Source organism: Pleurodeles waltl, chromosome 2_1, assembly GCF_031143425.1.
Source record: "Pleurodeles waltl isolate 20211129_DDA chromosome 2_1, aPleWal1.hap1.20221129, whole genome shotgun sequence".
Lineage (NCBI taxonomy): Eukaryota > Metazoa > Chordata > Amphibia > Caudata > Salamandridae > Pleurodeles > Pleurodeles waltl.
In genome coordinates, this window is record NC_090438.1 from 808578352 (window position 1) to 808650440 (window position 72089).

Below are 72089 nucleotides of genomic sequence, written 5' to 3' on the forward strand. Positions count from 1 at the left end.
GTAAATAAGAGAAACTATCAACACATGTAATCCACTATCTTTATGACATTAAACTAGGACATAACACATCTTCCCCTTATAATAAAATAATTAACAAGATTTTATATAGTATTATATTCAACTTTACCTAAAATTGTGAATATTTCAGAAACATACGTATGCATATTATTGTTCATCTTATTTAGTATAGACCTTGCTCCATATGGGAGGTTTGGTCAAGCGAGTACTTGGAGTTCTCTGCACATTGTTCTGGGACCTTATCTGTGTAGGTTCACCTCTAGTAGAATTTTCATCTGGGTTTTCAGCTGTGACTGGATTCACATATTTTGTAATTCTGTCCACGCTCCAGCATTGTCCATTTTCCAGAACAACAACATTGTTTTTTACCTTAGAAATGCAAAAGGGGCCCATGAATTTAGACTCTTTTAATCCTACTTTCGAATATCCTATCGGTTTTCTGATCATTACCTGATCCCCCACCTTCACAGCATTGTTTTTTTACCCCAAATTTGGTATTGTACCTCTTTTTATACTTTTCTTGGTGCTTTGATATGTTTGTATAATCGTATGGGATGCATTTTACGCATTTTTGCGTATTATTTTGGACTTGTCACTTAGAGCACAAATGGAACATTCTTTGACTTCGTTCTCAATCATGAAATCCATATTCGGAAACCAGAATCTCTCTCTTACTCGGGCCTTAGTAAGACTTCTCCCTAAGTGGCCTTCATGAGCAAGTTTTATTATCTTTTGTTTGAGATTCTGAGGGGGTATAATTTTATCATTCGTGAGAACATAATTGTCTTTTTCGTTAATTTCTAATCTAACCTCCCAAAAGTCTTTGATTGTGTCTTCTAGGTCTTTTTTTCCCAAGGGCCAACCTTCTTTTGCCTTCGATCTCAAAAGAGCTAAAGTATCATCTTGTTGGCAGGCTAAGTTCCACTCCTCATCACTAATGGAGGGTAAGTCAATTGACAAAATGGGGCATTCCGTAGTATCAAAAGTCTCCACACAGTTCAACTGGGTTCTTGAAAGGAAGTCTGCTGCATAATTCTTATCTCCTGGTAAATATTCAACTGTAAAATAGAAGTTTTCCAGAGCTAGAATCCATCTAGCTATCCGGGGCGTGCTATTATTGAACCCCTTGGTGGAAAATACATATACTAATGGGTTATGGTCTGTGCGTAAGGTGAACTGAGTGCCCCATAGAAAGAATTTAAAATGCTTTACTGCCCAGAAACATGCAAGAGTCTCTCTCTCAATGACCGAATAATTGGCTTTAGCTTTGTTTAAGGTCCTAGACGCGAACACTACTATCCTCTCTTTGCCATCTATGATTTGCGATAAAGTGGCCCCCAGACCCAGTTTGCTGGCATCAGTTGTAAGAAAGGTTTTTCTATTGTGGTCGAAATTAGACAAGTATGGAGCATTTACAATAGCAGTTTTGATTTCCTTAAATGCACTATCATGGCGTTCGTTCCAGTTGTAAGGAACATGGGGCCAGATGTAGGTACCAAGCAAATTGCGACTTGCAATTTGCGAGTCCTAGCGACTCGCAAATTGCAAGTCGCAATTTGCTATGCTGAACGGTGTCTCAGACACTGTCTGCGAGTCGCTATGGGGTCGCAAAGACCCACCTCATTAATATTAATGAGGTGAGTCGCAAATTGCGGCCCCATAGCGACTATGGGCACTCACTGACATGGAGGCCTGCTGTAGTCAGCAGACCTCCATGTCCGTGACTGCTTTTAAATAAAGCATTTATTTTTCAAGTGTAGCCCGTTTTCCTTAAAGGAAAACGAGCTGCACTTACAAAAAAATCCGAAACCTTTTGTTTCGGAATTGTTTCAGGGCAGGTAGTGGTCCATTGGACCACTACCTGCCCTGAAAAAATATTTTTGGGTCCATTCACAAAGGGGAAGGGGTCCCATGGGGACCCCTTCCAATTTGCGAGTGGGTTACCATCCACTTCAAGTGGATGGTAACTGCGACTCTATTTGCGACCGCATACGCGGTGGCAAATGGAATTGCATACCACTGCGAGTCGCAAATAGGAAGGGAACACCCCTTCCTATTTGCGAGTCGGAAATGCATTTTGCGAGTCGGTCCCGACTCGCAAAATGCATTTCTGCATAGGAAACTCCGGTTCGCGACTCGCAAACGGCAAATTTTGCCATTTGCGAGTCGCAAACTGTTTCCTACATCTGGCCCATGGTTTTTCAAGAGCTCTCTAAGGTCTGAAGAGACAGATGAGAATTTATTTACATACTTTGCCATAAATTCGGCAAGACCAAGAAAGGACCTTAGTTCATCCTTGTTTTTTGGTGCTTTGGCATTCCTTACTGCGTCAACAAGGGAAACTTTAGGCTTGAAGCCATCTTTTGATATGACATGCCCTAAGTACTCCACTGAATTCACTTTCAACTGGAACTTTTATTGCTTTAGTGTGAGACCTGCTGCTTTGAGCTTTCCGAGGATAATTCTAAGGATTTTGTCATGTTCATGCTCTGTTGATCCATATATAAGTACATCGTCTTGGAAACAGAGAGTATTAGATACATTACCCAGAATGTTTTGCATGATCTTTTGGAAAACTGCCGCAGCAGATGCCAGGCCAAAAGGCATTCTATTAAACATGTAGGATCCAAATGGAGTAGTGAAGTCTGTAAGCCATTTTGAATCAGGGTGCAGTTCAACTTGGTGGTATGCACTAGAGAGGTCTAACACTGAGAAGCATGACGCCTCCCCTATAGTGCTTAATACTTCGTGTATTCTTGGGAGTGGATGCCTTTCTACCCAGATATTTTTGTTTAAATCTCTTAAATCCACGCATATTCTGATATCATTGCAATTACTCTTCTTGGCCACCACAATGGGGGCCAACCATTCCGAGCACTCAATGGGTTGAATAATTCCTCGCAACTCTAAATTCTCTAATTCCTTTTTGACTGATTGTCTTAGTAAGTGTGGAATTGGTCTGGTTTTATGTACAATGGGCTTATTTTGGGGCTTGAGTTTGATTTTATGTTGAACATTTTTTAATAGACCTAACTTTTCCCAAAACATTTCAGGGAACTCTTGAATGAAAGCTTCCCCAGAACCAGAATTCTCGATGCACATAACTTGTTCAGGATTATTAGGATCCAGTTTTATTCCCAGTTCCTTTTGATGTTGCCAACCTAATAAGTTGGAACCTTCCTCTACAACATAGACTTTACCAACCGTGGACCTATCTTTGAATGAAATAATACCTTTAAACATGCCTTTCAAGATGATAGGGTCTTTATTGTAACCTTTCGGGCTAATATCTGGATTTTGCAGTTCCATTGTGTTACCATTTTGAATCTTGTTAAAGTCTGCAGCACTTATTATGGTGAATGGTCAACATGAGTCAGCGTACGCTTTTATTCTTTCGTCATTAATTGCAATTGTACACACCGGGTATTGGGTGTTGATTTTGTCATCTGTATTCACTTGTAGGATAATTTTTTTAATCAACTGTGGTAGTTCTTCAGATTTTTTGCTATCCCCATATTTGGAATTGTCCTTACATAACCTCGCAAAATGGCCTCTTTTATTGCACTTTCTGCAAATTGCAGATATTGCCTGACAGGAGATGGAATTAGCAAGGTGATTGTTACTCCCACAACGGAAGCATGTTAAATTCGTTCTGTTACTACCATTCTTTTGGGGTTGTTTTTCACTACTTTTAATTTTAAATTTTTTATCCTCTTTCACTTCTTCCATTACCTCATTTACATGTGCCTCTGGGGAAGGGGAATTAATCTCCTGCAAACAAATTGCAGTGTGTTCATTTGATTTTGCTAACTCAATTGCTTCCATTAAACCTGGTTGCTTCTGTAGAAGCTTTTCTTGTATTTTAATGTTATTAGTGCAACAAACTAATTGATCTCTAATTAATGAGTCGTTTAGGTCTCCAAACTCACATAATGTGCTTAATCCCCTTAAAGCCGCAATATAGTTCGTCACACTTTCCTGTTTGCCTTGGCATCGTGAAAAAAATGTGTGTCGCTCTAGTACTACGTTGATTCTGTCTCCAAATTGCTTTTCCAGTTTAGAATATGTGGTGACGTATTCATCTTGGGCTTGACCCTCAATAATTATTGGATAAGGAAGAGATTCATATATTTACCTTCCATGAGTTCTCAAATTGTGAAGTAAAATATGTTGCTTTCTAATGGGGTTGAACTTATCCCCTCCGATTGCAATTAGGTAGGATTCAAAAATTTTAAACCAATCTTTCCACGGTATGTTTGGTTCACCCATCTCGTTCAAGAAAGGGATTGGTTGGGACATCCCGGCTGCTGCCATTGTACTGGGTTAATAAAGTCAAATTTCAATAAGTTATTTTCTAAATAAATACTTCAATGTGGAACAAAATGTTACAATTGATTTCAATTTTTTCAGACCACCATTCGTTAATTTCTTAAGCAAGTGAAATAAAACCGTGCATGGAAAACAAAGAATGGGCTGCCCTGCATTCAAAATTTAGGTAAACTACATTAATTGGGAAATTAAAACTTTGTATAGTTGATGATAATTATACAGTCAATTATGTGCTTGCCAGAGAGGTCTCTGCCAATCAAAACTGTGAGTTGAATGTTCAATGCTGTCTGACCCATAGATTTTTGACAGGCGGGAATGCAGTGCTTGCGATAGCAATCTTTAACAGGCAATTGTCGATAATAATAACCCTGGTATAATTCGATGTTGTGCCTGTCAACGTGGGTTTTTGACAGGCGGGAATGCTGTGCCTGTCAGCGTAATTCTTACAGGTAAAATGCGTGGCCTTCAATGTGGAGATCAACACTCACGATAAAAACACAAAAACAGTATAGATTTCTAGACAGGAACTTTGTAAGTGCTGTGCCTGTCAGGGTAGAAGGGCGGCGGATCGGCGTTAATTGTTTGTTCGTAGAAGGGGAAACCTCGCGGTGGTGTTCCTCGATCGCGTCATAACACCGAGGCAGTAAGCGATCAGCTGTGTAAACACACCAATGTTAGATAGGAATTCCAGAGATTCCAGCTTGTGCGCAGCTTTAGTGCTTGCTAAGTTCCAGTCAGAAGCGTCTTCGTCGACTTCTGATTGAATTTTACCTCAGCGTGTCAACGATTCTTCGAGCTTTGATCAGCTGTGTAAACACGCTAATGCTAGAAAGAAATTCCAGAGATTCCAGCTTGCGCGCGGCTTTTAGTACTTGGCGAGTTCCAGTCAGAGGTGTCTCCGTCGACTCACCGAATTTTGCCTCACCGTGTCAACACCTAATGCCTTAGGAACTTCTTCATGCGCGTTGCCTCCCGCGCTGTATGCCCGTCTATAACTTATAATTTATGATGTTCCCAGATCGCGCCCGAACACCGCGGCCATACGTGAATCTTGTCTCAGGGCAGCCCCTGGATCAGCTGTGTAAACACGCCAACACTCGACAGGAGTTCGGCTTGCACGCGGTTTTTAGTGCTTGCTTAATTCTAGTCAGGAGTGTAACGATTGAATCTTGTCACGTCAATGCCTTATGAATTTCTGTATGCGCTGTTTTCCGTGCTGTATGCCCGTATATATTTTCAAGTAATTTAAAGTCCTTTTATGAAATAGACAGAAGGACACAGGATAGGTGGTACTGCTACCAACCTGAAAAGGGGTGGAGAAGAATGTGCCCCATTACGCACTCCTCGTCGCCAGTATTACAAAGTTCATTACTCGTTATGCTTCGTTAGAAGTATAGACTTTATTTCTTCTTCTCCACTCTGCGCCTTCCTTCGTCTCCTCACCTTCACCTCACAACATTCTAACATGCCCTCCAGTTCCTTGCCACCTCCCGACCAGTCCATTCTTATCTTTCCACAGGGGAGCGGAATATACCACCATGAACCAAGTCCTATCTGTATCATTAATACATTATGTTGTCTATAACAATAATTAACTAATGACACTAATTATTAAATAACGTAAATAAGAGAAACTATCAACACATGTAATCCTCTATCTTTATGACATTAAACTAGGACATAACAGGAAACCTACCAAACCTGTGCATTTATGAAAACTAGACACCTAGGGAAATCCAAGATGGTGTGACTTGTGGGGCTCTCACCAGGTTATGTTACCCAGAATCCTTTGCAAACCTCAAAACTGGTCTAAACAAAAACACTTTTTCCTCACATTTCGGTTACAGAAAGTTCTAGAATCTGAGAGGAGCCACAAATTTAGTCCCACCCAGAGTTCCCCCAAGTTTCCTGATAAAAATGGGACCTCACTTGTTTTGGTAGGCCTGGCACCCGTGACAGGAAATGTCCCAAAACACAACGTGGACACATCAAATTTTCCTAAAGAGAACAGAGCTGTTTTTTGCAAAGTGCCTAGCTGTGTATTTTGGCCTCTAGTTCAGCCGGCACCTAGGGAAACCTATCTAACCTGTGCATTTTTTAAAACTAGACACCTAGGGAAATCCAAGACGGGGTGACTTGTGGGGCTCTCACCAGGTTCTGTTACCCAGAATCCTTTGCAAACCTCAAAATTTGGCTTAAAAAACGCTTTTTCCTCTGTGACAGAAAGTTCTGGAATTTGAGAGGAGCCACAAAGTTCTTTCCACCTAGCGTTCCCCCAAGTCTCCTGATAAAAATGGTACCTCACTTGTGTGGGTAGGTCTAGCGCCCGTGACAGGAAATGCCCCAAAACACATCGTGGACACATCACATTTTCCCAAAGAAGACAAAGCAGTTTTTTTTGCAAAATGCCTAGCTGTGGATTTTGGCCTCTAGCTCAGCTGGCACCTAGGGAAACCTACCAAACCTGCTCATTTTTTTAAAATAGACACCTAGGGGAGTCCAAGATGGGATGACTTGTGGGGCTCTCACCAGGTTCTGTTACCCAGAACCCTTTGCAAACCTCAAAATTGGGCTAAAAAAACACTTTTTCCTCACTTTTCGGTGACAGAAAGTTCTGGAATCTGAGAGGAGCCAAAAATGTCCTTCTACCTAGCATTCCCCCAATTATCCTGATAAAAATGGTACCTCACTTGTGTTAGTAGGCCTAGCGCCCGTGACAGAAAATGCCTCAAAACACAACGTGGACACATCACATTTTCCTAAAGAGAACAGAGCTGTTTTTTGCAAAGTGCCTAGCTGTGGATTTTGGCCTCTTGCTCAGCCGGCACCTAGGGATGTAGTGTAGCCATTTTTCATATAGCTTCATGCACATTAGTTTTACAAACTAGGCCGCTGTGCACTTTGCCCTAAATATATTTTATTCAGCGTCGCACTGTTATTTTACAATAACCAGTTTTTACGGTCTTGTTTTAATTTCCTCTATCACACTGTTTAGCTTAGTTCAGCACTGTGTTCTCAAATAATGCATTCTTGATCGCCCTGTGCTTCAGTCAAGGCCACAGTCTGGTAGATTGTCAGTAAACGTGGTAGAAGTTTAGTCTCCAGCATTTGTAGAAAATACACAGCCTTACATACGGACATTTTATTAGAACATCTGCATGTTAGCTATAAAAACACTTTCTAGTTTTAGTACACGTCAAGAGGGAGATTCCAGCCAGGGACCCACAACTGTATGCTGAATGCCCTGTTGTAGATGCTGATGCAGATTACAGGCCTTGGCTCAGGTATGAGGGTCAATGTCATCCCGGGGTACCTGAAAGGCAGGCTTAGAGCTTAAGATGCTGTGCTCGAAAATATAACTTAGACAGAGAATTACCTAGTGGCACTATGATAGCTTTATTCTTGTGCTTCACTCTCATTGTTACTATCTTAATATTATTGTGTTGTGTAGTTCTGGTTATTGCAGCTCACAAATGATGTCGCACCGCAGATTGCGAAGTCCGCTGTTAGCGAGGTCGCTTTCTGCGACCTCGCTAAAAACGAACTCGCAATTTGCAAGTCGGGTGTCGCAAATTGCGACTGTGCCGCAAATTGCATGCAGGTGCAGCAAAACAGTTGGAAAAACACTTCCTGGCTCTTGCTGATAACATCAGAGCCAGGAAGTCATCAAATACACCTGGGAGGAGGGAGGACCACACCCTTTTCAAACTTCTGAGCAACTACCTGGAGGAACAGCTGCAACCATGGAAGACACAGGCAGTGCAGAAAGGAAGAGGAAATTGAAATTCTCTGAGAAGGAACTTGAGGTGCTGACAGAGGAATGCTGCCAGCACCATGACCAGCTTTTTGGAAAGGCAGCCCTGAGTGTCTCAGACACTGAAAAGAGGAGGATCTTGCAGGAAATCTAGGAGAGGATCAATGCCATAGGGGTGAGCCACAGAAGCATTGAAGAAATTAAAAAACGGTGGTATGACCTGCACTCCAGGACAAAGTAGAGGGTGGCAGAGCGCCTCAGGGAGATGAGGGGCACAGGAGGAGGCCCATCCACCATCCCACCACCCACAGCCATGGAAGAATTGGTGGAGCAGACCCTGGAGCCTGAGGCAGTGTCAGGAATGGGAGCACTGGACACGTCAGCGCAAGGGACATCCAAAAGTGAGTACCATGAAACATGCATGTACACCTATAAATGCTATACCCGCACTCACCCAGTACACAGCAGCATGCACAACCAGACTAGCTCCATTCCAGACTAGCAACCACCAGAATGGTGCATTATGGGCAATGAAGTACAGTAGGCAGCATATAGGCAAATGTTTATTAGGAGGCATACAACAGATGTTAGAGACTGACAGTGTATTCCCTATGTCCCACAGGTCTCACACAAGACACCCCCACCAGCCACACCATCCAGGGTGACGACAGCAGGCCACAGGCAGGGCAGGAGGCTGCAGCAGCCAATACAGGGCCCAGCACAACACCACCACGGTTCCCTCCAGATGAAGAAGTGGACCTGGAGGAAAGAGACACAACACCTGGTCCCAGCCACGCTGTGAGACAGCAAGAGCCAGAAGCACCACTGCGTCGCAGACGCAGAGTCCAGGTCCAGGCATCCCTCCTATCTGGTCAGCGCCTGCAAACAAGGCAATTGAGGATTATTTCTGGGGCAATACAGAGGATGGAACACAATTTCACTCATGGCCTGGCAGAAGTGAAAACACAGTTCTCAAGACTGAATGACAATGTCAGTGACCTAACACTATTAATACGCCAACTGGTGACAGAACTGGTGGCTGAGAGACAAAGTATAAGGTGCCGTGAGCGCCAACTAGTGCAGAGATTTGACCGCATGGCAGCGTCCATTGTCCGTCTTGCAGTGAACACCACAGGCCTGTCACGACGGACCGTGAGCCTGCAAGTGGGCCTGGGCGACTTTGCAGGGGATGTGGCACGGGGACTGGGCAGCATTAGCCACGCTGTGGACATGTTGGAGGCCAAGCAGGTGGCAAGGGGCATGGCTGAGACCCCTCAGTACAGTGAGGAGGGGTCCACTATCAGCAGTGCATCTGCCACAGACACACGTGTACTGCGGAGTGGCAGTGCACGTCAGGGGTCTGCTGACCCACCTGGCACGAGCCATGCTGGGCGTACCAGGAGGAGGTGTTAGGCACACACACTGCAGGACTCATGAGACACATGCAGTTACTGTGTCCTCAATAAGGGTGGACATGTGCAGCCCCTTACCGACAGTTCTGTTCTTTAGTTATTAGGTTCACTTATTAAAATGTTTTGTTTGATCCACTTCACAACTGGGCTCTTTGTGTGTGACATTAGTGAGTGTGGTGACAGTTGCCACGTACCTTCCAAAGTATTGGTTTGCAATGTGGTCCCGTCTCTGTCTGCCTTGATTTGCAATGCTTCTATCCCCAGGCTGGCGATGTGGCAGCTCTTGCTCGTCATCCTCCAAATCTGGGTCTTCAGGGGTGAGATGTAGCCCACGTCTGGTGGCAATGTTGTGCAGTATTGCGCACGCGCCTACTATCTTGAATGCTGTTATTGGGGCGTACTGGAGCTCACCTCCACCTCTGTGGAGGCATTGGAATCTTGCCTTTAATAGTCCAAAGGTCCTCTCTATGACATTTCTGGTCCGCCTATGTGCACTGTTATATCGCCACTCATTCTCATTGCTGGGTGTTAGGTACAGGGTAAGTATCCATAGTCGTAGCGCATATGCACTGTCACCTGTTTGGCAAAAATTAACAATGTTAGCAGGGCATGGATGGTTTCTACAGTGACCTGTGTGTATGGCTTCAGGATGTCTTCAGCAATACCTAAGAGATATCCGTCTCCAAACTCCCCACGATCTAGGTGTTGGTGTATCCCACTGTGCCTGAAAATGTAAGAGTCATGTGTACTCCCTGGAAATTTGGCTACCATGTCAGTGATGACATAGTGGGCGTCACATACCACCTGGATGTTCAGTGAGTGTGTACGCATCCGATTGCAGAACAGATATTCCAGATTTGCAGGAGGGCATATTTGTATATGTGTCCCGTCTACACACCCTATTACATGTGGGAAGTTGGCAGTTCTGTAGAATTCCAACTTGGTGCTGTTAATTTCTGCCTTATTCCTGGGTAGGTATATGTATCTGGACATGTGTGTGAGTATGGCATCTAGGAAACATCTGAAGAACCGTGAGAGTGCACTTTGGGCTACCCCACCTGCCACAGCAATGACCCCCTGATAGCTACCCGAGGCCAAGAGGTGCAGTGAGCAGGGTACTTGCACATGTGTGGAGATGGCGCTGCCGCGCACAGTCTGTAGTTGAAGCTGCGGATTAAGTAGATCAATTATTTCTAATATTGCTGCACTGCTGAGTCTGTATTTGTCATAAATCTCCTCCTTAGTTTGTTGGAAAAGTGTCTGCCTGGTTCTGTATATCCTTTCCTGTCTCTGGCTCCTCCTCCTCCTCCTCCGCTGGGCAGCGTGGTCTCTCCTCCTCCTTGCTATCACATATATTTCAGCTATTTTGAGTAGCCCAGGTGCCTTCTGGGTCTCCTTTTATACTTTGGTTCTGGTTACCACCTGCTCTGACTTAGTGGTAATTTGGGTGTGAAAAATTGGCTTTTTGCGGCTAGTCACAAATTGCGACTGGCTTTTTCATATGTTTTGCGACTCGCAAATTGCGTCTTCCTATTGCGGGTCGCACAATGGGGTCGCAATTTTTGCGAGTCGGTAATGGCTCGCATCGCAATTTGCACTGCGGAAATGGGATTTTTGCATCCCATTTCCGATTTTGCGGGGTCGCAAATTGCGATTCGGGCCATTTGCGACACGCAAACAATTGCTATATCTGGCCCTTGGTGCTTCTATAATGGCGAATCCCCAGGTTGTACAAATAGCTCTTAACATGAGACAACTGCTCCCAGCACATTTACTAGCACATGGCCTTACGACCCAGGATGGTTCAGTCATGTTTGTGGTGGACGCCCACGTACCCTATATAACAGAACTTTTTCACTCTTGGGTCACATTTCCAGCAATTGATGGGAACACAAATAAATTTCATACATATACAGTTGCGAACGCTCCTGGGCAGTACAGGGCGTACGCATATTTAGAGATACCTCTATCTTATCAAGAACATAATAATTGGCTTGATGACGCCCTACCCCACACAATATTACCGGTAAGGTTAGGTCCACTACGTAATGACGGTCCTACCTGGCCTTTATTGGCCACATATACACCACATCCTGCTTTTGCAAATATGCCAGTAGCTGAGGTTCGACGCTTATACATTGAGTTAACAGTAATATACAGACGATTAGTACAATTTTTAATGCAGACTTTAAATACAAACCCTGCGCGTGCTGCTCCAGCACAACCACATGCAGTAGCACCAGGTATAAATCCGGTGACTGTACATTCTATTATGGGTAAAGTTCCGGTCAAACGAGAGGAGACTCCGTTTTGGCTAGCACAAAAAATGTATACGCAGGAGGCAGTATTTCCCCATACGGGACCTCAGGATAAACATAGAATATTAACTATGTGCTTGCCCTTTGGGATGGTCCCTACAGTTAAAAACTGTAACACATGGGGCACAGTATTTGCCGCGCTCTTCACAACAGCACATGGTACACCGACATTAGCCAATCTACCGGAAGCGCTTAAACAAATTCAAGATGAATACGGGGCTGCTCCGGCCCTAGATTTAGGGATGCAACTGATGGGCAATTTTGCCACAGTTTCTTCAATCATCCTAAGTAATCTTAAAGGGGAAGCAGTTGCACTTGCAGTGCGCATGCAGCTCTGTGATGTTCTGCAACAGGATCAGGAGCGAGAGCTGCCTAAAATAATAGCAGAAACTTATTCAAGTGTCAACACTAGGGCAGTACGCGCTCTATTGGTGACAAAAAAGCAAAAACCCAGCACTCTCAAAACAAAGTAATTTATGCATTGTGCTGATATGTTGTGGTTTAACCTTTTGCATTGCAGAGTTCAATCCTGAAAACTTATTTTTAATATGCTTACAAATACTGTTCCTTTGCAATGTATTGCTGCAGGTTTTCAGAGTGTGTTAGGATGTGGCCCCTTTTCAGGGCCTTCCAGAGACTTTCCCTGCAACATGCCTGGGCGTGGTTCTGGGCTGGGCCAAGACTCTATAAAAGAGAGCCAGCCCAACTCCCAGTGCTCACTATTCAGAGGTCCCGGTGCAGAGCAGCAGCTTCTTCCTGAGCTCCTGTCCCGGCGGCCTATTTGGATCTTCCAGTCTTCTGCCCTAATCCTTCATTGGTGATCATTGTTGCAGGCAGTAAGACGGTGGTTGGACTGTCCCGACACCGTTATTTAGAATTTTCATATTCTTGGTTTAAATTCTTAAATGAGTAACAGATTACTTGCGCGCTACCATTTCTTGACATTTATATGGTAGTTCACAAATAGGCAAGACGCGCAATGTATTTCATAAAGGTTTGACTTTGTTATTCATTGCGCGCTACCCTTTCTTGACATTTACATGGTGGCTTAAGAATCGGCAAGACGCGCAATTTGTTTTATGGTGTTTAAACATTGTTGTTCATTGCGCGCTATTATTTCTTGACATTTACATGTTGTTTTACGAATTGGCAAGACGCACAACTCGTTTCATGAGCATTTAACTTTGTTGTTTATTGCGCGCTACCATTACTTGACATTTTACATGGTAGCTTAAGAATCGGCAAAGGAAGCGCGATTCGTTTCATTGTACTTTGATCTTGTTATTTATTGTGAGCTGTTATTCCTTGACATTTACATTGTGTTTTACGAATCGGCAAGACGCTCGATTCGATTAATGATGATTTGACTTTGATATTTATTGCGTGCTACCATTTCTTGGTATTTTACATGGTAACACTCGAATTGGCAAGACGCACGATTCTCTCCTCGAGTTTAATTCATGTTGTTTATTGTATGCTACTATTCTAAGAATTTATTATGTAATATTCGAGTTGACAAGTTATGTGATTTGTTTCCTGAATCCATATTGTGTTATTCATGATGCACAATCCTTTTATGGTGTTTACTATATATATATATATATATATATATATATATATATATATATATATATATATATATATATATATTAAGCTCCAACAGATCCACAGGGAAAGGCGCGCTCTGCTCGTCGGTGCAGTCATCGGGGAAGGACCTGTTCCCATAAATCATTTGCCAGCTTAACATTTAAGTTAAAGATGCCGCACTCACAGAATTGTGCTTGATCCTATTTTATTTAATGAAAAAACAACCCCACGAACTGACACCAACGCGTTTCGACCCTCTCGGTCTTGATCACAGTAACTCATTACTCCAATCCATGTTCTATTTATACTTTTCCACTAAGCTATGCCTTTATGTGGCATTCTGGGATATGTAGTTATATATAACAAATCTAGTGCTACAATACTTCACCAGTAAAAAATAAATTTACCACAAAAGTGTTACTAATATGACAAAAAGAAAACAAGTGAATCGCTTCACACCCAGAATATTAAAACAGTCCTGTGATAACAAAGTACAAACAACAAAGCAAATAAAAAAACCTATGGTTCCTACTACTCCATACATATGGTATTATCTATGATATAGTAAACTACTGTCATGTTACTAATTCTAAATAATCAATCTCTATGACTTTTTTATCAACTGCCAGACTTATGTTGTACTTTGATTCATTCTGGGGATACTGATCCCCCTTATTTTTTATCAATTTTACATCCACAATATAACAGCCTTTTCTTAATTTAATACAAAAACAGTAGTGTCTCATTATTGTTTCAAAATCATAAGTGACAAAATAACTCCTCATCGTAATTAATTCCATATGGCATCTTTGTTTTTAGTTTGATGATATATTTCGACTCCAAATGTCTTAGTTTCTGAATCCTATCACCCCCTCGTTCATGTTTTTGTATAGTTGCAATACCATAGTATTTCATGGTCATCCAATTCGAATCCGAGTGAGTTTTTAGATGTTTCGTTATAGCGTACGTCATATCCTCATTCTGTACTGCCCTTATGTGTTCTAAGATACGCTTTCTTAGGGGGCATATGGTACTGCCCATATATTTCAAACCACATTGGCATTCCAAGACATATACCCCAAAGGAAGTTTCACATGTAATTTTCTGTCTTTGATCACTAAGTCTCTACCTCTGAAATCAGTTACAAACTTTTTATCACAGCCAATTTTACATGCTTTACATTTCCTACAACCAAAAAAACCTTTGTTGCCCCCTGGTAGCCAATCAGAAGTTTTAGGTGACTCAAAATGACTTTTTACTAGCATGTCTTTCAAAGATGGTGCTTTCCGATATGTGATGGAAGGACAAGTACCAACCCGATGTCCAATATCACTATCTTTTTGGATTAAATGCCAATATCTTTTCAATATTTTTACAATTTGATGGTTTTCTTTACTGTAATCCAAAATTAATCTGATCTCATTCTTATTCTGTTCTGGATGTTCTGAGACCTTACTTCTTTTAGCCAACACCTGATTGCGGGTTTATTTCCTTGCCATCAATTCTCCTTGCTTTATTGATTTCAACGTGTATCCCCTATTGATAAACCTTTGTCGAGTTTCACTAAACTTATCGTTCATGTCCTGTTCCTCCAAACAGTTCCTTCTAATCCGAATGAATTCACCATAAGGGATACTTCTGATTAGAGATTTAGGATGAAAGCTAGTACCATGTAAGATACTATTAGTTGCAGTGGGTTTCCTATATAATGTGGTCTGTAATGTTCCTGCTGTAATATATACTTGCACGTCTAAAAATTAAATTAGGCTGTTTTACTGATTTTATATGTAAATTGTAATCCTACGTCATTGTTATTTAGTATACAAAAAAATTCCTCAAATTCTCTTGTAGTTCCATGCCAAATCAGGAACAGGTCGTCTATGTAGCAAAGCCACATGATCACCTTATCCATGTATCTATCATTTTCTTGAACCCAAGCTACGCAATTCTCCTATATCTATCTGCAATATGCGCAATTTGTGTTGAAACATTTTAAGAGTACACAGAAGGCCAGAGTTTCGAGATGCAATATTGTATGGTCCCAGTATACATTCTCAAAACAGGATTTATATGACTGGTTTAAAATTTAGTCAGAATGTTTTTTCTGATTCTCATGTAAAGGAAAGTACTTGAATAAGAAAGTTTTCATTTAATTCATCTTGATTCCCCCACAGGTATCCTGCCATCTTGAAACTTAGTCATTTTAAACTTAACTCTTAGATTGTTCATGTTTTCAGAGTGACTAGGCTTAGAATCATAGTCTAGTATTGATTTCAGGAGATATAATTTTCATATTGTGTGTTCTAACCTTTTTCTTACTACAGGTCTCCTTCCCAGCTGTTCCCTTCCTAATCCCCTCTTCCCCTCTTGAACTCTCTCAGTCTCTGTGATTTATCTATCAGAGTCTTGGAGCTGTTCGGTGGTGGACGTGTTGGGAACGTGCACAGACCCCGAGGATCTGGTGACTCTGACATCAAGTATCGGTTGAGATAGCCTTGGGGCTAGTTTTAAAAAAACTCAATTTCAGGGTAAAAATAATAAAGAGAATACTAAACAACAACCTGAGGGTAGTAAGAAAGGCTGGGAGAAAAAACAACAAACACCTAAAAAAGAAAGGGGAGAATCTCCACAAGTAGAGACCCCACAGAATAGATATAATCTCAGGAATAGAGATAATATAAAAATGCTTGATAGATATCAATATACTCATACACGCCAATCACGTTCCTTTCAGGACTCATTGGAAAAGAGAAATGCGAGAGGTGGGTGAACAGTGCAGAGAACAGAGTACGTGAAAGCGAGACAGGAATCACAACGCTCTTCGGAGGTTTCTGTTAAGAAGGAAGAGAAACCCCTACAACAAAAACAACAATTTAAAAAGAAAGAAGTGGCAGCTGTCTCGGTTAGACATGCCACTCGGGAAGAGGGTTCTCTTGAATAGCAAGAACCGGGCTCTAGCACTGCTAGACAACGCGGCAGAGGTCACAATAGTTCGCCGGAATCTTCTAGAGCATCTGGAGGGGAAAGCAACTGATGACTTTATACAAGTAGAATGAGCGAACATGCGTGTCTCCGAACCCGATAGGGTGTATAAAGTAACTATACAACTGGAAGAAAACATTGAACGCACTAGGCACGCAATCTTTTGGAACCATGTAGTAAAAATATATGACATTTTGTTGGCCAAACAAGATTGGCCGCCTTATTTTGTCCACACCTACCCATATGGAGAAGAGGTTTTTAAACCTTCCTTCTCGCCCCTTGTTCCAGAGGAACTCGCTGAGTCCTATTCTATAGAATGGGCCTTAGCACAGGCACCTGCGTTATATAGAAATCACATAGGGTGGGATAGGGACTCTCCATACCATGTCATTCCCATTAAAGGTGAACCTCAGCCACAACTGCAGTATCCCATAAAACATGAAGCAAGGGCACCGGTGAGAGAGATACTTACGCAATTAGAATACCAGGGTGTAATTGAACCCTGTGTCTCACCGATGAATAACCCCTTATTCCCTGTAGCTAAGCCGGACCATTCATACAGAATAGTCTTAGACTACAGACATTTAAATGGACATACACGAACATATGCCATACAAAACTCCCGTAGCACTGCACTAATGAGCAACATATTGCGGAAAAAATACAAAACAACATTAGATATCTCGGATGGGTTCTTCTGCCAGAATATAGCACCTGAAAGCAGGGATTTAACTAGCTTTAGCGAGCTAGGCTCCCAGAAAACTTCTGCTGTTTGCTCCAGGGGTATAAGAACAGCCCAGGACTGTTTGCGGCTCGTGTGACTGCTATATTACACGAGATAGACCCTGAAGCATTGTCATATGTGGACGATATATATCTCACAGATGACGAGTTACTACAACATTTAAGATGGGTAGCCCGCATTGTTGTAGGGTTTGCCGAACTCGGCTACAAATTTAACTTCAGAAAGTCAAAAACTGCCTTCCTCAGCGTCCTGTTCCTGGGATATGAGCTGTCGAGTGAAGGGAAGAGCCTAGCGCCACAATTTTTAGAAAAATTTGCACAATTGCAACCACCAAATACGATTAAAAAACTTAAATCATTGTTGGGCTTTCTAAATTTTGGCAGAACATGCATTCCTGATTATGCAACACACATAAAACCTTTATATGAATTGATACATCCCGATTTTTCAAGTAAATTCTGGACAATTGAACATACACGCACTCTTCGAGAATTGCAGACAGATATGCTAGCAGCAAAACATTTACACACACGGGACAATAAGACACATTTGGTCATCAGGGTAATACTCATGTCACATTTAATGAAGGTGAGACAGTCCCAATAGCATACAAATCACATTTGTATTCAGCTGCTGAACAACGCTTTGCACCCACGGAAAAATTCTCACTGCTGTCCAGATGGCTGTTATTAAAGAAAGACCTCTTGCCCAAGGAAAACGCATTATAGTCGTTTCTCCTATTCCAGCCCTAGAGGCTGTTACAAAAGCTAGCGTCCCGAACGCAAAAGCACTTCATCCATGTTGAATAAAATGGGCTATGTCTTTAACAGCCACTGATGTAGACTACATTTTCAACCCAAAGTTACAAACTCAAGAATTTCTACAATATGAAGTATACCCGGTTCCCGCTGACACCTTGCCCATTGATCAATATCATGTAGTCAGGTACACCGATGGCTCTGCGCAACCAGCGATTGAAACTAAACATCAATATTCTGCTGCATGAGCGGTTGTGAGTGGCTACATGGAGGGGGAGAAATTTTGTCCCCAGCATACCTATACACAGACCTTAGGGGATTGTACAGCACAATTGGCTGAGCTAAAAGCTCTACTGATGGCACTAGAACATACGGATCCGACACAGTTCACACTGATTGTTTGTGATTCATATTATTGCATTCAGTCTGTTAATGAATACCTGCATTACTGGCGTTTGAATGGGTTCAGAGATTCAAAAGGCAACACCATAAAACAAAGACTCCTGTGGGGGAAGGTAGCAGACCTAAAAGAGATGCTATCTAAAGTCCATGTTGTGCGAACACTTGGACACCAGCACGTTGGAATACACGTTGCTGGAAATACTTTGGTTGATGAAGCCTCAAAGTCAGCAGTGGCAGTCGCCACTTTAGCTGCAGTGACTCGTTTGAGTTCTAAACCAGACACAGATATTATGGCTGCCATAAAAGCTACAGTTGATGGCACGCCATATCCTAAAGGATTTCCTAATAAATATCTATACTTGATGGGAAGTATGCTGAATGCTGAGGTTACAATTCCAGGCGTAGGCGTACGCAACATCCCCAATAAAGATGTAAGACCTCAACTCATTAAAGCAGCACATGAGGGGGTGGCATCTGCACATTCTGCTGTGGCGGCTACAATTTCACTTTTGCAGGCCCGTTATTGGTGGCCCGGTCTCTATAAAGAGACTAAACAGTATGTCCTTTGTTGTGACATTTGTGAACAAATTAAAGTTTCCACGGCCAAGCTCCTGCCGCAGACATACCTCTTAATTTCAAATAGACCATTACAATGTGTGTACTTGGACCATTGTGGTCCATTAACATCTGATAGTGCATACAAATATATATTAATCGCTGTTGATTCCTGCTCCAGATTTGTATGGGTGTGGCCACAGCGCTCAGCTGACACTCGGATTGTTATCAAAGATTTGCGAGTCTTTGTTGGTACATATGCAGTAGCAGCATTCCATTCGGACTAGGGCCCTGCTTTTGCTTCAAGGGCATTCAGAGACACCATGGCTTCGTTGGGGGTCTTACTCCAGTACTCATCTCCATTTCATCCTGAGGGAAATAGTGTTGTGGAGCAATAAACCGCGATTTAAAGCAATCCTTAAAGGCCAGAGTCTTAGGTACGGGTCGTAGTTGGCTATCCCACCTGTATGGAGTTCAGAGAGCACTAAATAACCTGCCTAGAAGGTCCCTGGAGGGTCGTACTTCATATGAGTGCCTGTTTGGAACACAAATGTTTGTTCCGGATCTTGATGGTCCTAGCGTGGAGGCAGGGGAAACACCTTTTGACATAAATGATTGTGTCACTGTTTTACAGGAATTACAGCAGTTACGTGAAGATAATTCTTCTAAAAGTGCTGCCTCCACAGGTATGAAGGATTTGCCAGTAACACCTACTTGCTGTATTCCCAGGGTTGGGGATCTTGTGAGTGAAAAGGTCGCAGTGAAAAAATAATTTGGCCCTTCTTAATGAGCACCAGTCCCTGTTTTGGGAATACACGGTACCAGAACTGTTATTCTACCACCGTTGCCAGGTGCAAAAGAAAATCGCTTTGTTTCCATTGACAATGTCAAACTACAACATGTGGGCGATTCTACACAGCCAACCAAGAGGAACGTCCAGTAGTTCCCGAATCCCTCTCACTACTGGAGAAGAAGTTCCGCTCCAAGTTGTTTATACCAACACGGATACCTCTGCAAGCTTGTGGAGGGTGGATGATGATCTTGCATTAGCTCCACTAACAAGCAATTTGGAAACATTTAATCAAGTCACTATGACTACAAGCCAGACGGATGGTGCTGTCTACAGTGTAACACCTCAGGAAACACCAACCCCACCGTTGGCTACGGCTACGCCTTTTGCAAGAACAGCCTCTGGTTATTTTGCTGACTACAACAACGGTCTATCGGACTCGTTTGCCTCTTCGACAGCTGACCTGTCAGGTGCATGTAAGCTAATACATTGGCTTAAAGAAACATATTTCATTTTTCCATGGAACTATGTATGGCTTTCCTTGACTGTCCTAGCCTTTTTGCTGTGGATTGGTTTTGTCATTACCTTTTTCTTGTTAATACATGGTCATTTTCTTCCCGAGAGATCAGCGGTTGAAAAGGTGGAGGAGGTTTTAAAACCACATTTTTCATCACATAAGATTCGAAGAGAACATTTCTGCAGTTCCAATATCTGATGGGATTGTTTGGGACAAAGTAATGTTTGATATATATGGTCCCACTGAGATTATTCAAGTACCGTATGTGTTAAAATTATCAATGAACGATATAGTCATACCAGGCATTGTATCTGATGATTGGGATGTGAAAACAGTTGATTCTATGATGACGGAATTGCAATATTATACCTTCTATGAAAACGAAGATGTTTACCAGTTTAAAGAAAATTATGGTGACATGTTTTACTATAATTATTATGGACACCACTTCATACATAAAGCGAGCAGTCTAAAAACGATATTTAATTATACACAATGGGAACATTGCCCAACTCCCCCGCAAGGGAGTTCAAAAACGTATTCTGAAAAGTTTGTGTATTTTTCTGGGCATCATCAAAAAATGCTGAGTCATATTATTTTAAGGTAACTCCTACTAAGGATATACATATGTTATTGACCAACACAAAATTTATATATTCGGACTCTTTTGTTTCCTGGTTATCAATTGAAGGTTATGAATATTGGTCAAAATATGTTAATTTGAAAAGTGTTTGGGGAACAACAAATTGGCAGACTAAGGGTAGAGAAACATTGTTTAGAGCTTGTCTCATCCCTGTTTAAATGATCTTTTTAAATGAAACAGTACAACAAACAAGTTGTTTAGGCTGTAGCGACAATTAGGGAATTAAATACGCCCAGTATACCTGCCCCTGCAAAATTTGATAACTGGCAAAAGTACACGAATGCAACTATAAATGAGCTCAATGAGTGGGTCCAGAATGGTACGTTTAATGCTTCACTGACACGTCCAGGCGGGTGGTTATTGTGGCCAATAGATTCCAATGGGTGTCATCAACGTTTTGTCACCTCCTCAGGGGGTTTCCGAACAAGTAGGTCAGACCCTCGCTATATATCACCAGAAGATGCTGACAGAATTACAACATATAGTGTAGGAAAATTGTGCCAACAGTGGCTGAAATCATCCTCACTTGACGCGGTTAAGACACACCTCAGTCTCCTGTCTAACAACACTGACTTACAAAATTTCTTGTCAGGCCCAAAGATACCACATAAGAAGCGTTTCTTGTATGAGGTATACAATGAAATATGAAAACTTTCCCAACAAGATGCTGCAGCACGGTTACGGGCAGATAGATCAGGAAAATTTGAAAAAGGTATTAGCTGTTATGGCTAATGGGATTCACACCTTGTCCGACCGGATATATACAATTAACAACATTGTTTCTTCTGCTATAGACAGTATACGATCTGATATGTCTTCTTTATATCATGGACAGAGTCAGACCAGGTCCATTATACAGTTGGGTTGGACACTTCAGACACTGAAGGCGGGTCGCGTTCCGTGGCAGCACATCATTGCCAGGGAAATATTTGTTTCCTTTAATTTTACGCGACAATAACAACTAATGGCTAAAAAGGAGGCGATTTATGTCATGCTTAATATTGAAAAGATAGAAAGACTGCCTTTTACCGTGGCCGAGATTCCTTCAGCAGAGTGGTTAATACACGGATGATTAATCTGCCTATTTCTACATTGCAATTGACTTCTTGTTTGAAACATGTTCCGGTAGGCAGATATGAAAAGTTGGGAGATAGTTACATCCATGAGGTGTGGGAGCTTCCCTTCTCATACAAATGCCTCAATGGCATGAAAGAGGTATTTCTTAGCGGTAGTGAATGTGAGACTTCAGTCAGCCATTCGATGATTTGTAAGCAGCTGTTCTTGCATGGGGTGTGTAATGCCTCGGTTGCAAACTTGGCTTGCTATCTGAAAGGAGTTTAAGTCCCCTTGATTAAACACACGTTCCAGGTGCTATCAAACGGCAGCCACGTCCTCCTCAATAGTGAAGACTGTTGCGGCATGCGGGCCGAAATAATTTACGTTGTTTCGGTCTCTAAGGTCGTTACATGCTGCGGGAACGTGTTGTTTCCTCCCACTAATTTTAGGGAGGTAGCAGATATCTGGCCTCACATTGTTACTTCCAAGGTGAATTTTGCCAAGTTAAGTAGACTAAAGGCTTTATTGTTTCAGAAGCAAGTGGCCCTTACATCTGCACGCGAGACTTACGCACTTCAAGTGACAAGGTTGTCGGCAGAAATACAGTCCCTATTAAATACAAACTTTCCGAGACACTTTGGTGAACTTGTGGGACGTATATTTAATGCGTCCAGCACGGCTGGATTAGCACATTTTTTCAAAGCTGTTGGTATTGGTTTTGTTCACACCTTTTCCTCTATATTCGGTTTGATACCTTCGGCTATTCACTCAATTTTCGGAAGCATTTTTGGGGGATTTCCAATAACTTTGGCTTTATTAGCCAGCATTTTGCTGTTGCTGTTGTTTTTCCGCAATGGCTGTCCCGCCACAACAAGGACAAATGAAGGCGCTCCCATCAGCGCAGCCGTGTCGTGAACACATGATGCAGCAGTTTGGAGCAACACTCCTGGAACATTTGGGGTGTGACAGGTCTCTGTCATTCAGAACGGTTTTGGATTGTGTGCAGCCCATGTTTCCATGCCGTTGGTGCTCTTTTGAATATGCACTGGAAGTTTGTCTTTCACAGCAACCCCCCTTAGTGATTGATGCTGATCTGTTGATGTTCTCGTTGAGGGTTCGTTACCAGACATGCACGCTGCAGCTGCGTTTACTCAGAGAAGCTGATTACGAGCTACCTTCCTGGAGGAGGTTACCATTAACTAGTTAATAGGCACTGCACGGGATGCCGCCTTGGTTAACACTGGGGCTATAGAACACACCTGCTCCTTAGTGTTTTTTGGCGCTGATTTACCGGTTTTGTCATCTGCCGAAGTGGAGGACCTCCTGCTTTCCATGACTAATGCTTGATTTGGAACTGCCCTAAATTGACATTTTCCTTTGAATTCGGCTCTTGGTCGCATGCTCATTTTTTAAATTACCGAGTAATATGCTTGTGTGTCCTCTTGACTTGTCAGAATTAAGTAGGGTTTTTTTTATATATTTTAGCTTTGGCTTAAACCACTTTCTACCGACGAGGGGAGGGTGTAGTGTAGCCATTTTTAATATAGCTTCATGCACGTTAGTTTTACATACTAGGCCGCTGTACACTTTGCCCTAGATATATTTTATTCAGCGTTGCACTGTTATTTTACAATAACCAGTTTTTACGGTCTTGTTTTAATTTCCTCTATCACACTGCTTAGCTTAGTTCAGCACTGTGTTCTCAAATAATGCATTCTTGATCGCCCTGTGCTTCAGTCAAGGCTACAGTCTGGTACATTGCTGGTAAACGTAGTCTCCAGCATTCGTAGAAAATACACATGCTTATGTAGAGACATTTTCTTAGAACATCTGCGTGTTAGTTATAAAAACACTTTCTAGTCCTAGTACACGTCAAGAGGGAGATTCCAGCCAGGGACCCACAGCTGTATGCTGAATGCCCCGTTGCAGATGCTGATGCAGATTACTGGCCTTTACCTGAAAAACTTCCGCCCCATCTCTCTTCTGCCTTTTCCAGCCAAGGTAATAGAGAAGACCGTCAACAAAAAGCTGACCACCTTCCTGGAAAACAACAACCTGCTCGACCCTTCACAAACCGGATTCCGAACCAACCACAGCACGGAAACCGCCCTCATCTCAATCACTGACGACATCAGAACCCTGATGGACAACAGTGAAACAGTCACCCTCATTCTCCTCGACCTCTCGGCTGCCTTCGACACCGTCTGTCACCGCACCCTAATCACCCGCCTCTGCTCCACCAGGATCCAAGGCCAGGCCCTGGACTGGATCGCCTCCTTCCTCTCAAACCGTTCCCAAAGAGTTTACCTCCCTCCGTTTCGCTCAGAACCCACTGAGATCATCTGCGGCGTACCTCAAGGCTCATCGCTCAGCCCGACACTCTTCAATGTCTACATGAGCCCCCTCGCCAACATCGTTCGCACGCACGACATCATCATCACCTCCTACGCCGACGACACCCAACTTATACTCTCCCTCACCAAGGACCCCGCCAGCGCCAAGACCAACCTACAAGAGGGTATGAAGGACGTCGCAGATTGGATGAGGCTCAGCCGCCTAAAGCTGAACTCTGAAAAAACGGAAGTCCTCATCCTCGGCAACACCCCGTCCGCCTGGGACGACTCCTGGTGGCCCACGGCCCTCGGCACCGCACCGACCCCCACAGACCACGCCCGCAACCTCGGCTTCATCTTGGACCCTCTTCTCACCATGACCAAGCAAGTCAACGCCGTGTCCTCCGCCTGCTTCCTCACCCTCCGCATGCTCCGCAAGATCTTCCGCTGGATCCCCGCCGACACTAGAAAAACCGTGACCCACCCCCTCGTCACGAGCCGCCTGGACTAAGGCAACACCCTCTATGTCGGGACCACAGCCAAACTCCAAAATCGCCTGCAACGCACTCAAAACGCATCGGCACGCCTCATCCTCGACGTACCCTGCAACAGCCACATCTCCGCACACCTGAGACACCTGCATTGGCTCCCAGTCAGCAAAAGGATCCCCTTTCGACTTCTCACCCATGCACAAAAAGCCCTCCACAACAAGGGACCGGAATACCTCAACCGACGCCTCAGCTTCTACGTCCCCACCCGCCTCCTCCGTTCCTCTGGTCTCGCACTCGCTGCCGTCCCTCGCATCCGCCGCTCCACGGCGGGTGGGAGATCTTTTTCCTTCCTGGCGGCCAAGACCTGGAACTCCCTCCCCACCAGCCTCAGGACCACCCAGGACCACTCCGCTTTCCGGAGACTCCTAAAAACCTGGCTATTCGAGCAGCAGTAACCCCCCCTTTCCCCTAGCGCCTTGAGACCCGCACGGGTGAGTAGCATGCTTTATAAATGTTAATGATTTGATTTGATTTGATTTGATTTTGCTCAGGTATGAGGGTCGATGTCCTCCTGGGGGAACCTGAAAGGCAAGCTTAGAGCTTAAGATGCTGTGCTCGAAAATATAACTTAGAGAGAGAATAACCTAGCGCCACTATGATAGCTTTATTCTTGTGCTTCACTCTCATCCTTACTATTTTAATATTACTGTGTTGTGTAGTTCTGGTTATTGCAGCTCAAGCTTTGCTATCTAAAATGCAGTTGTTTTATTAAACCAATCCTTAACACTGCTTCTATAGTCATTTATATATGAGACCGCACTGTGTATGAGAGAACCGGTTGTGACCTGAGTGACCACGACTTCCCTGAGAAGTATTAAGATGTCATGCGCTTGGCTGCCAATTGTCTCTACCATTTGGGAGAGATGAGGCACTGCTAGTTAGCTGGAGCAAAACCCGGATTTAGAATGACAAATGTTATCCACCGTGGGTCAGACTCAGTCCCCCACACTGGGAATGATCTTGCCGCTCAAAATCCAGTAGTCTCATGAGGATAATGAGAGTCTACGCGACAGGGAAACCTACCAAACCTGGGCAATTTTTAAAACTAGACGTGTACCCAGAACCCTTTGCAAACCTCAGAATTGGGCTAAAAAAACACTTTTTCCTCACATTTCGGTGACAGAAAGTTCTAGAATCTGAGAGAAGCCACAAATTTCCTTCCACCCAGCATACCCCCAAGTATCCTGATAAAAATGGTACCTCACTTGTGTTGGTAGGCCTAGCGCCCGTGACAGTAAATGCCCCAAAACACAACGTGGACACATCACATTTTCCTAAAGGAAACAGAGCTGTTTTTTGCAAAGTGCCTAGCTGTGGGTTTTTGCATCTAGCGCAGCCGGCACCTAGGGAAACCTACCAAACCTGGGCATTTTTTTTTAAAACTAGACACATAGGGGAATCCAAGATGGGGTGACCTGTGGGGCTCTCACCAGGTTCTGTTACCCAGAATCCTTTGGAATCCTCAAAAACTGGCTAAAAAACACTTTTTCCTCGGTGACAGAAAGTTCTGGAACATGAGAGGAGCCCCAAATTTCCTTCCACCCAGCGTTCCTCCAAATATCCTGATAAAAATGGTACCTCACTTGTGTGGGTAGGCCTAGCGCCCATGACAGGAAATGCCCCAAAACACAACGTGGACACATCACATTTTCCCAAAGAAAACAGAGCTGTTTTTTGTAAAATGCCTAGCTGTGGTTTTTGGCCTCTAGTTCAGCTGGCACCTAGGGCAACCTACCAAACTTGGCATTTTTGAAATCTAGACACCTATGGGAATCCAAGATGGGGTAACTTGTGGGGCTCTCACCAGGTTCTGTTACCCAGAATCCTTTGGAATCCTCAAAAACTGGCTAAAAAACACTTTTTCCTCGGTGACAGAAAGTTCTGGAATTTGAGAGAAGCCACAAATGTCCTTTCACCCGGCGTTCCTCCAAATCTCCTGATAAAAATGGGGTGACTTGTGGGGCTCTCCCCAGGTTTTGTTACCCAGAATCCTTTGCAAATCTCAAAATTGGGCTAAAAAAACCCTTTTTGCTCGCATTTCGGTGACAGAAAGTTCTGGAATCTGAGAGGAGCCACACATTTCCTTCCACCCAGCGTTTCCCTAAGTCTCCTGATAAAAATGGTACCTCACTTGTGTTGGTAGGCGTGACGCCCGTGACAGAAAATGCCCCAAAACACAACAGGGACAAATCACGTTTTCCTAAAGAGAACAGAGCTGTTTTTTGCATAGTGCCTAGCTGTGGATTTTGGCCTCCGCCTCAGCCGGCACCTAGGGAAACCTACCAAACCTGCGCATTTTTTAAAACTAGACACTTAGAGGAATCCAAGATGGTGTGACTTGTGGGGCTCTCACCAGGTTCTTTTACCCAGAATCCTTTGGAATCCTCAAAAATTGGCAAAAAACACTTTTTCCTCACATTTCGGTGACAGAATGTTCTGAAATTTGAGAGGTGCATACAAATTTTCTTCCACCTAGCGTTCCCCCAAGTATCCTGATAAAAATGGTACCTCACTTGTGTTGGTAGGCCTAGCGCCCGTGACAGGAAATGACCCAAAACACAACGTGGACACATCACATTTTCCTAAAGAGAACAGAGCTGTTTTTTGCATAGTGCCTAGCTGTGGATTTTGGCCTCTAGCTCAGCCGGCACCTAGGGAAACCTACCAAACCTGCGCATTTTTAAAAACTAGACACTTAGGGGAATCCAAGATGGTGTGACTTGTGGGGCTCTCACCAGGTTCTGTTGCCCAGAATCCTTTGCAAACCTCAAAATGTGGCTAAAAAACACTTTCTCCTCACATTTCGGTGACAGAATGTTCTGGAATTTGAGAGGATCCACAAATTTCCTTCCACCCAGCATTACCCCAAGTCTCCTGATAAAAATGGTACCTCACTTGTTTGGGTAGGCCTAGCGCCCGGGACAAGAAATGCCTCAAAACACAATGTGGACACATCACATTTTCACAAATTAAATAGAGCTGTTTTTTGCAAAGTACATAGCAGTGGATTTTGGCCTCTAGCTCAGCCTGCACCTAGGGAAACCTACCAAACCTGCGCATTTTTGAAAACTAGACACCTAGGGGAATCCAAGATAGGGTGACTTGTGGGGCTCTCACTAGGTTCTGTTACCCAGAATCCTTTGCAAACCTCACAGTTTGGCTAAAATAACACTTTTTCCTCACATTTCGGTGACAGAAAGTTCTGCAATCTGAGAGGAGCCACAAATTTCCTTCCACCCAGTGTTCCCCCAGTCTCCTGATAAAAATGGTATCTCACTTGTTTTGGTAGGCCTAGTGCCTGTGACACGAAATTCTGCAAAACACAACGTGGACACTTCACATTTTCCCAAAGAGAACAGAGCTGTTTTTTGCAAAGTGCCTAGCTGTGGGTTTTGGCCTCTAGCTCAGCCAGCACCTAGGGAAACCTTCCAAACCTGTGCATTGTTGAAAACTAGACACCTAGGGGAATCCAAGATGGGGTGTCTTGTGGGTCTCTCACCAGGTTCTGTTACCCAGAATCCTTTGCAAACCTCAAAATTTGGCCAAAAAAATACTTTTTCCTCACATTTTGGTGACAGAAACTGCTGGAATCTGAGATGAACCACAAATTTCCTAGTGCCCTCAACAGTAAATGCCCTAAAACACTATGTGGACACATCAAAATTATCAAATACAAAACTAAGGCCCTCGTTACAACCCTGGCAGTCGGTGTTAAAGCGGGTGTAATACTGCAAACAGGTCGGCGGAGAAACAAATGGGATTACGACCGTGGCGGAAACCGCCAACATAGACAGCCACTTTAACACTCCAACAGCCACGGCGGTACAAACAAACAGCGCGGGGGACACCGCCAACAGACAAGCGGAAGACAAAGTACCGCCCACCCTATCACAAGAAGCCTATCCACCACCTTTTCCGGGGCGGAGCCAACGCGAACAAAAACACAGTGAAAACAGTACACAGAAGGGAAAACACTCTCTTCTCCACACCCCACTAGGAACCAGGATGCCATGGAGCCCGAATTGCAGATACTGCCGATGCTGGTCTTCCTTCTCTTCTGTCAGGAGCACCAACGACGGCAGCGACGACCACGGTGAGTACTGCACCTACAACACAGGGGAGGGGGGAGGGAAAAGAGATTGGCACACACACGCAACACGCAACATCCCCACCCCCACCCACAACACCATACACACAAATACATGCAGCAACAGTACACATACACCCCCCTCCATCCCCTGGAAGAACGCAAGGACAAAAGGAATTGATTTGAACAAATGTAATCATGTGAAAGCTGATTATCAAAGTTCAAAATCCAGTAAACACAATTATGTACACCAACTGCACAAGTCCGGATAGTGCACCAATCATTGTCCGTGGACCACTGGGCCGAAAATGCATGGGCAGGGCCCACACATGACACCTGACTGGAAACGGAGAGAACACTGCAGGGGCATCAGATCGAAATGAAACAGGTACCTCAGGGGGAGGGAGGCAGCTCAGCCAGATGAACGCACAACGCCACTGCTGCACGAGGGGGCTCCATTCCCATTGATGTATCCTGGGGAGTGCAAAGACACAGTCTCTCAAGTCTCTCCAGTGGGTGGGTTGCCCACTGCTTTATCCTGGGGAGTGCAAATCCACAGTCTCTCAAGTGGGTGGGTTGCCCACCGCTTTATCCAGGGGAGTGCAAATCCACCGTCTCACAAGTCTTTCAAGTGGGTGGTTTGCTCACCACTTTATCCTGGGGAGTGCAAAGCCACAGTCTCTCAAGTCTCTCCAGTGGGTGGTTTGCCCACTGCTTTATCCTGGGGAGTGCAAAGCCACAGTCTCTCAAGTCTCTCCAGTGGGTGGTTTGCCCACTGCTTTATCCTGGGGAGTGCAAAGCCACAGTCTCTCAAGTCTCTCAAGTGGGTGGTTTGCCCACTGCTTTATCCTGGGGAGTGCAAAGCCACAGTCTCTCAAGTGGATATGATACTCCACTGGTTCTGGAGGGGGCTTGGTGCCCAGAGTGCTTCATCCTGCCAAGGACTGAGGTAGTGGATGTGATACTTCACTGGTTCTGGAGGGGGCTTTGTGCCTAGAGTGCTTCATCCTGCCAAGGACTGAGGTAGTGGATGCCTTTCTACACTGGTTCTGGAGGGGGCTTTGTGACCAGAGTGCTTCATCCCACCAAGGACTGAGGTAGTGGATGCCTTTCTACACTGGTTCTGGAGGGGGCTTTGTGCTGAGAGTGCTTCATCCTGCCAAGGACTGAGGTAGTGGATGTGATACTCCACTGGTTCTGGAGGGGGCTTTGTGGCCAGAGTACTTCATCCTGCCAAGGACAGAGGTAGTGGATGCCTTTCTCCACTGGCTCTGGGGGGGGGCTTGGTGCCCAGAGTGTTCATCCTGCCAAGGACTGAGGTAGTGGATGTGATACTCCACTGGTTCTGGATGGTGGTTTGTGCCCAGAGTGCTTCATCCTGCCAGGCACTGAGGTAGTGGATACCTTTCTCCACTGGTTCTGGAGGGGGCTTTGTGCCCAGAGTGCTTCATCCTGCCAAGGACTGAGGTAGTGGATTTGATACTCCACTGGTTCTGGAGGGGGCTTTGTGCCTAGAGTGCTTCATCCTGCCAAGGACTGAGGTAGTGGATGCCTTTCCCCACTGGTTCTGGAGGGGGCTTTGTGACCAGAGTGCTTCATCCCGCCAAGGACTGAGGTAGTGGATGCCTTTCTACACTGGTTCTGGAGGGGGCTTTGTGCTGAGAGTGCTTCATCCTGCCAAGGACTGAGGTAGTGGATGTGATACTCCACTGGTTCTGGAGGGGGCTTTGTGGCCAGAGTGCTTCATCCTGCCAAGGACAGAGGTAGTGGATGCCTTTCTCCACTGGCTCTGGGGGGGGGCTTGGTGCCCAGAGTGTTCATCCTGCCAAGGACTGAGGTAGTGGATGTGATACTCCACTGGTTCTGGATGGTGCTTTGTGCCCAGAGTGCTTCATCCTGCCAGGCACTGAGGTAGTGGATACCTTTCTCCAATGGTTCTGGAGGGGGCTTTGTGCCCAGAGTGCTTCATCCTGCCAAGGACTGAGGTAGTGGATTTGATACTCCACTGGTTCTGGACGTGGCTTCTGCCCAGAGTGCTCCAAGTGCAGTGTGGCCGGTACAATTCCCTCACCTGGGTGTTTGTGCCACGAGATTGCCGAGGTACAGGTAGCATGATACGCCATGGAGGCTGTGACATCCCCACACTGCTGCGGCTTCACATTCCACCTGCAGGTGACAACTGTGATGACAGTAATGCTTCATGGAAGCTGCCCAGGGTCCTGGAACTCACCACCAGCTTTGGACGACTGACCATTGGGGATGGTAGGCATGTCTGCGGTGGTGCCACTGTCCAAGGACGTCGCGGGGCTGCTGGCAGTGCTTGCAGCGGTGTCAGTCGTGGCAGTGCACACGGCGGTTTCAGTTGACGCAGTGCATGCGGCGGTGTCAGTCGTAGCGGTGTATGCTGCGGTGTCAGTCGTGGCGGTGCTGGCTGCGGGGTCTGTGGCAGCGGTGCTGGCGGTGGGGTCTGTGGTGGTGGTGCTGACTGCGGGGTCTGTGGCAGTGGTGCTGGCGGCGGGGTCTGTGACGGCAGTGCTGGCTGCGGGGTCTGTGGCGGCGGTTCTGGCGGCGGGGTCTGTGGTGGTGGAGCATGTGTCAGCAGCTGCTGAGGGAGAAAGCTGGATGTCTCTTGCAGCCTTGGACGGCTGCCCACTGGGGAAGAGGCTGGGGACTGTCGCAGCGGCTGTAGACGTGCCGGAGGTGGTGCAGGTGGCGGTGTTCGCCGCCATACAGGTTGGCATGGACGTGGACAGAAGGTGTCACACTAGTCCCTCAGTCGGTGCCACCATGCCCTCTCCTGACCTGCCCTTCAGTTTTTGGCCCTTCCCCACCTTTGATGGTGGAGCTGTTGTCTTGCCACTATCCTTTTTCATTTTCGCTGACCCCTTGGTGGTAGGTATTTTCGGCTTCTCCCTCCCGGATGTGGGCACCTTTTTAACCTTGGCAGGTGGTGGAATGTCCTTTCCCTCGCTCGGTGGCACACTGGCAACCCTGATGGTTGGCGCACTCCATGACCCTGCAGTTGCTGGCACCACTGTGCCTGGGGATGTGGTGGCTGAGGTGCTGGGCTGGGACCTGGAAAGCCTGGTCATGTGGTAAGGATGGGTGGGGGGAGGTGTAGAGAAGAGGTCAATGTTAGCCAGGAAAAGTTTTTTAGACACACTGGGATGGGAAGATGGAGGGGGTTGGGAGTGGAGGAAGAGGTAGTGGTTGTAGGAGTTGTACGTCTGCTGAATTTGGGTAAAGGTGCATGGGCTGGAGGCTGTTGTGAGGTGGATGGCTGTTGGGCAGGTGTGTGCCTGCGTTTGTGTACTTTGGGAGGAGGGCTCACTGACACACTGGGAGAGGACACTGGGGATGTGTGAATGGTAGTGGGGGTGGTGAGTTCACGTGAGCGGTGTGTGTTGATGGGCGTGCTGGTGATGGACGTAGTGGCTGAGGATGTAGTGCATGCAGGTATGAGGGGAGACAAGACTGAGAGGGAGGATGGAAACATGGAGGAGGGGGACCCAGTGGAAAAAGTGGATGTTGGTATGTGTGCATGGGTATGATGCTTGTGTGAGTGCCTGTGGGTTGTGTGGTGCTTATGTTTGCCTGAGCCACTCTTGTGTGTTGATGTGTGTGCATGCTGGTCTAATGGTGTGCTTGGGATAGGCTGAGGTACAGGGGATTGGGTCTGGGTGGAGGAGGTTGGAGGGGGGAGGCTGGACACAGGGACAGTGGCTGCCATCAGTGCTGAGGCCAGAGCCTGAAATGCTCTCTGTTGAGCTGCCTGGCCAGAATGACCGCCCTCCATTTATGCATGTGTTTGTTGCAAATGCCTCTCAACACCCTGGATGGCATACAGAATGGTAGACTGCCCAACAGTGACCGATCTCAGGAGGTCAATAGCCTCCTCACTGAGGGCAGCAGGGCTCACTGGGGCAGGGCCTGAGGTGCCTGGGTGAGCGGGCACCGAACACACGCTGAGGGGCTGCTGGGAGGGCGGTGCTGGTAGGGGGGTGGTGGCTGTACCTGTTGATGCAGTGGGCACAGAGGGGCCCGGCACGGCAAGGGAGCTCCCATCAGAGGAGGAGTCGCTGTCGCTGGTCTCTTCTCCTGTCCCCGATATTCAGCTCCCCTCACCCTCCGTCCCACTGGTGGCTTCAAACTCCGTTGCTTCACCCTCCAGGGCCAAGTGGGATGCAGCTCCCTCCTGCTCCGGTGCCAATGCTCCTCCGCCTGATGATGCTATTGCACATAAGAACAGGGAGACCACAAAAAGGGGGGTGGAAGACAGAAGAAAGACATGTTCAGTGCATGCAACAGCACTACCGTTGGCGGACACAACAGACAGTGAGCAGGCCTCTGCACTACGCCATGCACTTATAGTTCCTAGATTAATCACATGGCCATGGGGTACGAGGCCTAAGCCTAATTGCTGCACACCTGGAAGTCACAGGAGCCTGTCTAGTGTAGATTGCTCTAACCACTAGTGGGGTTGGGGTGCCACATAGCCTGCCTCACAGACACCTTGCCTACCAAGATCGCCCCCACTGCCCACCTTCCCCACCCAGACACCTCGTAATGCGCGCAAAGTCAGCTGAATGAGAGTGTACTCACCCCCTTGTGGCTGCTGTGATGTCCTCAAGTGCCCATCAAACTCCGGATACGCCACCGCAAGGATCCAGAACATCAGGGGGGTCATGGTGCGTCGAGCAACCCTCCCACATTGGGAGGCCATCCCCAGCTGAGCCTCCGCCATCTTCTTGCTCCAGCGGCGCAGGTCCTCCGATCTTTTCCGGCAGTGGGTGCTCTGTCTGTGGTGGACCCCAGGGTCCAGACGTCCTTGGCGATGGCACGCCATATACCCTTCTTCTGGTGTGTGCTGACCTAGAGGTATGGTACAGGGGGAAAGGACATTACTGACTCATCCGGACCGTCATACTCATTGCCCGCCGTTCCCACCCTTGCCCTGATGCACATACACTCCCATCCACATATGCATGCCTCAGCCCCCCATGTATCTTCCATCCACACCACTCAAAACAGGCATTGCCCATGCAGCATGCTCACAGTGTACTCACTTGTTTGTCTGGAGGACCGTACAGTTGCATGTACTGGGGGAGGACCCCATCCACTAGTTTCTCCAACTCCTCCAAAGTGAAGGCAGGGGCCCTTTCCCCAAACACATGAGCCATCGTTGCTTCCAGACTGAGGTCACAGCAGCACTTGCAGTGTAGGTCCTCTCCTTTTGAAGGTCAGGTATCAAGTGAGTGAACAGACAGAAAATGGCGGTCACGCCCGCGGCGGTGCGTACCATCACCGCCGGCGTACATCGTCATTGGCTCCTCGGACCCATAGTTACCAATGATAACCAATGCAGAATTGCGCAGCGGTCTTTGACCACCCACTGCGACGGTGTAGAACGCCAGCGCAGTTACCTCATATCCCCTTGTCCCACCTTACAGGTAAAGCAGCCGCCATTTCAGGGGGCCACATGGCATTAATAATAACTGCGTCACACCTATGTAGGCCTGGAATACTCACAGTTACAGGCACATTGCAGATTAATAAATTTGTGCAAATGACATTTTGGGATACCTCAGTGTTGGCTGACTCTCTGCTCGCTGTTCTCCTCCATAGGGCACGTCTGCTGGGGCAGGTGATGAGATGGCAGCATCCTCCGGTGTACAGACCCCTGGTGGACCTGTCGACAATGGAAGAGAGACACATAATAGTCACATACAGACTTGATCGTGCAACAATCCAGGAAATGTGTGCCCAGTTGGAGCCAGACCTGATGTCAGCTATCCGCCATCCCACAGGGAGACCCCCTCTAGTACAGGTCCTGTCAGTACTCCATTTCCTGGCAAGTGGTTCCTTTCAAACAACAGTGGCCATTGCATCAGGGATGTCACAGCCAATGTTCTCTAACGTGTTGTCTAGAGTGTTGTCTGCCCTGCTGAAACACATGTGCAGCTACATCGTGTTCCCTCAGGTGGAGGATTTGCCTAGAGTGAAAGGTGACTTCTATGCCGTGGGACATATGCCCAACATCATTGGTGTCATTGATGGGACACATGTGGCATTGGTACCCCCCGCAGGAGTGAACAGGTGTACAGAAATCGGAAAAGCTACCATTCTTTGAATGTGCAGATGGTGTGTTTGGCAGACCAGTACATCTCCCATGTGAATGCCAAGTTTCCTGGCTCAGTGGATGACGCCTACATTTTGAGGAATAGCAGAGTCCATTATGTGATGGGGCAACTCCAGAGGCACCGTGGGTGGCTATTAGGTGAGCACCTGGAGGCAAGTCAGTGGGAATTGTTGTCTGGGTCTGGGGATATCCCTCCAGGTTAGTGCGTGTCTAACAGTTGTCCCTCACCATTTGCAGGTGACTCTGGTTACCCCAACCTGTCATGGCTACTGACCCCAGTGAGGAATCCCAGGACAAGGGCAGAGGAATGCTACAATGAGGCACATGGGCAAACAAGGAGGGTGATCGAACAAACCTTCGGCCCCCTGAAGGCCAGATTCTGGTACCTCCATATGACAGGTGGTTCCCTCTACTACTCACCAAAGAAGATGTGCCAGATCATCGTGGCCTGCTGTATGCTGCACAACCTGGCTTTGCGACGGCAGGTGCCTTTTCTGCAGGAGGATGGGCAGGCTGGTGGTCTTGTGGCAGCTGTGGAGCCTGTGGACAGTGAAGAAGAGGAGGCAGAAGAAGAGGATATCGACAACCGAAACAACATAATCATGCAATACTTCCAGTGAGACACAGGTAAGAATATGTCACTGCCTCCCACATCTCATACAATTTCTGGAGCTAGCATAAGTCTGTCATTTTCCCTTAGTGTATGGACCCTGACTTGTCACTTTGCCTTTCCATTTCACAGATGTGGGTCCCACTTTGTGCCCTCTGCTATATTTCCTCCAGGCCTACGGCTGTGTTACATCGGTATGTGCACAAGTAGATTGACATTGCTATATTCCATGGTTATTGCCATTTCACGTTTGTGAAAGCACAGACTGACTCCAGATAGTTTTGTAATTGAAGTGTGTTTATTTCTGTGCAAAGAGAGTCCAGTCTATTTGTTTCCCAGGTACATTGTCCAAAGGGGCATAGGAAGTGGAGCAATGGCAGTTGAAGGATGGTCAGGGTGACAAAGTGGGACAGAAAGGTGACATTCAGGGGGGTCTCATTTTCTGGTGGGGGCCTTGGCAATGTTCTCTGTCTTGTTCCTGGATCTCAGGGACCATTTGCGGGGTGGTTCTCCATCTGCAGGGGGTGGGGTGCTGGTGTCGTGTTCCTGTGGCGGTGCCTCCTGTCCACCAGCGCCTGCGGAGGTGGAGGGCTGTTCATCGTCCAGGCTAGTGTCAGGGGCCCCTTGTTGTGCCACTGTGTCCCTCCTGTTGTGGACAAGGTCTTGCAGCACCCCTGCAATGGTGACCAGGGTGTTGTTAATGGACTTCAAGTCTTCCCTGATCCCAAGGTAGTGTTCCTCCTGCAGCCGCTGGGTCTCCTGAAACTTGGCCAGTACCACTGCCATCATCTCCTGGGAATGATGGTAAGCTCCCATGATGTTGGAGAGTGCCTTGTGGAGAGTGGGTTCCCTGGGCCTGTCCTCCCCATGTCGCACAGCAGTCCTCCAAAGTTTCCCTGTTTTCCTGTGTCTCTGTCCCCTGAACTGTGTGCGCACTGCCACTGCCTCCAGGTCCCTGATCGTTCTGTGTTAGTGGGTTTGCCTGGGTTCCCTGTAGTGGTGGACACACTGCTGATTGACGTGTCCTGGGGACAGAGGGATGGCCCGCTGGGTGGGTGCTGTGTTGGTGTTTCCTGCGGCGGGAGGTTCAGTGGTGGTTTGTGACTGTTTCAGGGGAACTGACTGTCCCGAGGTCCCTCATGGGCCGGGCTGGTCATCTTGATCCAGTTGTGCAGAGCTGCTGTCATCACTGTGGGTCTCTTCTGTGGGGGGACTGGCTATGTCTGGCACCTCCTGTCCGGTGATGTTGGGTAGGGGTCCTGTAGGGGTATAAAGGCATGATTATTAAATCTGTGTGTGCCATCGTGTGCAATGGGTGAGTGTCCCTGTACTCCAGTGCTTGCATCTTGGCTTGGTCCTTGCGTGATAGTTGGTTTGGGGTCTGTGTGGTTATCTGTAGTGGAAATGCTTTGGTAATGGGTGTCCATGCTTTGGTGTTGCATGCAGGGCTTGGTATTGGGATGGCTGGGTTGTGATCGTGGGGCATATGTCAGGTGTTGAGTGATGGGGGTGAGGGTGAGGGTGGGGGTATGTGATGGCATGCAGGTGGGGTGGGGGATATGGTAATAAAGATATGTCTTACCAGAGTTCAGTCTTCCTGCTACCCCTGCGAGGCCCTCAGGATGCAGTATTGCCAAAACTTGCTCCTCCCATGTTGTTAGTTGTGTGGGAGGATGTGGGGGTCTACCGCCAGTCCTCTGTACAGCAATCTGGTGTCTGGAGACCACAGAACGCACCTTCCCCCGTAGGTCATTCCACCTCTTCCTGATGTCATCCCTGGTTCTTGGATGCTGTCCCACTGCGTTGACCCTGTCGACAATTCTGCGCCATAGCTCCATCTTCCTTGCAATGGAGGTGTGCTGCACCTGTGATCCGAATAGTTGTGGCTCTACCCGGATGAGTTCCTCCACCATGACCCGAGCTCCTCCTCAGAGAACCTGGGGTGCCGTTGAGGTGCATGATGTGGTGTGGGTGATGTGTGAGGTGGTGTGTGTTGTGATGTGTGAGGGGATGTGTTGGTGTGTGTTGTTTGAGGTGTGTGGATGCTGTGTATGTGATGGTGTTGTGTGTCTGTGGATGCTGGTGTTGTTTTAGGTAGTGTCTCTCTCTGGCCTGCTTTCAAATTTCTGGTAGTAAGGGTTTGTGGGTAATGTGGGTGTGTGTTTTATAGTGTTATGAGTATGTGGGAGTGGTGTGTGTATGTGTATCAGGTGTGTGTATTTCGAATTGTCCAATGTGGTTGTGTTTTGTATATGTGTGTGTATTTTGATCGCGGCAGTGTGTACCACCAATGGATTACCGTGGTTGAAAGACCGCTGTGTTGATTCATGGGTCGTGATAGTGTGGGCGTATTCCTGTTGGTGTGACGGTGTCGGTTTTGTTATCGCCGGTTTATCACTGACCTTTGGTGTGGAGGACTTGTGTGGGTGTCTGTATTATTGCGGATTCCGAGCTGTGGGTCGTAACACCTGTAGCGGAATTCCGTGGCCGCAGCCGTATGTTGACGGTCTTCTTCACTGTGGTAAGTGACATTTACCGCCAGGGTTGTAATGAGGGCCTAACTGTTTTTGTTGGAGGGGAGCACCTACATTTTTGGTCCCAGGCTCAGCAGCCATGTAGGGAAACCTACCAAAACCCAGACATTTATGAAAACTAGACTCCCAGGAGAGTCCAGGGAGGTGTGACTGGCGTGGATCCCCCAATGTTTTCTTACCCAGAATCCTCAGCAAACCTCAAATTTAGTTAAATAAAAATCAAAATTTTCCCACATTTCTATGTGGGATAACCGCACCAGGACACATTTCCTACCACTGTATTAAAGAGTAATGGCACACATGACATATTTGAATTTAGATACAAAAACACAAGTCTTTAAATCAAAATCTATCTACCAATTATCATATTTAATACAGCAGAAAAATAAAAGTAGAACAGTGTGGGTTCCTTAAACTACAATCCATCTTAAACCCATTCGTATAACCAAAAACTCCAAAATTTGCTTGAACGTCGTCAACACATGAACATGTTCAGAAAGCGTACTCGCTAACTTTTGAAATCGGGTCACAGATATAAATTACAAGACAAATACGTGGAGAGATGAATGACAATTAGATCGAGGGAACCATAAAACGGAATACGAGAGATACTACGACAGTACTGGGAGAATAGGATTAATGACAAGAATGTCCTGAGGAAATCCCAGGGGTACTCCCCCGGATGAAACACGTGTTGACGACGTTCAAGCAAATTTTGGAGTTTTTGGTTATACGAATGGGACATTTGGACTAATTATACTATTGTGAATTTGACGACACACAAACAAACTTGGAGATGATGGTCATGTGAATGGGACAATTGGATTAATTATATTATTGTGAATTTGAACAATCGAGTTGGATATTAGTTTAGAAATTGGATTTAAGATGGATTGTAGTTTAAGGAACCCACACTGTTCTACTTTTATTTTTGTGCTGTATTAAATATGATAATTGGTAGATAGATTTTGATTTAAAGACTTGTGTTTTTGTATCTAAATTCAAATATGTCATGTGTGCCATTACTCTTTAATACATTGTTAGATATCCCAGTCAGGTTTATCGTTTAGGTAAATTTGGAGGGTGGAAACCTGAGTTTTGTGCACCGTGATAAATTGAGTGGTGTAAAGGTAAAATAATTTGAAATTGGAGCGCCAGTCACTCACTACCGCACCCTCTTTCTGTCTGTACCACATTTCCTACCACCCAATGTTCCCCTGAGTTTCCTGGTAAAAATGATACCTCACTTGTGTAGGTGAGCCAAGTGCTTGTGACTGGGAAGAGCCAAAGCATGTCGAAATTGAGGGGGAACCAAAGCGGGTCTAAAAGGACAGTTTGAAAAAAAACATTTTTAGGTTGACAAGTGCAGCAGAATTTTTATTGGTATAGATGAGACAATGGTGGGTGGTAGGAATTTTGTGGAGTCCTGCAGATTCCGGAAGGTTCCACCACATAAATGTAGGAACAATTTGTGATTTCCTACAAAGATGGAGGTTTTCAGGGCATTGTGGGTAAGAAAATGGTGCGTGTGCATGTGAAGCACACCACCCTGGAATCACCCAGATGTTTAGTTTTCAGATGTGTCTAGGTCTGGTGGATTTTTCTACATGGCAGCATCCCAAAGTCCATAAAGTGCAGCCCTCACCAATCCAAGTGGGACGATCTGAGAGTTAGCCAAGCTCTCATGGCCCAAATGTAAAACCAAAACCCACAATAATCAAATGTTCTCTTGCTTGCCGTGGGATAAGATGTTTTAGTGTGTGGGGGGAGAGCTGAAAGTCTGCTACCCCATTCAGTTGGGGTGGGGGCATAGCCAGGCCCATACTTGTTGGTAGCCACAACCCCACTATTATTAAAAAAAAAATTATTCCCTGGCATCTAGTAGACTTTCTGCCCCCCCGGGGTGTGGATCGGAGGTAATTGCCCCATCTGCCCACCGGTGGGCAGATCAACTTTGGCTCCATTTATTTGGGGATGGGGTATGGCCATACCCCCAACCTCTAATTTTGAAACAAATCTTCCCTGGTCTCTGGTGGGCTTTCCCCACCCCCTTGGGGGCAGATGGGCCTTCCACAAATAGACCAATCTGCCCCCAAGGGGGCAGATATGGCCAACAGTAATGTGCCCCCATGGGGAGAAACCCTTGCCCCTGCCAAAAAAATACACTCACATACACACACACCAATCCCTGTTGCCTAAGTGGTTTCTGCCCCCACGGGTGCAGATCGACCTAATAGAAATAGGCCGATCCGTCCCCAAGGGGAGCAGAAATGGCCTAAAATAAATTTGCCCCCAAGGGGAGCGACCTTGCCTAAGGGGTCGCTCCCCTTGTGTGAAATAGGTGCAAAAACAAAAAATCCCCAGTGCCTTATGGTTTATCGGGCTAATAAAAATAGGCTGATCTGCCCCAAGGAGGGGCAGAAATGGCCTAAAATAAATTTGCCCCACTAGGGGAACTACCCTTGCCTAAGGGGTCGCTCCCCTTGTGTGAAATTGACGCAAAAAATTAAAGATCCCTGATGTCTAGTGGTTTCTGCCCTCCTCGGGGGCAGATTGGCCTAATAGAAATAGGCCGATCTGCTCTCAAGTGGGAGGGAAGCAATGGCCTTATTACAATTTGCCCCCCAGGGGAGCGACCCTTGCCTATGAGGTCGCTCCCCACCTCTAAAAAAATAAAATAAAAAATAAAAAATAAAAAAATGATCCATGGCGCCTAGAGGTTTCTTTCCCCCCGGGAGCAGATCAGCCTAAGAACAATAGGCCAGTCTGCCCCCGAGGGGGTGCAGAAATGGTCTAAAATAAATGGTGTGCCCCCACTCAGAGCGACCCCTACCTAAGGGGTTGCTCCCCTTGCATGAAAGTCACCTTAAAAAAAACTCCCTGGTGTCTAGGGCTTTCTACCCCCCTTAGGAGCAGATTGGCCTCATAAAAATAGGCCGATCTGCCCCCAAGGGGGGCAGAAATGGTCTAAATATAATTTTCCACCTAGGGGAGCGACTCTTGCCTAAGGGGTCAATTCCCACCTCTAAAAAAACGAGAAAAAAAACAAAACAGAAAAAATATGATCCCTGGCGCCTAAAGGGTCGCTCCCTTATGCCAATTTCCGTTTACAAGAACATCCCTGGTGTCTAGTGGGCATTTCAGCAGCCAGATCGCTTCACAATCTGGCTTCTAAAATGCTCTGAGAGACTTCAAAGGGAAGGAAATTCCTTTCCTTCCGTTTGAAGCCTCTCAGGCCCCCATCACATGATCGGAAGAGGAATGTTTTGCATTTCTCTTCCGATCGCCCTGGAAGTTGAGCTTCCAGCGCAATGGGAGGTGGTCTCTGACGTCATCAGATGTCACATTGGGGTCGGGGGCGGTCAGGGGTGTAAGGGCAAGGGCTTCCCCTTCCATCCCTGCCTTGGGGAGTGGGAGGGAAGCCCACGGGGAGCACTAGCGATCCCTCCGAGCTCATGTGCCAGGACGTAATGGTTACGTCCTCGGCACAGGAACACTGTGCCGGTGGATGTAACCATTATGTCCCTGTCACAGAAAGGGTTAAACTACTGTCGAAAATATAGCATGAGACAAAAACATTGTGCCTTACATATGAAGTAAAAGATATCAAGGCTCGAAGTATCTCGGGCAAGATTATTGTTTTTTAATAAATATGTGTTAATATCATTGTTAAAAATGTTTTGTTATATACTTGTAATTTATATAATTTTAAATGCATTGTCTGTATTGTTTTATTAATATATTGCATTTATTTTTAAATTGAATTTGTTTGATATAGTCATTTTACAAGCTGAATTTTGGGTTTTAGGAGAATAGAGTGGAGAATAATTTAACATTCTTGGGCCCATATTTATACTTTTTTAGCGCTGCATTTGCGCCGCTTTTTAACGCAAAAGCGGCGCAAACTTAAAAAATACAATTGTATTTCGTACGTTTGCATCACTTTTTTGTCAAAAAATGACGCAAATGCAGCGCTAAAAAAGTATTTATCTGGGCCTTAATTTTTAAAATGTTGTTATTTTTTAAATTGTTGTTGTGTTAATTTTTCTTTTTTCAATGTTTTAATATTTATGATATTTTTTTAAATATACATGTTTTATTGTTTAATTATGTAAAATTATTTTTTCTAGAAATAAAAAAATGTTTTGTGTTTTAAAATTGTAATAGTTATTAATTTAATATTTATAATACACAATTGATTTGCTTTTGGTATTTATCTCAATCTGTTTTTATTTTGTGTGTCTTGGTGGATAGTTAAACTGTATTTCTGTAATGCATTATTTTTAGTGTGATATGTTTTATACATTTGTGTATGAGGTACTTTTTCAATGTAAAACTGTAACATTGTTCTTAAAGTCTTTAGTTTTGAATTGGAATAGTAAATTTGACACTCTCCCAAATTCCAACACTCTCCCTAATGTGATTGTAGTTGGAGTGTGAATTGTGAATTGCACACACCAGCCACAAAGTCCAACTCTTTCCCCAAACTTGTTAAGTTTGGAGAAGAACAGTAAATCTGTACCCTGCTAAAGTCCACCACTTTCCCTATTGTGGTTAGGCCTGGAGTGCAAATCGTAAATCTAAACTGCCCTAAGTTCAGCTCTTATCCCAATATGTAATATATAAAGTTTGAAGTGGAAATAATACATTTGAACCCTACAAAGTCTAACCCTTCTCTCAGTGTGGTCGATTTTGGAGAGGGAATGGAAAAAGAAATTGTATATTCAATGAAAAAACAAAGGTTAAAGTAAGGTTACAGTTAAGTGAAATGTTCAGTGATAACGTAAGTCACAGAAATTCAGCAGTTATAGTTCTAGTTAGCTGTGCCCTAAGATAACTATAATTTTTGCTCCCTCATGCACAGTTTTCCTATCAATAATTTAATTGTCAATGTTGCAGTGATATTATCTCTGATGTCACAGAAGATGTCAAAAATTATGTAATACATGGGGTAATCAGAAGTGCGTCACAGTCTTTCTGCCCACCTGGGCAAACAAGAGGTCTTCACCTCCAATCTTTCCCCTTGGGGGTCAGAGAGCCTACTAGACACCAAGGATTCATTTTGTATGATGAAAATGTGTGAGGGTGGCCCACCCAGGCATTGAGGCATTGGATTGTGGGTGTTTACCCAAAATCTGCCCCTGGGGATAGAAAGGCCACTAGACACTAGGAGAATAATAGGCCCAAGAAATAAGAAAGGAGACTGGTGGCTCACTCAGGCAACGTTCCATGCTTCAACTCTAGAACAGGTGCATCCATCTTGGGTGTGGATTGAGAATATTTACCCAAAATATGACCGTGGGTGACAGAAAAGCTGCTAGACACCAGGGATTTCAACATGGCACCAAAACAAACAAAAGGCTAGGGTGATCTACTTTAGCAGTGAGTCAATACTCCTACCACAGTATACCCCTATAGGGATTATAGTATTCCTGCCCCTGTGGCAAAGGGTGAAAATTTTGATTCTTTTTTTTATTTTTTCCCAATGTTGTGCTACTTCTATTGCACATTTTGGGCTTGGGTCAGCTGTCACCTGGAGAAACCTACCAAACCCAAGCATTTATCCAAACTAGGCGCCTGGCTTAATCCAAGATGGTGGGCTGTGCAAATTTCAAACTTTCACTAAAATCGCATGTATTCTTTGTGTTTCTGTGACATAAACTTTGGGAAGCCACAGGGATCCACAAAATTCCTACCATCCAGCAATCCCCCACTTGTCTAGATAAAAATGCTACCCCATTTGTATGCAGGGGGGTTCCAGGTGTTTGGCGAGTTGCTGGTTGATTGCTTTCTCCATGTCTTTGGCTGGGAAAGGTAGTAGTGGGATGGGTCAGTAGTTTTTGAGGTCCTTGCAGTCAACCAATCGTTTCTTTAGAAAGGTGTTGACCTCTGCCTGTTTTCAGGTTTCTGGGAAGATGGCAGTGAAGATTAAGACATTGATGAAGTTCATAGGTTCAACGCTGATCTTGGCCCCACTGAAGTTGAAGATGTAGGGTGGGCAGGGGTCAGTTGTGGCCACTGAGTGAACATCTTCATGATGGCAGATGTGCCCTGGTGGGTGACTTGATTCTAATTGGTCTGCTGGGCGTTTATCGTGCTAGGGGTGGTGGTGAGGTGGTTGATAATGTTGAGTGGTTTGGGTAGAGGCTTTAAGTTTTGGTATCAGATTGCCATCTTATTGTGGACTAAATCAGTGAGGTTGTCACAGAGTTCTTGTGAAGGGGTTGCGTTGTTTGCTCCAACTGAGGGGTTGGAGAATTTCTTGACAATTGGGAAGAGGTACTTGCCGTTGTTGGGGTATTATTCAATTCTTTCAGCAATGGCTTTTTTCCTTGTTTCCTATAGTTTATGGTGATAGTGGTTGAGTGCCATTTTGGACATGGTCCTATCAATGGTGTCTTTGCTGGTTCTTTGTCTCCTCTCTAATTGATTGTGGTGTTACTGAGGTCTTCAGTATAACATATTACTTGCTTGTGTGTTCTTCTGAGTTTGGTATGCATGACTGGTCAACAGGTGTTGGTGCAGTCTGTGATCCAGATGTTGATGTTTCTGGTTGCTGGGGGGTTCATGTTGGTTTGATGTGAGTTCCGTGATCCATTCTGACTCTGTGACTTTACCCCAGCTGCATATTTATATCATTGTCTTTCTTTGATGCTCTATTGCTTCCCTTCATACTCTCAGGCCATGCATTTCCGATGCAAATTTCCTTTTCAGATCTACATTAATATTTATTATTATAAAATATGCTTAATATTTATTTTCTACAAATTCTTTTAATGTTCCTGATACTTTACCAAAGGGAGACTCCATAGAAGGGGTCGAGATCTCAGCATTGTGAACCAGAGGGCAAAACAAAAAAGGCTTATTTAACTCTAACATAAATATTAAAAATTTATTTTAATGTCAAACAAAATACAAAAATGGCCCAGCACTTGTACATTTTTTAACTTAAAAATTCGCATCTAAAGATCAAGAATATAACGCATTAATAATTATTAAACGAGATATGTAGAATTTAAATTAATTTAGCTATATGTTGGTAAAAAACTGTTTTCCATTATTTTTTAAATTCAACAGTGTGTAAAAATATTTTATGAAACAATTAATATGTACTCTTTTTATATATTTTAAAAATTAAATGATAATTATTTTTATCAGGTATTTAAATATACATCTATATTAGGATAGATAGATAGATAGATAGATAGATAGATAGATAGATAGATAGATAGATAGATAGATAGATAGATAGATAGATAGATAGATAGATCAGGTACAGCAAGGGCCGCGTTAGAGCTGCTGGCATCTGGCACAACAATCTTTTTAGGTGCCCCCAATGACCTCCTTCTCCACAGCTTGCCTCACTAACACTCTCAACAGTTGCCCTCATCTCTCTATAGCCCCTCTCTAACACGCTTTTAATTTAATTTGTTTTATAGCACTATACATACCAGTGTAGGGTAGAGCACTTTACATCACACACACACACATTATACAGAGACTATGAATCTTATGTGTGTAAATCAGTCTATATGAAATGTTAAACAGAAGGAGGGTAGGAGCACACCCCTCACATCCCAGCACTCAATTTCTCTGATGCATCATGGTAAATGCAGTGCACGATAACACTTATTTCAATAGTTGCCCTTAATGTTTCGCCCTTTGTGCAGCCTGTGCTGTGTAACTCTAGGCACATATTTCTGGATTAATTACTTCATCAGTAGAGAACAACAAATCATTTTGGTGGTGCTGAAAATGGCAACAATAAAAATGGCACTCAAGTTGCCCCAATGCATCATGATAAATGCAGTGCATGCTAACACTTACTTCAGAAGTAGTCATGATGCCTTGGAGCAAATTGAGTGCTGGGATGTGAGGCAGAGACCTGGGAAGACTTTTGGTAGCATTTCCAACACCCCCAAAATTACTCGTTGCTCTCTACTAATGAAGGAATTAATCCAGAAATACGTGCCTGCAGTTACACAATATAGGGTGCAGTTCACCATAAGGAATACTCCACTTAAGATTGTTCAGGTGACAAGTGCAGGCATGAAGGAGAAGGCTGTTCCCCACTGTGGGTTTTCTGAAAAGACGTGTGTGTATCTCACCATTGAGTAGCTCCACTGTAACATCCAAAAATTCAATGCTACTCTTGCTGATAGTCAACGTAAATGTCAGATTGATTGTATTATTATTTAATATGTTCACAAACTGAGTGGTAGAAGCCTCTGACCTTTTCCTGGTGATAAAGAGTTCATCAATAAACCTCAACCAGAGGACAACCTTTTCACAGTATGTCTCAAATGACACATTGCTGAACATCCACATCTCGGTACCAACTGCACTCATAAAGCTGAGATTATCGTTGGAAGCAATCAAATGCCCTTCTGTTGACAAATCATGAAGTGTATGGCCATCTCATCTCCAATCTTAACCAGATTTGTGTGTGTCTCTCTTTCTCTCTTTAACCACAACTTCCACACTGGCCTTTATCCCACATTTTTACATTCACATAAACTCTCTCTCCCAAAAACAGTTGACAACTTTTCTCCATGTATTGCTATTCAGGACCCTGAATTCCATATTCTCAAAAACTCTTGAGCTGCTGTTGTTCATTTGATTCAACAACTACCTCTTCATCTCAAAACATTTCTCTCCGCTACAATTCAGCTTTCACCAACTTCTTGCCCCAGAAATAGCACTGACATACATGTAAATATTTTTCAACTTGTCCCCTCAAAATGTTCACTCCTCTATTTTCAGTCTTCCAGCAGCCTTCAATACAATCATCTACCCTGCCAGCCACCTTCAGTATCATAGGCACATCACTGGAGTGCCCTTGTCCCAGCCTGGTAAGACCCTATTTGCAAGTCACTCGGAGCAGTATCTCCTAGGAAGATACTCGCCCTGTTCACCAGAGCACCAGTGTTCCCGCACCCAAATTTAGTGGGTACGGCAACAACAAGCCCAATTACACTGGTTGGAAAAACAGACAATAAAATACCTTGAGGATTGGGTAGTGACTGTGAGCAGAAGAGTGGTTCAGCAATCACCTAAACCCTAGCAAAGGAGCCTCTCAGCATGCCCAAAGCATTCCCTGCTCCCTGACTTTCTCGACAATGCCCTCTAGCCCAACATAGCGCATGTGGAAAATTAGAGAACTGTGGTATGAGAAAGGAAACAGAAATTCCAGACCTAATGTTACTCTCCATAATGAATGCAAAGTCTCATAATTCCAGGGTGCAGGAGTGCAATTATCAGTCGTAATTAATGATTCTGAATTCAGAATGTTTGGCACACCTGCACAATGCACCTCATAATCGTGTCCTAACTCCTTAGTCTGCTTCTAATGGGGATCCTCTCGAACGCCTTGTTCCTGTCTCTTGGCAGTTGGCATTCTCTATAGTTGATTGCTTGGTTCTCATTTTATTTTCTGTGTGGAATCAACTGGTAATGTCATCACTATAGTCCAATTGCCAAAGAAAACCAGAAAAACGTCAACCAAACATGTTTTAATTGTATTCCTGTTTTGATTTTTCTTCACCAAATGCAAAGGCTGGAACTAAGATAACCATCTATGTACTGGCAGTTGTTAGACAAGGGGCAGTGGGAGCACTGGGGGTTTGGAGAGTCATTTGTATCACCCTAACATTCTGGTGATAGGCTTTTCATGCTATTGCAGCACTCTCTATTGAGTTAATAGCCTTATATCTCTCACTGGCAGGGCAATGACACCTGTTAATTACTCACATTGTTATGCTCCCATACCTAAGGCTAGGACCTATATGGAGGGTAATTGACAACTGTTATTACCCACAGATGCATGCCATAATGCCTAAATACAATCACTGCTTCACTAATGATATCTTATTACCAGGATTTTGCAGTCATTTCTCTGTGTCCTAACTGTGCCTGTAATTTCAAAATGTGGCAATGAGTTTGAGAAGGGCTTCATTATTAGGAAGAATATTCCTGGATGTCTTGTGTGTGTACTGACTCTTTAGCAGGGCAGGAATGTATGAAGTCTAGAAAATTAAACGTATTTTTTAATAAAGAGGTAATTTCATGTGTGGGTTCATTTATTTAGCCAACAGTGGAACTTTTAAGTCAGGTCTCTGTTGAATGCCAGATGTAAAATAAATTGTTCGTACAAAATGACCAATGTTTCATACTGGCTGCATAGATTTGCTGGCTTTGAAAATATTGGGAAATTTAGATTTTCTATAATTAGGGAGAATGTAGCACCTACGCTTGTTCCTTTTATCTCAATCTAGTGCTCATTCTCAAAAAGAAAAACTGCTGTATATGTTGCTGGAATTAGGGAGAATGTAGCACCTACTCTTGTTCCTTTTATCTCACTCTAGTGCTCATTCTCAAAAAGAAAAACTGCTCAATAAAGATCAAAACAATATTGTTATCACTTGTGAAAGATCATTTTCGGCTACGCAAGTAAATTAGGATATAAATGCCTCTTTGAAGCAGATATTGCTATATAAGATCTCAAAGCCCAAGGATAACAATACATTAGATGAGATTTTAAGTGCTGGGCTTTCAAGAGTCGTGACTGACTCTTGAAAGTCCAATACCATACCAATGATTTGTGTGATGGATGACATAATGAGGATGTGAAAAGAAATGCCCAACTATCGGGCACACATTATGTCACCAAATTGGTCACTGCCATGAAGTGTTTGCCTGGGGTGGGGTTGTATGTGCTAAGTGTCAATTTAGCAGGATATAGGCTACTGGTGTGAGGATTGTACATTTTGAGAAAAAAAGGAACTTAACCAAATGTTGGGCCCTCACGTACCAGATTAGGAATTATTGATTAGGAATTATTGAATTGTTACTTAGGTAGCAGAGATACCTGGAATATTACAGTGTTTGATTCTGCTAAATAGTGTTGGCCCTTTTTGTTGTAATCTTTTAATTATTATACAGTGAGACCTCCACTTATACCAATGTTTAACTGTCAAGGGACTGGTGTAGAGAGAGTGAGAGTCACCTCTTCCCCTCTTTACAAGTGAAGGAAAAGGTGCCAATATTGTTATTTAGTCTGATTACAGTATTTAAATATGAACCTTTGTGATACGGACATTTCTGGTCTCAGTTAGGACTCACAGACAAGAAGTAGATTGGCATAGAAGCTAGGCATTTCTGTCTCACATTTGCCTCAATGAGATATGTTTGCTGCACCTTCCAGGAAAACACAATAGTTTAAAAAAATGTTGAAATCAGATTTCTATGTGAGCGCCAAGATGGGGACTTTTGAAAGAAAATATGCTCCTGATGCAGACAAAGTCAGTGATGACAGATGGAAAATGAATTTAATAATGTGCCTTAGTTCTGTACCTAACAGTGGTAATTGTTTTGCTATGTCTCTATTTTGTCTAAGTGTAATTGGTGATTATGTGGTCTGACTCATTGGGTGAGACTCTGGAAATAATTACTGGCTGTATTTGTGATATTGTGGCATGCCTCATTTGATTTTCATTTGAGGAGGAGTCACTCAGTACATGTTAGAACACATAACTTTTTAGGCTGGACTGTTACCATGGGGAACAGGGTCAAGACTGATTTGCGTATGGCTGGGTCCAAACTAGGGTGACATGGCGAGCAAAATACCGATGGATTAAACTCAGATCTGTGACTTGGGGTGAGTATTTGAAAACTTTCAACACTCTGTTCATCATTTTATTTTGTTTTGTGATGTTGGCTTGAGCACCCTAAGTGGCTAGGGTATGCCCAGACATGAGTCCCTTACTTGCTGCACCACTGGATTCAAGCTAGCCTGGCTGTTAAAGGGTGATATCCTGAAACCGGTCCCAGGATGCATGTTTCCTGTCCAGGGAGGACCTGGCCTAGCAGTTCAGGCTGGACTGCTTCCATGGGGAATAGGGTCAAGAGTGATTTGGGTGTGGCTGGGTCCAAACTGGGGTGACGTGGAATGCATAATAACGATGGATTAAACCAAGATCTGTTACTAGGAGTGAGTGTTTGTAAAGTTTCAACACTCCCTCCATCATTTTATTTTGTTTTGTGATGCAGAAAAGGTAACTAAACATTGTGGAACTCCTTCTCTTGGGCAGAATCTCGATGATTTTCAATGATTACTTTTTCCAATTATTCTTTGGTGGCTTGTAGTGTTACTTGAACAAAGAGATATACATTTTGTCATAGTAATATTTCTCAATGATCGTTTTGTGCTTCTTTGTTTTTATCACTATTATAGATTTTGAATATCATTGTTTATAGACTTCTAGTTTAAATTTAGCATTTCCTAATGCTCCATCAGGCAAAGGTATCTCTTCCAAATACTTAAGAACTTTGACTGAATGGAGTGAGCATCTTGTTCAGATCATTTCTTCTGAACACCTATTTAGATCTGGTCCATTGAATTGCCATTCACATTTTGCTTCCACCCATCACAGCACACAGCATGGGGTAATGGGTCAGCCCATTTTATGTTATAAAATATTTTTAAAAATGTATTGTTAACATTTTTAGCAAGCATATAGTGGCCACATTTATGTGCTGGTCTATTTTGGGGGCCTTTGTTACGCCCCTGGGGTAGGTGTGTGTGTTGGCGGTGCCAGTGGTGGGGAGGATTTGAGTGGTTCTAATGGAATCCTTCAGTTTGCATGAATGTATGGTTGCAAATAAAAAAACGGATCAAATAACGTAAGATGTCTGGGCATGTCAAGAAATAAGATTTGTTCGATGACGCAAGCAACATCGGCCGTGCATATACATTGTCTGGTCCCTTGTCAACTGTTATTCCTCAAAGATATTACATTTCATCCAAACATCTTACTTTTAGCTAGTGATTCGCAAATTTCTCTCCTGACGTTAGCTGTCGTTTTTTTCTTGAAACTCAATGTCATTCGGTACATCTTTCATCGCTGTGACTTCTTCACAACTAATGTACTCTCTGAGCCGAATTCCTCGTAATAGGATGTATCATTATTAAACATTCTCTCTGATTTAAAAATCTTCCATTCATTTTCATTTAAAATTCTTAGATTAGTCATTTAACAGCACCTCATATTTCCTGCCGTCAAAAGCACGTTTCTGATTAAAATCATCAGTCTTAACTGCAGCTGGAAATGAAAGCCCACACTCGCCATCGGTGAGAAATGGCTTTCAGTTTTGAAAGGGTCTTCAATTCTTCAATTCTTGCAAAGTATGGACCAGCAAGCACCAACCGATTGTATGCAACAGTCAAGTGTAGTAACCTGTCATCATCTCTGATATGTTTTACTGACATTTGAGAACACAGCGCGACCCTTTATACTACTCGAAAATGGGGAGGAGAGCGTTCTTATAGGTTTTAGCGTCAATATTTAGTAGCTTCGTTTTTCAGTAGGAATTAAGCCTCTGCACTTTCTGTTCCTTTGCTGCCAGACAACGTACACAACAAAACACAGAATAACAAACATAAATATCATCAGTTTTAAATGTAAATTAGCATTACCTTAGCGTCTTTTCATTCTTGTTTATTCATTATGACAGGACGAGGCATGCTGCACATTCACAGAGGTGTTGAAGCTCTGTCTCTTCATGGGACAGAAGTCTTTATTCCATGTCTGTGTTCCCTACACCCGACATAGTTGCACCTAGATTATTTTCCATAACTTTCCGGTAACAATAGGTCTGGCAGTAATTACATCATGTGTTAGAGACTCATAGGGTTGTTTTTTTAAGTTATAAAACCTAAACGTTATTTAATTTGAGCCTGTGGTTGCATGTGGAGCCCGCGTCCACTTATTTCTGGGGACCAACAACAACCATAAGTACACACACACACCTACCTCCATCACCAATCTTAAAAACAGCTTATAGCAGCAAAGAACACATCCTAGGGGGGACACCTCACAGGCAGCAGGTACACATCTCAAACAACACAGACACAGAAACATACATCAGCGTGGACACTTACACAGTCACAATACGCCCCCTTTGGGCGCAGCACTGCCACACTACACAAACACACATGGCAACACAGCTCAGGTACAGGGAGTCTGAAGGCTACACAACATTGTCAGACACATCAACAACAACGCACCTACAGCACATATACAAATACAGCTCACACACTTACATTCACTGATGGTTAGGGACTGTCCTTACATATAGCACATATATGTATCAATGTGGCTCGGAACACAAACAACACTACCAGTAAACAATCCTGTAATGGACACACATCATAACACAATGAAAACACAATGGCATGCACAAAACACAGAGAGATAAATAGACCAAGAACAACATGACAACAAAACCTACTGAATTAGGGTGGCACTATCTGGGTCACCCAGGGAAGGAGACTGCACTGAGACATATAACACTTTGAACAGGCCCCTAAACAACATGTGCACAGGAAATTTCCCTACATGGGTTGCAGGGACAAATAATACTAAAACTAAATGTCATGCACATCTGTACAATGGGGAAGTGCAAGTGAACAAAGCACATACAATTCCTGCTGCATGGGACATACCTCTACGGGAACTAGCTGCATGGGACACACACAAAAATGGACACATGCTTAATTTAACATACTCCATGTCTGCACAAACCAAGCTCAAGATGACACACATCACATGTATACATAAGCAATACCAGGGGGACAAGTCTAACGCCGTACACGCACACATTGGCCAACACAAAAATAAATACTTACCATACAAAACAGTACATGATGCCATGGCACCACCATTGCATTTGCACACAAATACCTATAAACACAACATATACCCTTATCTTGTGGGGCAACAGTACTGCACACAAACTCACATACTGCAAACAACAGCACATGGAGCAGCAAGCAATCTCAAGCACACACAACTGGAGGCACACAACCAAAGTCACTCAGGAACAGCATAAAGCTAGAAAAGGAATCACAGGACAAATGTATACCCCTAAAAAACACATGTTTGGGTTTATTAACTATAATAAACTATGAATGTCCATAGGGCTTTGGCCAGTTCATATACTAGTCCAATAATGGCACAGTGTGTGCCAAAACCTGACTCTCAACTGCCATGTAACCTCCATAGGAAGGGGCATCAAAGGGGCAGGCAGCCACCTTAGGGATTATCAGAGGGTGGAATCGGATTTGGGAGAAGGGGAGGTTGGGGCTTTGGAGGGGTGGTCTTCTTGGAAGTAGGGGGCTTCTTCTTGGGAAGGGTGGGCTTCCTCTTCAGGGGGAGAGGTATGGCTGGGAGCTGGGAGGGGTCCTTCTGTGTGCATAAAGGGGGGTGGGCCGAACAAGACAAAGGTTAAGGTCAAACAAAACATTTTTTGGACACACTGGAATGGTCATCAGAAGGGGGTCGGGATTTGGAGGTTGAGGGAGTGGTTGTTTGATGTGTAGGTGTGGATGTCATGAGTGCATGCTTATGGGAGGTATGCTTGTGTGTGGTGGGTTTCTGTTGGGTGGGTAAGTAAGGGTATTTATGTGTCTTGGGCTTGTGGGTGGAGGTGCTGGAGGATGCCGTGGTGGATGGGTGGTGTTTCTGTTAGGGTGGTGATTGCAGGCATGGTGGATGGGGTGGATGTATGAGTGTCTGTAGTTGTGGTGTCTGCGGGTGTGGTGCTTGTGGTAGATGTCTGGGGGTGGTATCTGTGGGTAGGATGGGTGTGGTGGCTGTGTCAGTGACTGTTGTGGTGAAGTCTGTAGGTATGCTTGATGTCATGTGTGTGATGCTGGTGGTGAGGGTGTCAGGGAAAGTTGTGAGTGTTGCTGTGTCTGTGGGTGGATGTTGTTTGTGTGCATGTCTCTGTGTCTTGTCGTGCTTGTGTTTGTGTGTGCTCCATTTGTCTGTTGGGGTTGGATGTCTGTAGGTCTGTGTTTATGCTTTGGGTGGGTATGGAAGGGGAGATTTGGACGGGGAAGAGAGAGTTGGAGGGGGAATGAAAGGTTGGGGGTGTCTGGCTGCCATCAAGGTGGGGGGGTGACTGTCTGCCATCAGTATGGAAGTCAGAGCCTAAAAAGATCTCTGTAGGCCAGCCATTGCACCATGAATGCCTTCCAGGAATGCATTAGTCTGTTGGGGCTGACTCGCCAATCCCTGGATGGGATTCACAGCGGCTGTCTGACCCATAGAGGTACTTCTCAGGAGGTCAATAGCCTCTTCACTGAGGGCATCAGGGGTAACAGGGGCTGGGGCAGAGGTGCCTGTGGCAAAGGAGACACCCACCCTCTTGGATGAGCAGTCATGGCAAGCTGGGTGGGGAGCAACAGGGCAGGCGGTGATAAAACAGAGGGTGGCAGACAAGGATGGTACAGGGGGATTCCCCGATGAGTCCGCAACTGCTAGAAAGTGGGCACTGGAGGAGGAATCTGATGATGATGATGTCACAGTCTCCCCTGTGGCACTCCCCTTGCCCTCTGGGCCACTGGGTCCCTCTGTGTTTGTGGTGTCTTGACCCAAGGTCCTCTGGCCAAATGCTTCCCCACTTGGCTTGGCTCCGTCTCCTTCACTTGCCTGTACTGATGCTGCAAAATGAAAGAGAAATTGGGTCATAGCATGTCCATTATAAAACTTCAATCACAATTCTGATTGACACACAATACCATCATGTCAAGTGGGCCCCAGCTAAAACTTACACCTCAGTAGCACATAGATGTGTCACAACATATGAATGCATGCCATCTGGATTTACTTAAGTTGCCCACATGAGAATCAGGATCTTGGACAACTACAATTGCATGGCTGAAGTCTTGCAACCACAATAATCATACAACAACCGTAATACCTCTCGACCCTCAAAGCTGTGCCACATACAGCAGACTTAAGTTAACTTTTAGCTAATAATGGTATCACATAAAGTCCATTCCCACATTTCACACACAAGGCCATCCAAACATCTATTTGGCACATACATAATGTATCAACAATAAGAAACAATGTCATGACATCCTGGTATGCTGATTACAAAAGTGCAATACCCTAGAGTAGGTGACATGGAAATACCCATGTCAAACATTTCAACAATTGAAACTTCAACAAGCGACACCTGCCCCAATAGAGTCAAGGAGGTAGTATCCAGGTTACTCAGATAGGCTTCACATGTGCCATTGAAAGGAACACTATTGATGCCAGGTTCAATAGGTCAGGGAGAGATAACTCCAGAATACAGAAGACAAGGATTCGGTTAGCCCTAGGATAGTCACCACTAATGGCTGGCACCCATTACAATACCATTATCTGAGTGTCTCTGTAGTAACCATCTGTCTTTTGCATGTTGGAGGGCCACAAAACTTCCAATGACTAATAGAAGGACCTCAACATGTTGTCCCATGAGACGCAACATCACTATCCACATCTTAGACATGCCAACCCTGGTGTCTGTCTGTGAATCAATGCCTGTACCCAAACACATGTGATGTCAACATCACTGCACATAAATCCATGATGTATGCCAACAGTCAGGGCACTATCCTCAATCATTAGACATGTGCAGTGTACTTTTCCACATGAATCCTCATCAAGGGCATAGATGAACACAGAGTGGTTCCACACCCTGGGCCTAATAGTCATGTCCCTCATTGCTACTGCTGTTCTACATGCCAAATTACATACTATGATGCATAAAGGCATCTGTAAGACAATGAACAATTGTGACATGCTCCTGTCTGTGGCACAACATGAAATGTACCACCATTGTAACTGTACTCTTCCACCAACAATATTGCATGCACATATATTTGAGATAATACAGATCTCATCGCATCGGCATGGGTAGAACATGCATGAAATTGCTGATTAAGAATGTTTCCAAAAGAGAAAAGAACACATGCTGACATGTAGGCACAAGGAATGTTGGCATCAGTCATGGGACATAATTCATGTCAATGGAAATTCCCAACTTACAAAGGGAAAGTAGATTGCTACATCTGCAAACAATTAGCCATGTAGGCCATGTCACATGTATGATGTACACCTACACATTACAGACTGCAATGAGGTACCAGCACCCATCACATACTGAAGATAACTAGCTTCTGGGTGGCAGATGTCTACATACACATAAACCCAGACACATGGCAGAGGACACTGATCAATAACCTACTTACCTTTGGCCTGTAAAAATGATAGGTAGTGATCTGTCCGTTAGAAATTACACCCACTACAACAACAAACAGTACATGAATGGTCATTGTACACAGCAAGTGGTTTGAGGATTCCCCCTAGTTTTGTACTAGGCCTCAGGTGCAAAAGGCAAGGCACACCAGTTTGATACACATGTAATGTTAACACAAACAATCTCTAATCTACTGTGTGACACATGGCTCATCCCTAATTGTCAGGGGGAGCAGTCAGTACCTCACTCAATCACCTGGCAATGAGATAGGCAGGATTTTGCTGCGTACTCACCCCATTGTGGCTGCTGTGCTGCCCTCAAATGCCCATCAAGCTCTGGGTAGGCCACCACCAGAATGCGGGCCATTAGGGGGGTCATTGTCCGACGAGCACCCTGCCCATGGGCCTCCGCGATCTTCCCAGGCCCAGTGTCTCAGGACTTCCCATCTCTTGCGACTGTGGGCGCTCCACAGGTGTGGACTCCTAGGGTCCGCAACCTCTTAACGATGGCTCTCCATATCCATTTCTTCTGATGGGCATTGACCTGCATGGATGCAAAATACAAGACAACCGATTATGTCCACAAGTCCAATCTAAAATGCTTGAGTCACATACATGTCAGTACACAAAGCTAAGAACATTCTTTTTAACCCAAACTACCCAATTGTGGCCCATTCTAGCCATTGCGTACAGGGACAAGACTAAAAACACTTGCCAATCTGCAGACAACCCACCACCCTGCTCAGACCCTCCACTGACTAGGTACGTCAACTGACATCTAGTAGACAGGCTCTAGCAATTTGACTGAGATCTGAGGAACTATGGGACACATCACACCTCTGTGGTTTCTGAAAGGTAGACTCCTTGGGTATGAATGCATTAAACACTCACACTTTGTGAGAATGATTATTCTCTGCATACAGTTCCTACAGACTGCTGCCAGAATACAACCTCAAGTATTGCACATGGATAACAATGAGGAGACTGCCATGGTGGGTACAGAAAGTGTCTACACTGTCCATGTGTGGACATATGAATTATCAAATGCATACTCATCCCACTTCACAAGGGGTGGGGTTCTGTGTCATGTACCTGTGCCAAAGAACATGCTTTTGAACATTTGAGTCCATCCTACAGAGATGGCATCCAACAAAGAAAGGCATGCAATGTCCATTTACTGCCATGTGACCAAACCACTGAGTATCATATCACGGGTTCCCAGGAATCAACACACTATCTGCACTGTGGGACAATCATTTATGAAATAAGTCTGCACAGGATTAATTTTACCTGTATAAAGGTAACAAAAGGGCTGTGTGAGTAAGGGATCTGTCAGGAGACAGATACACACATTGAAAATTATGCAGATTGGTCACAGATCATTAACTCTCCCCTAAAACAATTTTCATACTCTTCAGGGAAACACTCTCACTAAGCTGCATATTAGCACGTAGCCTAGATTTGGCCACATGATAAGATCTACTGGGATACAGGGGGTGAGCATAGTGCCACAGTTGATTAGCAAAAGTGAACACCTGCCTGGATTTGGACCCATACTGGGAGATACATTTGACAGGCTCTGGTCTCTGCAAGCTGAGCAGATAGAACTGACATGAAACTCCATTCCCATCACTTCCTTGCATGATAGTATTTCATGTAGCCAACAGCAATTTGGCTTGTGGTGTGGCAACCTGAAGGGCATAGTAAGTAAGCCTGTGCCTTCAAAACAACAGTTTAGCAATGCCAGATGTGGTTTGAAATCTCTGTGGCAATCTACACATAGCTCATTTTACACACACTTCAAGCATACAGCATGCATACACACCTCATGCTATCATGAAAATACATGTTGTCTCTCATTGACAACATCCATGTGGTGAGAGATGTATGGGGATAGCTGTGATGTCACCTCTCCTAGCTTTGAGCATCCAACATGAGGTAGATCAGGCTACATTCAAAACACACACACATCAATGCATTAGGTCTCAACATGTGGCATGGAACATAGATACATGCACATTGACTCTCCCATTGATGCCACACCAACTGCACCTCCATGGCTTGATTTTACATTCTGGCACACAGCCTGAGGGGAATATATTGTTCAGAGACAATAATGTAGACATGAGGCACTTACCTGCTCCTCTGGTGCACCATAAAGCTGTCCAGAAAGGAGAGGACCTCTATGACTAGTTCCTCCGGGAAGAAGGCAGGGGCCCTATCACCTGCTGGGTGTGCCATGATTGCCTTCAGAGGCAGTACACAGCAGCTCAGGTATTGGAGGTCTTGCTGGCAGCAGTGTCAGGAGTCAAGTGAGGGATTTTGCAGAACATGGTGTTCATGTCTGCCACATATGCCACAAACATACCCGACACCACCGGCAGATACAGCCATTGGCCTGCGACTGCCTAACGCAGCAACGTTAGCCTATGACTGTGTCCACCATGGTTGCAACCGCCTACCGCAATGACGACTTCTGCAAGCTGTCGCAGGCGGTTCCTAATGTGCAGTGGAGTAGGTTAGGCCACCATCATTTTAGAGGCCTGAAATGTTTTACATGCCTCTGAAAAATGTGTCACAACTCCAAAAATGTTTTTTCCAGTGATAAGTGCTTTTCTTGCCCTGTCATGTAGGTCCTCCTACTCAGACACCATTTTTGTACATTGTTAGGCATATATGGCAATTCGCTTTCGGGCACAGTCCCCTCCTAACAAAGGTCATTTTAAAGCTTGGTGCATGAAGTCACAGTCCGAATGGCACGTTTCATGCACAAATCGTGAATGACCAGATAGATGATGTATACACGTGTGGCAAAGCAAGGGAGTAACATGTTACTTCGGTGTGATTAGTAGTTGTGATGTTCACTGTGTATCATGTCCTCCACCTAGGACCTGCCTTGTCACATTTTATCTTTGGCATGCATCATGAATGCTGTAAGGGACACATTGAAATATGGAAAAAATCATTTCTTGTGATACATAGGTACCCAGGGAAGGGGAGGATCAGACACCCTCCTGTCTATTGTCCGCTGCCAAACCTTCAGGCCATAGAAGAAAGGCACATTATCCAGACTTACCGTCTGAATAGGCAAAAAGTTGTGGATCTCTGTCATCAGTTGCAGCCAGATCTGACTCCTGCCATTCATCATCCAAATAGCATACCACCCATTGCACAAGTCATGGCAGTGTTGCTCTTCCTGGCCGCGGGATCATTCCAAAATACAGTGGCCCTATCTGCTGGGATGTCCAAGCCTATGTTCAGTTTTGTTTTGAAGGATGTACTCTCAGTAATGTTGAAAAACCTAGACAACTACATCCAGTTTCCTCAATTTGAGGATTTCACCCATGTGAAGGCTGAGTTTCATGTTTTGGCACATATCCCGCATGCGGTGGGAGCCACTGATGGTACACATGTTGCCTTGGTCCCACCGTGTGGTAATGAACAAGTGTACTACAACAGAAAGTACTTCCATTCCATCAATTTCTATGTTGTTTGTTTGGGGCACCTCTACATTTCATAGGTCTGTGCCCTTTATCCGGGTTCAGTCCTTGATGCCTTCATTATGTGGAACAGCGCAATCCCCCAGCTGATATCACACTGTACCCAGAGAGGGCCTGGTTGGTTGGTAAGTCACATATGTCCTGTTTGCTTGTGTGGAATGTGTGCTGCAAAAATTCTGATGAGAGACTCACAGTTGCACATATGTCCCATTCCATTATAAGGGACTCTGCATACCCAAACCGTCCGTGGTTGTTGAAGCCGGTGTGGAACCCAACTAAGCCAGGGGAAGTCCACTACAATGATGCTCATGAAAGAACACAGCATGTCGTGGAGCCGGCTTTTGGGCTCCTGAGGGCTAGATTAAGGTGTCTGAACAAGACAGGTGGAGCCCTCCTCTACTCACCCAAAAAATTATGTAAAGTCATTGTGGCCTGCTGCATGCTTTACAACATTGCCCTGCCGGGGGATATAACATACATCCCGGATGAAGTGGAGCTAGCAGTGCCACCGGGTGAAAATCCTGAAATGCCAAGTGAGGATGACAGTGATGAAGAGGAAGGTGAAGACTTGTGGGCAGATCTCATCAATCACTACTTTACTTGAGTGTAAGTATGTAATGTTATGTGATTACTGTGACTGTATGAGGAACTGTAGTGGTCAGGATGTGTTGAGTAAGGTTTTTTCTCAAAAGACAGGGAATCTTATGTTTTGCAGTATACAGTCAAGGTTTGCTTGCTAAGTCAGACTTGAACATTTTACTACATTGATTTTCTGCTTTGTTTGCATCAGTTTCATTGCAATGTAAGTGGATCTACTGATGTTGGATATTGGGTTATGGTCTTAGTTAATACATTACCAGCCTAAACTCCTTGTATTGTGTTTGACCAGGTGCCTTCATCATGCCACCCTCATGTGGGCATTTCAGGTTTGTGACATTGGCGGGTATCTGTTGCTGTTCTGACATATGAAAGGGATGTGGTTTGATCCAGGTAATGTTGGTCACAGATTTAGGGTGTATGAGTCCTGTGCCAATGCAGCTTGGACAGTGGATGGGTGGAATTCTGAAGTGCACTATACACACTGATTTGATGTGGTGTGTTGGTCCAATTGTCACATGTGTGTAGATCATATGGCCTTGAAATATGCTCTCATCAAGAGAGATCCATGCATTCTCCCTTCTCATTGTGTTGACAATGATCCCGTATGACCTTTTTGTAGCTGTAGATCCGTTTTATCATTGCAGGCCACAGTACCTGTGCCACAATACTGACATAGGTCTATATCATATCACCAGATGCTTGGTCATTGTAATGGGATGGAACTATGACCAGCAACTTTTTTTACTGTCCTCTGTCTGTGCCATGGTGTATGTTATGTTAGCAGACATGGGTTTGGTATGTGATAAGGCTCAAGCTGGTGACAACATCCACCAATCTGTTAGCCTATTCTACAGGACAAGATCTGACAAAGCCCTTTTGTTCGGTGGCCTGGGGAACGGTACCTTGGGATATCTAGCCTGATTCAATATGGTTCAGCCATTCATGGCTATGACATTCCAGACATTTTAATAGCTTACGTGCTGTACAGTACAATAAAATGTTTGGTGTAATAAGATACTTGCATCATTGTGCTCAATGTCCCTGATCAGGGCACTGCTTATCTCCTTGAAGATCCCTGATAGGGAGGCCAGGGTAGTATTGGTAGCCTCCCACTTTTCCAGGGAGTCACGATCGAAGTCCCTCTACAGCTGCTTGATCTTCCTGAGTTCTGCAAGTACCTGGCCCATCACGCTTTGGGATTCTTGATAGGCTCCCAAGACCTGGCTGATGGTGTCCTGGCCAGGACCATTCCCAATAGTTTCATGCACTGGCCCACAACATCTCTCCCACGCACCCTACCCCCATGTGCCTGCGCCCTTAGCACAGCTTGCCCCCTGCCACTGGTTCCAGGGCTATCATTGTCAGAGTTGTGTTGCTTTGACTCAGGATCCTGGACTGGGTAGCACAAGATGGTTGTAACAGTCCTAGGGACAGAGATTGAGGGGTGAATGGCTGCCTGCAATGTAGATGCAACCGGGCTGAGAGTACTCAATATGGTCACAGTGAGGCTCACTGCTGTCATATGACCAGGTTGCCCTAATAAGCCAGAACCATCCTCAATGTCCAGACATCCAGGAGTGTTGTACTCGCTGAAGGCTTCATCCATGGAGGTAGTGCTATTCTCTTGAATGGACACAGTTTTCCCAGTGGCAGCTAGACCTGTTGGTGTGAGAGATACAATGTTACAGGTTGTATTGTGACATCTACCTCCAATAGTTTACAGTGACATTTAGCAAAGGCCATGTACATATTGGATTTGCAGGTTTTGCTTATTTGAAAGTTATACATGCTATCAATTGTACTGACCTAACATTTGAGTAATATACCAATTCCATTTCAGTCAACCAGCTGCAGAATGTATGAGTTCATTAGCACTTAGAAGGATGGTCGAAGACATGCATCTTGCCAGCAGCACAGGCAAAACAGTGGTTAGGCTGAATGTGGTTTAGATCATTTTATAGCCTATTTGACTGTTATGCAGGCAGACCCAGAACTTTGTTGTATACATGATTGTTGTCATCATGTGGTCAGTGCGTTGTGAATGTGTCTGCTGCCAATACCATTCAGGTGAAGCATCTTGAGGCTTTTGATTCTGTTCTTTTTTTGTTGCTCACAGGTTGAGCTGTCCTTCCTGTCCACAATATTTTCATCTAGGCTTTGCTGCTCAAATTGGATCTAGGTGGTTAGCCACATCACAGACTGTACCGTGATCTGTATCTTGGTCCCCCCAGGAGGGTGATCTCCATTTCTGAGTTCACAGACAGATGCACAATGTCATATGGACACTGGCCTGGTTACAGGGACTGGCCCTCCTGGATACTACAGTCATGTTACTCCTACTACTGCACACAGTATACATATTTGGACAGATACACACTGGCTTCTGTTTGGATTTGGGAAGACAAGAGCATCTTGGCCTTAGCAGTCATGTCACTCCTTGTACTTCATGAACTTGTTATATGTCAGCCCACCAGGTGTGTACACTTCATGTGTGATTTCCCAAATAAGGAGATATTTGCAAGTGTACACTGGACTGGTATATGGAGTGACAGTGAGGGAGCCTCCTGTGAGTTCCAGCCATGTAACTCCCTGTATTACACACACTATACTGATGATTTCCTCCGAGGCGATAAACTTCAATGATGATTTGGTACACAGGTGTATTCTGAGGGAGGACACAGTTTTGTTATTTGTAGTTAGGAGAGTATTGCCTGCTGTGAGTTGCAGTCCTGTCACTGTCACTGCTTCACAATACCTGACAGATGCCAACTCCCCCAGTGAGAACACATCATTTGAGATTTTAAATATTGTTGTCTTCAGGGAAGGGGGCACTGCTCTCGTGTTTGTAGTGACAATACCAGTGCCTCTTGGCCTTGTTAGTCTTGTCAGTACCTATACTACAAACATACTATGCAGATGTCATTCTTTCAGGTGAGTACACCTCAATGGTGAGTTCAGGGACAGTGATCATTGGAGCAGAGGACACTGTGTTGGCTGAGTAGAGCGAAAGTACTAGTGCCTCTTGGACTTAGCAGTCCTGTCAGTACCTGCACTACACACACACTATACAGATGCCATCCTTCCAGGTGAGAACACTTCAATGGATAGTTCAGGGACAAGGGTCATTGGAGCAGAGGACACTATGGCCCTCATTCTGACCCTGGCGGTCGGTGATAATGCGGCGGCCAAGCCGCCAACAGGCCGGCGGTCCAAAATATGCAATTCTGACCCTGGCGGGAACCGCCAACACAGGCCGCCGCATTAACACTCCGCCCGCCACGGCGGAACAAACAAACAGCGCGGCGGTCCCCGCCAACAGCCAGGCGGCAGACAATGTACCGCCCACCCTATCACGACCCACCAATCCGCCACCTTTTCCGGGGCGGGAGCACCGCCGATAAAAACACGGCGGAAACAGACTACGAACGGGAAAACGCTCACCTCTACGCACTCCACGCGAGATTCCGGCAGTATGGAACCCGAGTTGCAGGTCATCCCCGCACTCCTATACCTGCTCATATACCAGGAGCACGCCCGGCGGCGCGGAAGACATCGGTGAGTACTGCACCTACGACACAGGGGAGGGAAAAGATTACCGGCACACACCCACCCACCCATACCCACTACAACACACACATCAATGCATTCCCACAGATCACTGTCACAACCCACAAACCCCCCCCTCCGAAATAATGCAAAGACCAAAAGAAGAGATCATAAACGGGCAGATATATTGAAATATGGACACCAGTAATCCCAATAAATAAATAAACTATGTACAAAATATATACAGCTACTAAATGTAGTCCAACCACTGTCCGTGGACCACAGGGGTCCTGTGCAAAGGGGCAAGGCCCAGTCCCACGACAAGAACTCCACGGAGAGAACACTGCAGGGGCATCAGAAAGAAAATAGGACAGGCACCTCAGGGGGAAGGGAAGGGGGGGCACCTCAGCCACTTGAGTACACGACGCCAGATCCACGAGGGGACTCCATGACCACTGGGCCATCCTGGGGAGTGCAAAGCCACAGTCCATACAGTGGGTGGCCTGCCCACTGGGCCATCCTGGGGAGTGCAAAGCCACAGTCCATACAGTCCATACAGTGGGTGGCCTGCCCACTGGGCCATCCTGGGGAGAGCAAAGCCACAGTCCATACAGTCCATACAGTGGGTGGCCTGCCCACTGGGCCATCCTGGGGAGTGCAAAGCCACAGTCCATACAGTCCATACAGTGGGTGGCCTGCTCACTGGGCCATCCTGGGGAGTGCAAAGCCACAGTCCATACAGTCCATACAGTGGGTGGCCTGCCCACTGGGCCATCCTGGGGAGTGCAAAGCCACAGTCCATACAGTCCATACAGTGGGTGGCCTGCCCACTGGGCCATCCTGGGGAGTGCAAAGCCACAGTCCATACAGTCCATACAGTGGGTGGCCTGCCCACTGGGCCATCCTGGGGAGTGCAAAGCCACAGTCCATACAGTCCATACAGTGGGTGGCCTGCCCACCGGGCCATCCTGGGGAGTGCAAAGCCACAGTCCATACAGTCCATACAGTGGGTGGCCTGCCCACTGGGCCATCCTGGGGAATGCAAAGCCACAGTCCAAACAGTCCATAACAGACCCCACTGCCACTGGAGGAGGCATGTTGGCCAGAGGACATCCTGCAGCCCTGCCCGAGATAGATCCTGCCCTGCCACGTCTGCCAAAGGGCCAGCGGTTCTTGCCTGGAAGGGCCCAGTTCAGCGCCTCTTGCCTTGAAGGGCCCAGTTCAGCGGGTCTTGCCTTGAAGGGCCCAGTTCAGCGGTTCTTGAGACGGCGGGGCCCAGTTCAGCGGTTCTTGAGACGGCGGGGCCCAGCGGAGCGGTGCTTGAGACGGCGGGGCCCAGTTCAGCGGTTCTTGAGACGGCGGGGCCCAGTTCAGCGGTTCTTGAGACGGCGGGGCCCAGCGGAGCGGTGCTTGAGACGGCGGGGCCCAGCGGAGCGGTGCTTGAGACGGCGGGGCCCAGTTCAGCGGTTCTTGAGACGGCGGGGCCCAGCGGAGCGGTGCTTGAGACGGCGGGGCCCAGTTCAGCGGTTCTTGAGACGGCGGGGCCCAGCGGAGCGGTGCTTGAGACGGCGGGGCCCAGTTCAGCGGTTCTTGAGACGGCGGGGCCCAGTTCAGCGGTTCTTGAGACGGCGGGGCCCAGTTCAGCGGTTCTTGAGACGGCGGGGCCCAGCGGAGCGGTGCTTGAGACGGCGGGGCCCAGTTCAGCGGTTCTTGAGACGGCGGGGCCCAGCGGAGCGGTGCTTGAGACGGCGGGGCCCAGTTCAGCGGTTCTTGAGACGGCGGGGCCCAGTGGAGCGGTGCTTGAGACGGCGGGGCCCAGCGGAGCGGTGCTTGAGACGGCGGGGCCCAGTTCAGCGGTTCTTGAGACGGCGGGGCCCAGCGGAGCGGTGCTTGAGACGGCGGGCCCAGTTCAGCGGTTCTTGAGACGGCGGCCGGTCTATGGCCAACTGCTCATTGCCTGGTGGTGCCCTCCTGGGCAGCGGGGATGGTGCTCCTTCAATGCCCACCTGGGCTGTGGGTGGTGGGGCCCTCCTGGCCAGCTGGGCTGGGTCCTCCCTGGGCAGCGGCTATGGGGGTGGTGGGCTCCTCCTGGGCAGCAGGCCTGCTGCCTGACCTCTCCGACTTGCTGCCCTTGCCCTCCTTAGTCGGGAGTCTGTGGCCCTTTCCTCCCTTTGGAGCTGTGGCTGGTGACTGTCTCTGGGTGGTGTCCGGGGGGGATGTAGAAGCCGGGCTCCTGCGGCGCCCCTTCCGCCTTCTGCTCCTCTTCCCAGGGGGTGGGCTGGCTGTCCCCTTGCTGCTGGGCGAAGATCCCGACATGCGGGCTGGTGGGCTCCAATACCCCTGCACCCTTGTCAAGGGGGCTGCAGGGCTGGTGGTGGCTGAGGTGCTCTTCTTACCCCGACGAGAAGGAGGGGGGGGCTCAGGGTCAGGAAAGAAGTTAGCAGTGGCGAGGAAGAGTTTCTTGGGACAATGGAGAGTGGTAGGTACAGTGGGAATGGGAGTGGAGGGAGAAGATGTGGTTGTAGTTGAGTCACGTTTGCTGTCTTTGGGTGCAGGTGCAGGAGGGATAGGCTGTCGTGAGGTGGATGGCTGTTGGGTGGGTGGGTGGCTGCGTTTGTGTGGTGTGGAAGAGGGGGTGACAGACACAGTGGGAGAGGACACAGGGGACGTGTAAATGGCAGTGGGGGTGGTGACTGCACGTGTGCGGACTGGAGTGGAGGGTGTGCTGGTGATGGAAACACTGGCTGATGGTGAGGTGAATGGAGGTGTGAGTGTAGACGTCACAGGGAGGGAGGAGGGAGACGAGGAGGTGGGGGTCACAGAGGTGGTAGTGACTGTTGGCATGTCTGCATCGGAATGTTGCGTGTGTGAATGTCTGCGTGATCTGTGGTGCTTATGTTTGGATGAGCTTCTCTTGGGTGTTGAGGTGTGTGCAGGCTGGTCTGATGGTGTGGGTGGGACAGGCAGAGGAACAGGAGACTGGGAGGAGGGAGTTAGTAGAGGGAGGCAGGAGACAGGGACAATGGCTGCCGTCAGTGCTGAGGCCAGAGCCTGGAACGATCGCTGATGGGCAGCCTGACCCGAATGAATGCCCTCCAGGTACGCATTGCTGCGATGAACCTCCCTCTCCACCCCCTGGATGGCATTCAAAAGGGTAGTCTGCCCAACAATGAGCGTTCGGAGGAGGTCAATGACCTCCTCACTGAGGGCAGCAGGGGTAACAGTGGCAGGGCCTGAGGTGCCTGGGGCGAAGGAGATGCCCGGCTTCCTGGCAGAGCGGGCACGGGGCGAACGCTGAGGGGCTGCTGGGAGGGCGGAGATGGTGCGCTGGGTGGCGGCTGTACCTGTAATGGCGGGGGGCACGGATGGTGCCACCCCCGCAAGGGAGCTCCCTTCCGAGGACGTGTCCGTGTCGCTGCAGGGTCCAGTCGTCCCCGTCGTGGAGCTCCCCTCGCCCTCCGTCTCACTGGTCCAGTCTGACTCTGTGGCATGGCCCTCCTGGGCCATGTGAGATGCAGCTCCCTCCTGCCCCGATGCCACTTCTCCTCCGCCTGATGATGCTGATGCACACAAGCACAGAAAGACAAACAAAAAGGGGGGGGGAGAGAGAAATAAAGGGATATTGAGTACATGGATCTCCGGTACAGTTAGCGGACATGACAGACACAGATGCCCCCTGCACTAAGTTGCGCACTTGGGGTCCGCTACGCATTCCGTGGAACATGCCCTACACGCCTAGAGTTGACAACTGCACCCATGGATGACACGGCCCAGGGATGGCTGTACTGACAAACTACTGAGGGTGGTGGCTGGGGACACAGGGGCTTACGGGGGTGCCCAGCCTACAGATATCGCCCTGGCCTAGGGGGACCCACAGCCCTCCTCCCCCACCCAGACACCTCCACTGCGCGACAACAGAGTAGATAATGCTTGTACTCACCCCCTTGTGTCTGCTGTGCTGCCCTCACGCGCCCATCCAAATCAGGGTAGGCCACCGCCAGGATCCGGAACATCAGGGGGGTCAGTTGACGGCAGGCACCCCGCCTACGTTGGGAGGCCATCCCCAGCAGAGACTCGGCGGTCTTCTTGGTCCCGCGGCGGATGTCCTCCCACCTCTTGCGGCAGTGGGTGCCCCGTCGATGGTGGACCCCCAGGGTCCGGACTTCCTTGGCGATGGCACGCCAAATCCCGATCTTCTCATGGGCGCGGACCTATGTGACACGTACAGGGAGGGAGAAATACCACGTTCAAGTTTGTCTGCATTTTCCTTGCCAGTGGCACAACGCCCCCCATCCCCGCCAGGCCCCCCGCCAGCCCCAACATGCCCCCCCATCCCCGCCATGCCCCCCGCCATGCCCCCCGCCAGGCCCAACATGCCCCCCCATCCCCGCCAGGCCCCCCGCCAGCCCCAACATGCCCCCCCATCCCCGCCAGGCCCCCCGCCAGCCCCAACATGCCCCCCCATCCCCGCCATGCCCCCCGCCATGCCCCCCGCCAGGCCCAACATGCCCCCCATCCCCGCCAGGCCCCCCGCCAGGCCCCCTGCCAGCCCCAACATGCCCCCCCATCCCCGCCAGGCCCCCCGCCAGCCCCAACATGCCCCCCCATCCCCGCCATGCCCCCCGCCATGCCCCCGCCAGGCCCAACATGCCCCCCCATCCCCGCAATGCCCCCCGCCAGGCCCAACATGCCCCCCCATCCCCGCCAGGCCCCCCGCCAGCCCCAACATGCCCCCCCATCCCCGCCATGCCCCCCGCCATGCCCCCCGCCAGGCCCAACATGCCCCCCATCCCCGCCAGGCCCCCCGCCAGGCCCCCAAGCCAGCCAGTGGCCCCAAATCCAGATTGAATTAAACTCACTTGTTGGTCTGGAGGACCGTAGAGTAGCGCATACTGGGGGAGGACCCCATCCACAAGTTTCTCCAACTCCTCTCCAGTGAAGGCAGGGGCCCTTTCCCCAGGCGCAGCAGCCATTGTCCCTTCCAGACCGAGGTCACAGCAACACTTGCAGTATAGGTCCTCTCCTGTGAAAGTTCAAGTCGCAAGTGGATAAGTAGATAGAAAATGGCGGTCACGTCCGCGGCGGTGCGTACCGCGGCGGTGCGTCCCGCCACCGCCGGCGCCCTTCGCCATTGGCTCCTGAAACCCATAGGCTTCAATGTTAACCAATGCGGCTTCGCGCCGCGGTCTTCGCCCGCCGCCCGCCGCGGTGTGCCACGCCAGCGCATTGACCTCACATCCCATTGTCACACTTCACAGGTCAGGCAGCCGCCATTTCCAGGGCCCACATGGCTCAATTTCAACTGCGTCACACAGGCCTAGGCCTTGCATAGCCACTCAGACACGCCATTCACTGCATAGAGAATCGTTTACTGTGCTAGCTGTGAGTACGTACCTGTGGGTTGCTTGACTGTGTGCTCCATGTTGTCCTTCCTAGGCACCGTCCGCTGGGTTTGGCGAGGAGACGGATGAATCCTCCCGTGTACCGACCGCTGGTGGACCTGTCGACAATGGAAGAACGCCACATTATCCTGACCTACCGTCTTAACCGTGCCACTATACATGAACTGTGTGCCCAGCTGGAGCCCGACCTGATGTCCCCCATCCGCCAACCCACAGGGATTCCCCCTCTGGTGCAGGTCATGTCAGTACTCCATTTCTTGGCAAGTGGTTCATTTCAGACAACAGTGGGAATTGCTTCTGGGATGTCTCAGCCCATGTTTTCGAAGGTGTTATCCAGAGTGTTGTCTGCCCTGATGAAATACGTGAGGAGCTACATCATTTTCCCTGAGGTGGGCGAATTGGCTACAGTGAAGGGTGATTTCTATGCCCTTGGACATATTCGCAACGTCATTGGTGCCATTGATGGGACCCATGTGGCTTTGGTTCCCCCAAGAGACAGGGAGCAGGTGTACAGGAACAGAAAAAGTTACCATTCAATGAACATCCAGGTGGTGTGTTTGGCTGACCAGTACATCTCGCATGTAAATGCCAAATTCCCTGGGTCAGTGCATGACGCCTACATCCTGAGGAATAGCAGCATCCCTTACGTGATGGAACAGCTAGAGAGACACCGTGTATGGCTAGTGGGGGACTCTGGGTACCCCAACCTGTCGTGGCTACTGACCCCAGTAAGGAATCCCCGGACCAGGGCAGAGGAACGGTACAATGAGGCCCATGGGCGTACTAGGAGGGTGATCGAACGCACCTTTGGCCTCCTAAAGGCCAGGTTTCGGTGCCTGCATATGACAGGTGGATCCCTAATGTACTCACCTAAGAAGGTGTGTCACATCATCGTGGCCTGCTGCATGCTTCACAACCTGGCTTTGCGCCGCCAGGTGCCTTTCCTGCAGGAGGATGGTCGAGACGGTGGTGTTGTGGCAGCGGTGGAACCTGAGGAGAGTGACGAGGAGGAAGACGACGGGGCTGAAACAGACAACAGGGACAGAATCATTGAACAGTACTTCCAATAGGACACAGGTAACAATTCAAAGATAATTTAGTAAATGTGAACTACTCTCCTGCATCTCTGCTGCCTGTCTATTTGCCCCAGTGTATGATGACTGAGTTGTGGCTTTTCCCTCCCTATTTCAGATCTGGGGTCCCCACTACGAGTCCTGTGCTTCGTTTCAACATGGACTACAGCTTTGTGGCAGCTGTTTGTTGACTTCACCATGTACAAGGACATATTTGCACTGTCATGTCAATTACAATATATTGAAATCACAGCCAGACTCCAGATAGTTTTGTGCAAAATAGGTGTTTATTTAAATGCTCAAAATGGGATGGGTGGTTTCAAGTGGGTGGGGGCTATGGTGAAGGAATGTCCATGGCAGAGTCCAGAGTAACAGTCACACAGGTGCATTGTCCAGAGGCCTGTGGAGAGATGGAGCATGGGCAGTTCAAGGATGGACAGGGTGACAATGTGGGACAGTGGGATGACATCAGGTGGTATCCATTGCTGGCGGGGGTCTTGACATCCTACTCTGTCTTCTTGCGAGATCTCAGGGCCCTCTTGCGGGGTGGTTCTTCTCCTGCAGGAGGTGGGGGTCTGGTGGGCTGCTGCTGTGCGGGGGCCTCCTGTCCACTAGCGCCGGCGGAGGTGGTTGGCTGTTCTTGGTCCAGGCTAGTGGCAGGGGCCCTTGGGTGTTGTTGAGTGTCCGTCCTGGTGTTGACGAGGTCCTGCAGCAGCCCTACCATGGTAACCAGGGTGGAGGTGAGGGCTCTGATGTCCTCCCTGTACCCCCGATAGTGTTCCTCCTGCAGTACCTGGATCTCCTGGAACCGGGCCAGTACCGTCGCCATCGTCTCCTGGGAGCGGTTGTATGCTCCCATGATGGTGGTGAGGGCCTCGTGGACAGTGGGTTCCCTGGGCCCGACCCCCCCTTTCGCACAGCTGCCCTCCGAGGTGCACAGTTTCCCTGGGCCTCTGCCCCCTGGCCGGTGTGCCCACTACCACTGCCCCCAGGTCCCTGTTGTTGTTGGGGTGGTGGGTTATCCTGGGTGCCCTGTAGTGGTAGACACACCGCAGATTGACGCGCCCTGGAGACAGAGGCATGGGCCCGCTGGGTGGGAGCTGTGCTGGTGTTCCCAGAGGGGTTTGGGTCTGTAGTGGCCTGGGCCTGTGTGAGGGGAACCGACTGTCCAGAGGTCCCCGATGGTCCGGGCTGGTCATCGGTGTCCAGGTCGACAGAGCTGCTGTCATCGCTGACGGCCTCTTGGGTGGGGGGTGTGGAGAATTCTGGGCCCTCCGCGGCGGTGTGTTGACGGTCGGGTCCTGCAGGGGTATAGAGGTATGGTTATAGTTTCAATGTGTGGCATATGGGTGTATCTGTGGGTTCCCGTGTCCCCAAGTGCTGGCATTCGTGTGTGGGGGCTTTGGTGAGGGTGGCTTGTGGGGGGGATGTGTATATGCATTGGGCATGCTTTGGTGATGGGTGTCCATGCTTAGTGGACGCATGCAGGCCTAGGTTTTGGGATGTGTGGGTTGTGATGGTGAGACATTGGCAGGGAATAGGTGTGCTGGGGGTGGGGGTGAGGATGGTGGTGGGGGTGAGGATGGTGGTGGGGGTGGGGGTGAGGGTGGGGGTGAGGATGGGGGTGGGGGTGAGGGTGGGGTTCGAGGATGGGGGTGAGGGTTGGGGTATGATTTGGCATGCAGGTGGGGGGGAAGCAGTAGTGAAGCTTCAACTTACCAGTATCCATTCCTCCGCCGACTCCTGCGAGGCCGTC